Below are 72,089 nucleotides of genomic sequence, written 5' to 3' on the forward strand. Positions count from 1 at the left end.
CTATGGCCCCGCCAGCTGGCTAGCGCCCAAAAGTTAGCGCTGGGCGGGAAGCCTATAGCGATCGTCAGATATTCATTGTTAGCGCCCCAATTCGGAGCCGGGCGCTATACCAGGGTGTGCCCGCCTCCGCTTGGGGCGCTGACACTGAATATCAGCGCTCTTGGCGCCGCTGCGCCAGCCGCTGCGGAGCGGCAGGCTGCGGTACTGCAGGCTTCCTCCTTCTCTTAAGGGGGAGGTGCCTGCAACAGCCGGAGCCCCGATCGCGAGTGCCGGCAAAAGAGCCCGGCACAACGGAGAAGTGCCGGGCTCCTGCAAACCAGCCGGCAATGCCGCGGGGGGGGGGTGGAGGAGGCCGGGGAAGGAGGTGCGGGCAGGCGGCCGCCGAAAAAGCGGCCGGCCGCACCTTCCCCTTTAAAGCGCCCCACTAAGGATTCAGTACGGCTCCGTTCTCTGGTCGCTGTTTGCGGCCGCTTCGGAGGAGGCAGCCGCAACTAATTATGGGGATCGGGCCGGTTTCGGGGTGGTACCGGGGCACTGCGCACACCGATGACGTCATCGGTGCCGGCACAGCGCTAACGGCTACTGCCGCCAATACCGCTGCGCTGAATATCTGCGCAAACTCATTTTTGGCGCAAAATCACTCTTTAGGCGTTAACTGGGCGCAAAGCTGGCAGCGCCCTAATGAATTTCTAGGCCAGTGTTCTTAATCGCGGTTGATGCACACTCCAAGTGGCCGGAGGTAATAAAGATGTCCTCCACCACCACGGAAAAAACCATCACAGTATTAAGGGCCATATTCGCCAGGAATGGGCTGCCTGAACAGGTCTGTTATGATAATGGACCGCAATTTGTATCCGAAGAATTCAGGAAGTTCTTAAAAAACAATGGGGTTAAGCACTACACATCCGCCCCATACCATCCCGCCACCAATGGATTGGCTGAAAGGTTTGTCCAGACCTTCAAGAAGGCCATAAAGGCCATGGGTAATGAAGACATAAATCTACAACATAAGGTAGATAACTTCTTGTTTGCGTACAGGAATGCAACACATGTGGTTACAAACCAAACCCCCGCCATGATGTTTTTCAATAGAAGACTAAGATGCCGGCTGGATTTGGTCAAGCCAAACGTCAGAAGGGGCGTAGAGAACCGGCAATTTCAAAGCATGAATGAAAGGCCAACTAGAACCTTCCAGATAGGTCAACAAGTTTTGGCCCGGGACTACCGTACCGAGAAATGGCAGCCTGGAACTATTTGCACACGACTAGGACCGCTGATGTATACCGTGGACATTGGAGAAAGCATAATAAGGCGCCATGCTGACCAGATCATAGAGTCATCCGAAAAAGGACAACCTACACCACAACTCTATACGCCTAGTGATGAAGCAGAGATACCCATAGTATCTACCTCCGATCCGGTGATACTGGAACCAGATGAACCCGACACTGGCATTGAAGCCGAATCGACCTTGCCAAAAGAACCTACTACACCACCGAAACCTACTACACCACCAAGGCATTATCCGGACCGAGTCAGGAAGCCTCCAGAGAGACTGAATTTGTAATTGATTAACTTCAGCAAATGTGTAGATTATTGTTCTTGTAAAAATGTTATTTAATGATTACTTAAAATGTTATGTACTATTTATCTAAAAGCGGAGGAATTGTAGTGTATGTACCTTTAAGAGGAACTATGTTTTTGAAGCCCCTGTATACTGTAGTACCAGTAGTGACCACTCGGGTATATAAGCCTGTGTAGCGTCTTGTGTAGTTAGTTCACCTCCAGACTTTGTTCAGTAAACACTTGTTAAATCAACTCCTGCATTCCGTGTCACCATTTAACACATGGATCTAACAACATCTTCTCTATCTATTACTATCCTGATCATAACTTCCCTCTCCTCTTTTAGTGTAACCTTCACATCATTTGCTTGCTTTGTGAAGACAGATGCAAAATACTCATTTAATACTTTTGCCATGTCCTCTGCCTCTACATGAAGATTTCCATTTGGGTCCTTAATAGGCCCAACTTTTTCCCTAGCAAACCGTTGACACTTCATAGGTTTATAAAATGTTGTACGGTTCAATTTAATGCTGCCTGCTAATCTTTTCTCGTAGCCTCTCATTGCTTCCCATATTAACTTTTTCAGTTCCCTCCTGTATTTTCCACAATCTTCCTGGTTATTAATTGAATCTTGCTCCTGACATTTGTCATTTTTTTTATTCGTTTATGGGATGTGGGCGTCACTGGCAAGGTCAGCATTTATTGCCCATCCCCAACTGCCCTTGAGAAGGTGGTGGTGAGCCACTTTCTTGAACCACTGCAGTCCGTATGGTGATGGTACTCCCACAGTGCTGTTAAGTAGGGAGTTCCAGGATTTTGACCTAGTGACGATGAAGAATCGGCGATATACTTCTAAGTCAGGATGGTGTGTGACTTGGAGGGGAATTTGAAGGTGCTGGTGTTCCCATGCATCTGCTGCCCTTGTCCTTCTAAGTGAAAGAGGTCGCGGGTTTGGGAGGTGCTGCCGAAGAAGCCTTGGCAAGTTGCTCAAGTGCCTCTTATAGATGGTACACACTGCAGCCATGGTACGCCGGTGGTGGAGGGAGTGAATGTTTAAGGTGATAGATGATATGCCAATCAAGCAGGCTACTTTGTCCTGGATGGTGTCGAGCTTCTTGAGTGTTGTTGGAGCTGCACTCATCCAGGCAAGTGGAGAGTATTCCATCACACTCCCTACTTCTGCCTTGTAAATGGCATAAAAGGCATTGGGGAATCAGGAGGTGAGACACTCGCTGCAGAATACCTAGCCTCTGACCTGCTCTTGTTGCCACAGTATTTATGTGGCTGGTCCAGTTAAGTTTCTGGTCAATGGTGGCCCCCAGGATGTTGATGGTGGGGGATTCGGTGATGGTAACACCGTTGAATGTCAAGGGGCGGTGGTTAGACTCTTGCTTGTTGGAGATTGTCATTGCCTGGCACTTCTGTGGCGCAAATGTTACCGCACTTCTGTGGCGCGAATGTTACCTGCCACTTATCAGCCAGGTCTTGTTGCATGCGGGCATGGACTGCTTCATTATCTGAGGAGTTGTAAATGGCACTGAACACTGTGCAGTCATCAGCGAACATCCCCATTTCTGACCTTATGTTGGAAGGAAGGTCATTGATGAAGCAGTTTAAGATGGTTGGGCCTAGGACACTGCCCTGAGGAACTCCTGCAGTGACCTTCAATCACCACAACCATCTTCCTTTGTGCTAGGTATGACTCCAACCAATGGAGAGTTCCCCCCCGCCCTCCCCCCGCAATTCCCATTGACTTCAATTTTACTCGGGCTCCTTGATGCCACACTTGGTCAAATGCTGCCTTGATGTCAAGGGCAGTCACTCTCACTTCTCCTTTGGAATTCAGCTCCTTTGTCCATGTTTGGACCAAGGCTGTAATGAAGTCGGAAGCTGAGTGGTCTTAGCAGAACCCAAGCTGGGCATCAGTGAGCAGGTTATTGGTGAGTAAATGCCGCTTGATAGCATTGTCGATGACACATTCCATCACTTTGCTAATGATTGAGAGTAGACTAATGGAGCGGTAATTGACTGGACTGGATTTGTCCTGCTTTTTGTGGACAGGACATACCTGGGCAGTTTTCCATATTGTCGGATAGATGCCAGTGTTGCAGCTGTACTAGAACAGCTTGGCTAGAGGTGCAGCTAGTTCTGGAGCACAAGTGTTCAGCACGATAGCCGGGATGTTGTTGGGGCCCATAGCCTTTGCTGTATCCAGTGCGCTCAGCCGTTTCTTGATATCACGCGGAGTGAATCGAATTGGCTGAAGACTGGCTTCTGTGATGGTGGTGACCTCAGGAGTAGGCCGATATGAATCATCCACTCGGCATTTCTGGCTGAAGATGGTTGCAAACGCTTTAGCCTTGTCTTTTGCACTCATGTGCTAGGCTCCACCATCATTGAAGATGGGGATATTCATGGAGCCTCCTCCTCCCGTTAGTTGTTTAATGGTCCACCACCATTCATGACTGGATGCGGCAGGACTGCAGAGCTTTGATCTGATCCGTTGATTGCGGGATCGCTTAGCCCTGTCTATAGCATGCTGCTTCTGCTTTTTAGCATGCATGTTGTCCTCTGTTGCATCTTCCCCAGGTTGGCACCTCATTTTTAGGTACGCCTGGTGCTGCTCCTGGCATGCTCTTCTACACTCCTCGTTGGACCAGGGTTGGTCCCCTGGCTTGATGGTAATGGTAGAGTGAGGGATATGCCGGGCCATGAGGTTACAGATTGTGGTAGAATACAATTCTGCTGCTGCTGATGGCCCACAGCACCTCATGGATGCCCAGTTTTGAGCTGCTAGATCTGTTCTGAACCTATCCTATTTAGCACAGTGGTAGGGCCACATAACACGATGGAGGGTGTCCTCAGTGTGAAGACGGGACTTTGTCTCCGCAATGACTGTGCGGTGGCCACAGCTACCACTACTGTCATGGACAGATGCATCTGTGACAGGTAGATTGGTGAGGACGAGGTCAAGTAGGTTTTTCCCCTCGTGTTGGTTCTCTCATCACCTGTCGCAGGCCCAGACTGGCAGCTATGTCCTTCAGGACTCGGACAGCTGTGGTGCTACCGAGCCATTCTTGGTGATGGATATTGAAGTCCCCCACCCAGAGTACATTCTGTGCCCTTGCTACTCTCAGTGCTTCTTCCAAGTGGTGTTCAACATGGCAGAGTACTGATTCATCAGCAGAGGGAGGGCGGTAGGTGGTAATCAGCAGGAGGTTTCCTTGCCCATGCTTGACCTGAAGCCATGAGACTTCTTGGGGTCCAGAGTCATTGTTGAGGACCCCCAGGGCCACTCCTTCCCGGCTGTATACCACTGTGCCGCCACCCCTGGTGGGTCTGTCCTGCCTGTGGTGATGGAGGAGTTTGGGACATTGGCTGAAAGGTATGATTCTGTGAGTATGACTATGTCAGTATGCTACTTGACTAGTTTGTGGGACAGCTCTCCCAATTCTGACACAAGTCCCCAGATGTTGGTGAGGAGGACTTTACAGGGTTGACTGGGCTGGGTGTGCCGTTGCCGTATCCGTAGCCGGTGCTGAGGTCAATGCCGGGTGGTCCGTTCGGTTTCATTTTTATTATTTTGTTTCGTAGCAGTTTGTTATAACTGAGTGGCTTGCTAGACCATTTCAGAGTGCAGTTAAGAGTCAACCACATTGCTGTGGGTCTGGAGTCACATATAGGCCAGACCAGGTAAGGACGGCAGATTTCCTTCCCTAAAGGACATTAGTGAACCAGATGGGTTTTTATGACAATCCGATAGTTTCATGATTACCATTACTGATACTAGCTTTTTATTCCAGATTTATTTAATTAACTGAATTTAAATTCCCCAGCTGCCGTGGTGGGATTTGAACTCACGTCTCTGGATCAATTAGTCCACTTCTCTGGATTACTAGTCCAGTGACATTAGCACTATGCTACCGTTCCCGTTTCCTTTGTCATCCAGGGCACATAGCTTTGGATGCTCTAACTTTTCCCTTCAAAGGAATATGCCTAGTTTGTACCTGAACTAGCTCTTCCCTGAATGCCCTCCATTGCTCCATTACTGCTTTACCCTGCAATCGCCTTTTCCATTCTACTTGTGCTAGCTCCCTTCTTAAATCACTGAAATTGTGTTTGTAGGGCAGTACAAGCTAGTCTCATCATACCTTTTCTATCTAAAATTAGATGTAAAACATCTAACCATCCTGTCCTCAACTAGCACTTCCCTTCTGTACAGCTGTGACACTAGCTTCCTAGAAATTACCAGTATTCATAATGGGAATGGGATGAATGGGCGATGGAAAAGAAGGGAAAGGAAAATTAAATTGAAAAGTGGGCATTACCTCCGTCTTTGGAACAGCCTCTAGTGAAAATTGGAGCTTTCCTGTTTAATCTGAATAAACATTTAAATTATTTTTAACATTCATAAATCTACCTTAACCTGTACCACCCTACGAACACAAAGTAAACTGGGACTTTGATCCTGTATTGTTTTCAAACCAGTTTAAATTCACATTAAAATTTTGCGTGTGCTACCGCCCTTCCCCTTCCCTCAGGCTGCTGCATTAAAAACAGTGGATTTGGTGAGATACAGAATCTGATTTCTTTATTGTAGAATTATACAGAATTCATCAAACAATATAGCGCTATGAATGTTGCTTATTCCAAGTATTTGGAAATCTAAATCATTATAAAAAGATAATTCTCAGGCTAATCCTAGGCTCCATAGTACAGTACTTTAACCAGAAATATATTAGATACAGATAGATACAGCTCAGTACATTAAACCCAGGAGCTTTTTAGTGAAAGCTGAACCAAGCTTGCAAAGAAATGTGATCAGAAGGAAATACTGCATTTGGAAGAGCATGGAGTGGTTTAACTTGCTCCTCAGAGACAGTCTTCAGCACAGCTGCAACATCCAAATTGTGGGAGTTGAACCATATGTAGTCTAGGGAACAGATAAGGATGTTCCCCGTCCCATCACAATCTTCATAATTTGTAAAAACAGGTTCTGTACCCTACAAAAAAATAAATTGCAACTTTTACAATAATAAAGTTACTTTGTGGTTGTGTCAATCTACAGATACGTTTTTGTACACTACTGTACTGTGTTTTGTTTCTTTGAATTAGCTATAATCAAAGAAAATATTTTCTCTTCATCCCTTACTTAGTATGTCTGCAAAACATTCCATTTATGTTTGAAAGGTGGGGCCTCTGGCATTCTGTAACTGGCTGCTTTGATGGAAGTGAATACATTCTGGGATGTATTTCCTGTTCATTTATAATCTCCCTCTACCCCTTTTGGAGTGTTTCACCCGACTTGGTGACACCACACAACATAACAGATCTGGAACCTAGCATGTGGGGAGCTGTGTGCTTGGACTCACACTTTGTTGCTGTGACACAGAACTTTATTTGCACTGTTTGTTCTCCATTTTGTAAGTTACTTTTTTTCTCCCTTGTTCTGTTAGTTCTCCTCTTCCTCTAGGCAGCTCTCAGGACCCTGCAAAATCTCACTCTTCAAATGCCTATTAAGAATTGGCCAAGATAGTTGGTAAAGATGTCAATCCGCCAGTATTTAAACATCTACTCTTTTTTGCCCAGTAAATCATCATCTTTGTACATGGACACTTGAACAGCAAACACTCCATAGAAAATCAAGTGTTATCACACATTACTAATTGTTAAAAATGATAGACAGTGAGATTTTCCCTAAATAAATAAATTGCAGACCAGATCACAATTGTTTGCCTACTGCTATTTTATAATTTTATGCTATTGCCCTTTTTATGTCGCCCTAACCTGATTGAGAACGAGCTGGGTACCCACTATTACGCTTATGCTAATGTAAATCAGCTTCTATGAGATGCACAGGAGCAACTTTGGGTAACTCACCTGTGGAATTTCAAGGCTGCATATAGTGACACCACTATTCCCAGCCAGAATGGAGATGATTGGGTAATTCCCCCATCAATCATGCCTGGAGACCACACTGCTGTCAGTGACTGGGATTGATTTTATGGACATAATTTGTAGCTATCCTACACTCACTGCATTTTGCTGGAGAAATCACCCTGCTTTTATCAGGAGAAGCTGCTGAGTTCTGTTTGCTCTAGTTGGTAGAGACTTGCTTTAAATAGGCTCTGTAAGCAGATTTTGTTTGCTTTGCTGAGTAAATAAACTTTATTTGCTGTGCTGTTTGCTGAATAAATACTGTGAGTCCTGCCATAAGTCCCGCCCTGTCTCCAACTCATTGGCTGACACGGTGGTGACAATAGACAGTACGGATTTTCAATACTTTGGGAGGATGTACATGACCTGTGCTCTGCCCATCCCATTGACGGCCAAAATCAGAAATCCAGATTGTGCGGAATCTACTCTCTATCACACAAAGTTTTGAGCAACACAGAAAGAAAAAGAAAAAAGAAAGACTTGCCTTTATATAGTGCCTTTCACAACCTCAGGATGTCCCAACAGAGCTTTACAACCAACTAAGTACTTTTGAAGTGTAGTCACTGTTGTAATGTAGGAAACACAGCAGCGAATTTGCACACAGCAAGGTCCCTCAAACAGCAACATGTTAATGGTCAGGTAAATTGTTTTAGTGATGTTGGTTCAGGGATAAATATTGGCTAGGACACCGGAGAGAACTCCCCTGCTCTTCTTCGAAATGACACAACTATACAAGTTACTGAAATCTTTCATATTTAAAATGTTTGTATTTTTCAGTAGCAGAGCATCCACTTACCTCAACCATTTTATATGCACTCTTCAACTTCTTGTTACAGTGAAAGAATTTTTTTTCCAAGATTTGAACTAAGTAGGCCTGAGTGTATAAATCAAGATTTTCAAATCAGTAATTTAAAACAATGAAGCTGTAAATCAAACAGTTATTACAAATAGCAAAAAGTATTTACACAATATATGCAAATTTATAAAAATTTGCATTTATATAGTGCCTTTAACATATTAAAACATTCCAAGGGGCTTCACAGGAGCTTTATCAAACAAAATTTGATTTAAAGTAGTTATGGAAAAGGACAATCAAAGGTGAAAATATTCAACTGCAAAAGGGCTAATTTCAGTGAATTGAAAAGGGATCTGGCCCAGGTGGATTCGAAACAAAGATTGGCAGGTGAAACAGTAAATGAGAAATCAGAGATAATTCAGATGTAAGGGAGATGATTTAGACTTCAATGTAAGGGGCATGATTAAGAAGTTTGCAGATGAATCAAAAATTGGCTGTGTAGTTGATAGTGAGGAAGATAGCTGTAGACTGCAGGAAGATATCAATGGACTGGTCAGGTGTACAGAAAAGTGACAAATGGAATTCAATCCGGAGAAGTGTGAGGTAATGCATTTGGGGAAGGTTAACAAGGCAAGGGAATACACAATAAATGGTAAGCTACTGAGAAGTGTAGAGGAACAGAGGGACCTTGGAGTGCATATCCACAGATCCCTGAAGGTAGCAGGACAGGTAGATAAGGTGGTTAAGAAGGCATATGGAATACTTTCCTTTATTAGCCGAGGCACAGAATATAAGAGCAGGGAGGTTATGCTGGAACTGTATAAAACACTAGTTAGGCCACAGCTAGAGTACTGCTCTGGTCACTACATTACAGGAAAGATGTGATTGCACTAGAGAGGGTAGAGAGGAGATTTACGAGGATGCTGCCAGGACTGGAGAATTTTAGCTATGAGGAAAGATTGTATCGGCTGGGGTTATTTTCTTTGGAAAAGAGGAGGCTGAGGGGAGATTTAATTGAGGTGTATAAAATTATGAGGGGCCTAGATAGAGTGGATAGAAAGGACCTATTTCCCTTAGCAAAGAGGTCAATAACCAGGGGGCATAGTTTTAAAATAATTGGTAGAAGGATTAGAAGGGAGTTGAGGAGACATTTTTTCACCTAAAGTGTGGTGGGCATTTGGAACTCAGTGCCTGAAAAGGTAGTAGAGGCAGAAACCCTCATCGCACTTAAAAAGTACTTGGATGTGCATTTGAAGTGCTGTAACCTACAAGGCTATGAACCAAGAGCTGGAAAGTGGGATTAGGCTGGATAGCTCTTTTTCAGCTGGCACAGACACAATGAGCTGAATGGCCTCCTTCTGTGCAGTAAACTTCTATGATAAGAGGTGACCAATTTATGAAAGGGGTGCTTTGACAAGTGTTAGGCTCCTTATTTACATATTCAAGGGGCCTTGCTCCTAATTTACACCTTAAAAAATAGGCTCCATGAATTTGGCAGTGGGATCAACGCCTGCGCAGATTGGGCACGGGTCGTCTCACTGCTAAATTAGTATGCAAGTATCAGTTTTTTGGGCGTAAAATGGGCGCAACATATACCAATCTCTACCCCCAGAACTGCACACAGTACTCCAAGTGTGGTCTAACTAAGATTTTATTTAAGATTGATTTATTATCTCCCTGCTTTTGTATTCAATTTCTCTAGAAAAGCCCCAGGCTCCAGTTTGCACTCTTTATGGCCTTATCAACTTGCATTGATACTTTAACAATTTATATATCTGTATTCCCAGAACTCTGCTACCCTGTTTAGTTTCTTACCTTTCAAGGAATAAGTGGCCTCCTTATTCCTCCTACTAAAATGAACCACCTCACACTTTGCTATATTGAATTACATTTGCCATTTATGTGTCTACCCTGAAAGCCTATTTATGTCTTCCTGTATTTTAGTACAGTCCTCCACATTATTAGCGATACCCTCCAATTTGGTATCATCTGCTAATTTCAACACCATACCTCCAATTTCTGAGTCCAAAACATTTATGTATATGGTGAGCAACAGTGGTCCCAGCCCAGATCCCTGCGGGACACAATTTCCCACTTTCTGCCAGTCCAAGGAACTTCCCTTAACTCCTACCCTGTTTTCTGTTTTGCAGCCATTGTTCAATATACTCTGCTACCTAGTCCCTGACTCCACACCTTTGTCACGAGTCTCTTATATGCCACCTTACTGAAGGCCTTCTGAAAGTCCATCTATATCACATTCACTGCATTGCCCTTGTCTACTTTTTTGGATATTTCTTCAAATAATTAATTCCGATTAATTAAACATGTCTTGCTTTTAGAAATCCATACTATTTTTTATTGTATTCTCTAGATGTTTTGTTATTGCATCTTTTAGCAAAGATTTCAGTACCAAAGACATTAAGATAACAGATTAAACCCTCCCCAGATTAGTTCCAACTCCCTTTTTGAACATAGAAATAACATTTGATGTTCACCAGTCCTGTGTCACTATTCCTTTTTCTATTGAATTTTTATATATGAATAGTAGTGCCTCAGCTATCTCTTCCCTAGTGTCTTTGACTATCTGCAGGTACAATCCATCTGGATACATAGGCACAGGAGTAGGCCATTCAGCCCCTTGAGCCGGCTCTGCCATTTAATTGGATCATGGCTGATTTACAACTCAACTCCACGTGCCCACCTTTGCTCCGTATCCCTTGATGCCCTTACCCAACACAAATCTATCTATCTCAGTCTTGAAAGCTCCAATTGTCCTAGCATCTATAGCCTTTTGGGGGACAGAGTTCCAGGTTTCCACTGCCATTTTTGTGAAAAAGGACTTCCTGATGTTGCTCCTGAATGGCCTAGCTCTAATTTTAAGATTTAAAAAAATTAATTCCTGGAATGTGGGTGTCGCTGGCAAGGCCATCATTTATTGCCCATCCCTAATTGCCCTTGCTTTTGATTCTGCCACCAGAGGAAATAGTTTCTCCATATCTACCATTTCAAATCCTTTTAACATTTAAATACCTCAATCAGATCACTCCTTAATCTTCTATGCTCAAGGGAATACAAGCCAAGTTTATGCAACCTAGTTTTCATAATTTAACCCTCGGAGCCTCTATCATTCTGGTGAATCTGCACTGCACCCCATCCATGGCCAATATACCCTTCCTGAGGTGCGGTGCCCAAAGCTGAATGCAGTACTCTAGATGGGGTCTGACCAACAATTTGCAGGGCTATGGGGAAAGAGCAGGGGAGTAGGACTAATTGGATAGCTCTTTTAGAGCTGGCACAGGTACAATAAGCTGAACGGCCTCCTTCTGTGATGTATGATTATATGATTATCTTAAAGCTTATTATATTGTGATCACTACTCCTTAGATGTTCTCCTTCACTTATTTCTCGTATCTGCTCCGGTTTATTTCTCATTACTCGGTCTAGCAGTGTTTACTCCCTTGTTGGATTTTTGACATATTGGGTAGAAAGGAGTTCAGTACATGCTGTAAAAATGCCACCCTTTGACTCCCTCTCCCTGAAAGTTTATTTAGGGTTAGTTGAAATCCCCCATGATTATGATTCGTCCTGAGGTCGTGAAAGGCATTATATAAATGCAAGTGCTTTCTTCCTGTGTTTTTACTTATTTCATATGTTTGCCTACGCTCAGGCAACCAGTTAAAAATGCAGTTGGGGACTGATGATGTCATTGGACCCTAGATGAAGACAGCAGTAAGAGAACTTAGGGCCAGTTTTTTTTTACTTTTCTTGTGGAGCCAGGAGGAGCAGGATTCCTCATTGGGCCCACAAGGATAGTTTCTCTCCCCTGCCCTGCACTCCTCCCCCACCCCCTCTTCCCGGACACGAGACCTTCCTGAAATCCCTCACTGAAAGTTACCCGAGTGCTGGCGACCGTTCCTTCGGTCTCGGTCAGTGGTCTCCTGCCACCTGAATTTTGCTCCTGCCCACCGGCCAACTGTTGCTTCCCGCCCATTTCGGATGGATAACTGACCATGTAGATGAGGTCCGCAAGTTAAAATTGCCCAGGCCTCACGCGGTCTGTCTGTTTTTTTAAACCGAGAACGCTGTGTGACAGGTGCATGGCACCTTGTATCAATTGGACTCTGCTGTGGACTCAGTTCCAGCGAATGTAGCAAAAACCTGTCTGGAAACTTTGCTGACAGCTAACCAATCAAGGTTAAAATAGGACTTTATAAAATCTCCAATGCAGAACATGTGGTCCTGCTCTTGTAGTTAAGGTTATCAGACTCCTTGGGGGGAATTTTTCGGGGGGTCAGCGGGCGCGATCGGTGGCGGATTGGGTGGGAAAGTGTTTTTTTTGACAGTGGGTCGGGACCCCGCTGTCAACCTGCCACCTTTCCCAAATGTCGGGTCTGTCAACACTGAGCAGACCCGACATGCAGCGGCGGGGGAGGCAATTCAGGTCATTAAAACCTTGTTAACAGACCATTAAGAACTATTTTGAGCCCACCTTCAGAGTTTACCAGGTCGCTCACGGAGTCTACACTGCTCGGGGATCACATCAGGTAAGCAGGTCGGGAGTTGAATGGCCATGGAATCATCTCATTACTTGACAGCTGCAAATGTGCTATAAAAGCTCCCATCTCACAGCTGTTCACTTTCCAAGCTCAGAAGCTGTTGCTTATTGCATTTGGAAGACAGATTGAGCTTTATGCAGGTTGCAAGTGTTTGGAGTAAACTCTCTATCCAGTGTCACCTCATTGGAACAACCTCTCTCACCATTGACAGATTGCTTCTGTCATCTCAAGTTCAGCTGCAATCTATTACATCAGCATCGGTACCCTTGAAATTATCTCACCTTGGTCCTCAGAATCCCATCACGATCAGCCCCAACACCAGCAGCACCAGGCACACCAGCAGCATCAACAACAACACCAACCTTCTCCGCAATCAACTGATGCTGCACAGGACAGAGGGCATCAGCACCCGACCACATTGCTGCCTGGGAGGCTAGGGATGGCCTCGCCATGCCCAGATTTACTTCACTTAACGCTGTACACCCTGGCTGCCACATGATGTGCCCAATCCATTTCTTTCACACTCATCACCATTGTGGGGGGTACTGTTATGTCTCACCATTCACTGCAACTCACTAAGCCACTTCCAAAGGTGCACACAGATCTGTCCAAGAACGCAAAGTGTTCAAAATAAAGGTTTCAATGTTTGACAGCACATTAACAGAAACTTCACATGAACATTGGCTAAAACACACAAGTGCCTGCCCATGTGTGTTGTTAGTCGGTATGATTGGACTAGGATGAGAGTGAGTGTGAGGGGTGGCTAGTGAGATGGGGAAGTGATAATGTAGATAGAGATGGGTGGAGATGCAAAGTAAGTTGGTGTGAGTAAGGATGTGCAGGAGTAGGGTAGGGAAGGTAGAGTGATGGGGATGTGATGAGTGGCACAGCAGGATGAGGTTGAGTGTGGCTTTGCAGTAATGTTTCGTGATCTACTGAGATCATTGAAAGGTTTGCACCACTGCAGCCTGGTCCTCCTGATGACATCCCTGCTTGTGTCCTCTTGTGCAATGTGCAACCAGGCTGCGTTTGTCTCCTGGAGAGGTCTCTTCCACCCATTGGAAGGGAAGTGAACCTCCCTGCGTGCTGTGACTCCCTCCATAAGCATATGGAGGGAGTCATGGGAGAGCCTGAGTGCAGCCTTACACCTTTGTGTAGAATGCTGTAGAACACTGACAGCACAAATGTCAAATCATTTTGTGCATGGTCCCTTTAAGGAAACCGGCTTCCTTCAATTGACAGGCTTAACAAGCCCAATCAGGGGACAATCATTTTGTACAGTGGGCTGGAGCCAGCAGCGAGGCCGGGACCCGCCACTGACGTTGCCTGCCACGGACCCGCCGAGGTTGGTAAAATCCAGCCCCTTATATCTGAATTACAGCCCCCTTGTTATCCTATACAGACATAATCTTATATTATTATTATTATTTATATATATAAAAGGATCGTGGTGGTGTCTGTCCGTCTGTCTGTCTGTCTGGGGCATCACTCAAAAGTTATAGAGTGTAACTACACATATGTTATATCAAAAGAAAGCTTATGATTAGGGGAGTCTCATAGGCATATTTACTTTTGGGTCAGACAAAAATTGTTCGGACAGTATGCAAAAAACGTTCAAAAAACGGACAAAATCCGCTCATTAGCGGTTGACCAATCCTACCGTTCATTAGCATTGAGTGACGTGATGGTTGACCAATTGGGGGGGGCGTTTCATGGCATTTGTGGGCGGGGCCTAATCCTTCAAACTGCCGAGCGGGAGCTGAGCTGAGGTGAGTGACGGCCATTAAAGACCGGCCGGGCCTGAAGCTAAAAAAATGGTAATGGAGGTGAGGAAATTGTTGATTCATTAGTATTGATTCAGGAATTTCTCTCTCTCTCTCTCTCCTTCCCCCCCCTCTCTCTCTCTCTCTTTCTCCTTCCCCCCCCCCTCTCTCTCCCGAAGTGGGAGCTCAGCTGAGGTGAGTCGCGGCCCGAGAGCCCGGCCGGGCCTGAAGCGCTAGGCCGCGCACGGTCACCGCGGCCTGCCTCTAAGTCCTTCCCCCCCTCTCTCTCTCTTTCTCCTTCCCCCCCTCTCTCTCTCTCTCTCCTCTTCCCTCCCTCTCTCTCTCTCTCTCCTTCCCCCTCTCTCTCTCGCCATTAGTGCGGGACCGGGAAAACTGGGGCTTTCCAACGAGCCGTCCCCGACCTAAATCAGTCACGGGAGTCCGGAGCGAAAGGCCTTCCACTGCCGCCCGGCCAACCGGGTCCAAAGGCCCACCTGGTTAAACATGAGGAACCCCGGGCTCGCTTCTGAGCGATGGGCACCCGGCCTCCCGGTGTCAGATATACTCCGTTCTGGTACCGAGGTGAGTCGGAGGGAGAGGAGAGGGGGAGAGGGAGAGAGAGAGGGGAGGGAGGGAGAGAGAGCGGGGAGGGAGGAGGAGAGAGAGTGGGGAGGGAGGGGGAGAGAGAGAGAGCGGGGAGGGAGGGAGAGAGAGAGGGGCAGGGAGAGAGAGGGGTAGGGAGAGAGAAGGGGGAGAGAGAGAAGGGAGAGAGAGAGCGGCAGGGAGAGAGAGGGGGAGGGAGAGAGGGTGAGGGAGGGAGAGGGGCAGGGAGAGAGAGAGGGGAAGGGAGAGAGAGAGGGGCAGGGAGAGAGAGGGGCAGGGAGAGAGAGGGGGAGGGAGAGAGAGAGGGACAGGGAGAGAGAGCGGCAGGGAGAGAGAGGGGGGGGAGAGAGAGAGGGGAGAGAGAGAGCGGCAGGGAGAGAGGGGGGAGGGAGAGAGAGGGGGAGGGAGAGAGAGAGGGTGAGGGAGGGAGAGCGAGGGGCAGGGAGAGAGAGGGGCAGGGAGAGAAAGGGGCAGGGACAGGGGGGGGAGAGAGCGGCAGGGAGAGAGAGGGGGGAGGGAGAGAGGGTGAGGGAGGGAGAGGGGGGCAGGGAGAGAGAGGAGCAGGGAGAGAGAGGGGCAGGGAGAGAGAGGGGGAGAGAGAGAGTGGCAGGGAGAGAGAGGGGGAGGAGAGAGAGAGAGGGTGAGGAGGGAAAGAGTGAAGGGGTGGGAGAGGGAGGGAGAGCTTGCCTTCTTCCTTCCTTCGGCCGCCGCAATTCAAACTTCCCGCCGACCTCACAAAATGGCGGCCGCCTTCTTCACCCGCCGGGCTCTGAGTCCAGCTCCTTCCCCAGGGTGTTTTCCTCTCTTCTCTATCTCCTTCCCTCACTCTCTCCTTCCCTCTCTCTCTCTCTCTCCTTCCCTCTCTCTCTCTCTCCTTCCCTCTATCTCTCTGTCTCTCTCCTTCCCTCTCTCTCTCTCCTTCCCTCTCTCTCTCTCTCTCTCCTTCCCTCTCTCTCTCTCTCCTGCCCTCTCTCTCTCCTTCCCGCTCTCTCCCCTTCCCTCTCTCTCCTTCCTCTCTCTCCCTTCCCTCTCTCTTTCTCTCTCCTTCCCTCTCTCTCTCCTTCCCTCTCTCTCTCTTCCTTCCCTCTCTGTCTCTCTCTCCTTCCCTCTCTCTCTCCTTCCCTCTCTCTCTCTCCTTCCCTCTCTCTATCTCTCTCCTTCCCTCTCTCTCTCTCCTCTTCCCTCTATCTCTCTCTCTCTTTCCCTCTCTCTCTCTCCTTCCCACACAGACAGACAAACTCATTTATATATATATAAAAATTATTTCAACTTTTCAGAACAACATGCCCTCAAAAAACCCTCGGCACCGCCGGGCACTCCAGCTACTAGGTAATAAAACTTGAACTTGCCATTAACTCAAATCAGACAGTCTGGGTTACAGACGCTCCTCTCCAAGCCTGCAGCAATACCATTCTGTAAATGATCAGTTATCTAAGCAGAATAAAGTTATATTGTCCCTACCAGAAGTCAGAATTCTTCAATTCTGAATGGTACTACTCCAGCAGAATATATCTGAACTAAAAACTCACAACCAAGTCGGGCAAACCTGAGTAAAAAGTAAGTGTAAGAGTTTGGGCTAAAAATTGAGGGCGCTAACTTCGCCGGGGAATTAGTGTCCCTGTGCTGGAAATTGAGTGGTTGCGCCCCAAGAGGGAAGCGGGGCTTGGGGCGCTGTTAGTCAATATTGCAGCGTTATGTGCCGCAGCGCCACACGCTGCGGTACGTCGCGCCGCGGTATTGCAGGCCTTCCTCCCCTTCTTAAAGGGGAGGGGCCTTGTGCAGCGTGACCTGGGGCCCAGCTGGGCCCCCGGGGATCGGGAGTGCAGGCAAAAGAGCCCGGCACTCAAGAGAAGTGCCGGGCTCTTGGAGCACAGCCAGCACTCCGCCGGTGGCGGGGGGGGGGGGGGCCTTTCAGGAGGTCTGGGACAGGAGTGCAGGCAGGCGGCCAGCAACAAAAATGGCCGTCCCGCACCTCGCCTTTAAATTGCGCCTCCCCGGCCGCAGGTACGCCCCCCTGACCCCGTTGGCCATAGCGTCCGGCGGTAAGTCAGGGGGCGCTCCCGAAGATCGTGGCCGGGGCGTGAGTGGGGCGCTGCGCACGCCAATGACATCATCGCCAGCGGCGCAGCGCCACAGGGCACTACCGGTTAGCGCCACCACTAACCTCCCACTGAATTTTGCGGAAGGCGTGGGCAGTGCCGTACCCGGGCGCTAGTTGCTTTGCGTCCCGTTAGCGCCCTCTTAAGGCGCTAACGGGAGGCGCAGCCAACTGAATTTTTCCCCCTTTATATTTAAGATTCTGGTTGAGAGCAGTTGTTGGCAAACTACTTTTCATTTTCTTTAAGAACTGGAGAATATACAGTATAAAAGAACGTTGCAATTTTTAAGTTTATCTTTGTTGTTTTGAAATAAATTCAGGCTGGTATGTCTACAAAAACACAATATCCATTTATGAAGGTGCAATGTAAATCAGCAATACACACATCTCCACTAGACAACTTTAGCTGTGGTGCTTGCAGTAAGTTCACCCTGGCTTTGGGTGGAAGACAGCCCTCCTGCATTAGTTGATATCCTGGCATTTTAGGCGTCATGTTGAAATCACCACAGAGTACATGAGCCTGGTTATCACTACTGAAGTTGTTTAACTCCTGGGCAGCCAAAGCTATCTGAAAATAAAGCATAGCCAGAATCACTGATCGTGAATGAAGTGTATTGCTGTAAGGTAGAGTACAATCAGAAGTCACTTTTTGGTTGATACATGGCAGAGACTAAAAACTCAAAGAAATAGTTTTTTTTGATTATCATAGAACAGTCATTGAACATAACTTGATGAAACAACAAAAAAGAGTACCAAACAAACAAATCCAATTTTTTCATTATAGAATGTGAATTCTCAACCTCACTTGTGTATAAATCACACTTTGAAAAAAATTAAGAATTAAAATGTCACACTGGGGAGGTTATGCAGTAGACTTCACATTAGCTCAAATTAAACACCATTAAGTGGATATGAAAACACCTTTCTGTATAATATTCAATCCTCACATGATAAAGCAGTTTTGAATATCGGTACGTTTTTTATTGCTTTTGTTTTTAATAGAGACAAAACTATAATATGGAAAGGATTTATTTAAATCATGTTTTTGAAAAAGCTTGTCTTTTCCCCGTCATGTTCTCAAAAGCCCTTCTCAAAACTGCTGATAAGAAAAGCTTTTGAAATACAGGAATTTATCACATCATGGGTGCCATGAGTGCACACATCAGAGGATGGTTTAGGGGGGCAATAAATAAGAAGTAACAAAATGGTGTGAAAAGGGTATGAAGCCTCACATCTCTGTTTGGTAAGCTATTTGAAACAAATGGATAGTTGTAAAACATGAAGTAATGGTTGCACTGGGCAGGAAGAGAACCATAAACCAAAAGGGTATAGGACAGATGCCATGTTTTACTTAGTTAGAAAGAAGGGAAAAAAATCTGCATTCAAGACCCTGGCTTGTGAACAGGCTTGGAGAGGCCATTTTCACAATTTCTCATTAAATCTATGTAAGTTTTGGACGCAGGACTAACGTGCTATTCCGTATGGTTTGTTAGGGTGTTTAAAATTAATGTTCTGTCCTTAATAAATGAAGTGAATTATCAAACATATTTACCGTCTCTAGTTGTACAAATCTGTTTAAAGGATAAGGAATTAACACCGGGCAACCAAATTTTTGAGGATTATCTATATAAGCAGTTATGCAATTTATTCACATATAGTATTTTTTTTAAAGAGGTAGTACTGATACTTTGTCCCACTATGACTTCTAACATATCAAGACAATAAATGCCACCAGCTAAATGAATTTATTCAGCGGCCTTGACTGTAATGAATGAAGCACAGGTTTACAAATAATCCAACATATGGTTTATGAACGAAGCCCTAATAAATGATGGAATAAGCTCCATACCCTACAAATGATTAAGATGTGTCTTTTGCATATATGACGCAAGAGCACAGGTTTAATAGCAAAATCATGTTACATTACAAATGTAAGACGCTCTGTTTGATTGGCCACCACCATGGTCCAGCAGAGGTATTGATAAAATATTGCTCTAAATTGTATTCAAACTAACAAAACTGTGTATTTGAGGTGAACACCTGAGACTGTTGATTATTTTTGTTGGTAAATAACCCTTTGGTTTCATTCCCTGGATCAGTTTGGTCCTTGGTTCTTAATTCTTACATTTAAATATTTTGCCACGGTTAAGTTAATAATGACGCTGCATGATGAGCTCCAAATTGCTCCTTTTACTTGTTGTCCTCATTATGTTGCTCTGTAGACTCCTTGGGTGGTGTTATCTGAGAGCAGCTTGTCTAGTACTTTGTTCTTAAGGATCATCTTCGCTTATACCAGGTCATTTAGTATTAATGTAACATAATCTACTTTTACCCTGTTTTAATTTGCTTTATGTAATATGCTATTTTTAACTATTTTTTAAAATTTGTTCCTGGGATGTGGGTTTCACTAGCAAGGCCAACATTTATTGCCCATCCCTAATTGCCCTTAAGAAGGTGGTGACAACTGAGTAGCTTGCTAGGCCATTTCAGAGGGCAGTTAAGAGTCAACCACATTGCTGTAGGTCTGGAGTCACATATAGGCCAGACCAGGTAAGGACGGCAGATTTCCTTCCCTAAAGGACATTAGTGAACCAGATGGGTTTTTACAACAATCCAGTAGTTTCATGGTAGTCTGTCACTATTACTGATACTAGATTTATTCAATTAACTAAACTTAAATTCCCCAACTGCCATGCTGGGATTTGAACTCATATGCTCCTGATCTTTAGTCCAGGGCTCTGAATTAACTACGATAGCAAAATACTGCGGATGCTGGAAATCCGGAATAACAACAGAAAACGCTGGAAAAACTCAGCAGGCCAGGCAACATCTGTGGAGAGAAACAGAGTTAACGTTTCAGGTCGAAGACCTTTTTTATTACTCTGAATTAACTAGTCCAGTAACACACCCACAATGCTATTTGTTCATTATATAATGTTACTAGTCGATCTCCTGTGTCTTTGCACATGTGAGTCAAGGCTGAGTGTAATCTTCAGATAAAGCAAGGTTCAGGGCAGGGATAATTAGAGCAGGGCATGCAGATATAATCCAGTCCCCATTTTAAAGTCATACATTCGTTCCTTTAATTTATGTTCTAGAATTTGATATTGCTTATATGAAATAACAAAACTTACAGCAAATTGGCAAGCAGAGAAGTAAAATTGTTTGGCGCATAGGAGTTTTCCCGCAGTATAGGCTGAGGAGCTGAGAGATACAAACCTCAGGGAGCACAGCACCACCACTGGCAGGAGGATGTAAATATACCATAACAAGTTTACATAGGCAGGTCCCATTGTAAAGGTCGATACAGGAATTTTTTAATGGAAAAGGTTGACACAAATGTGTGACAACACGAATTAAGGAGTTGTAGACAGGAAGTGTGTGCAAATGCAGTATCTTTAATATATTATCGTTTGTTTTTGTTTTCTCCCATACTCTCTTGCTTTGTTTCTGTTACTCTTTTTTTCTGTATGTAAAGTTTCAAAAAACAATCTATAAATAAAAGTAAAAAACCTCACACCTGAAGAGTGGTAACATCGATATTCTTCCAATTTCCCCAGAAGGTATGAAGGTTTCCAACTGTAACAGTATTTTCTGTCCTTGAACACTTCATCTTGGTAATAAGCAGAACATGGTCCCTCTTAAAATAATCCCGTATCGTACATTTATCTTCTTCATTCCACTCACTTTGCTCAATCACTTCTTCAAATAAATCATTAAGAATCACTCCTTTCTGCTCCGCTAATGAAAATCGTCCCTGCTTAAAGAAAGTGGCTTCTCCTTCGTCAGTGCCAAGTGCTTTTTGGAAATACACTCCCTGGTAACGTAGCTCTTCCATGGCAGGCAAAAGAAGGCTCCTATAATACTCAGGTCCCACTTCTTGCAGGCAAACAATATCACCATTCAATGTCTTTAGCTCAACCATAAGCTGTCCATGACGTGTGATCATAAGCTTCTGGTTTGCTGAAATATAAGAATAATAACCAGGAAGAATATGGCAGTCTGCCAGTATGTTATAGGAAACAATAGAAAAAACTGCATCGTCATCAAGTGCCTTTTCTTCCATTCCTGGGGAGAAAACACGTTCTCGCTGGACATGAATGCGTTTTTGGTCATTACTTTGCGTTTCCATCGTTATATGAGGACCTTTGTGTCATTCAATTTTGAAATAAACAGGATATAATATATTTCCTAAAATAAAAAGACAACATACTATTGAGAAACTAGCATGAGTGTTCCTTTAATAATTTCAGCCTAAATTACCATCAATATTTTTCTAATTTGTTAACAGTACAATTAACATTGCTTCTTATTATGCAGATTATAATCAGGCTACTCTCCTGACACTGTAAATTATTTTCAAACATTCTACAGAATTATTTAGGGGACAAAGAATCACTGGATTGTTTTAGGGGACAAAGAATCACTGGATTGTTTTAGGGGACAAAGAATCACTGGATTGTTTTAGGGGACAAAGAATCACTGGATTGTTTTAGGGGACAAAGAATCACTGGATTGTTTTGGGTGAGGGGGGAATTTTACAATACTATTATTAACATATATTTTGCAATGCTTTCAGTCTGAAATTCTGATATTGCAGTTTATTTAAAAATTAGTATTATATATTTGCTAAGGGGGAAGCTGGCACAATCACAGTGACAACTGCAACTGAGTCATTTGAATAGTTTTTTGGTTAATGTGGAAATTAAATTGTGGCACAACATTCACCTATGATTCTATAAAAATGCACAAGTCTATTCATAGGTAGGAGCAAAGATAGGAATGTCCATCATGGCTTAATTGTCCTCAAAGTTGTCAATAAAAATTAGTTATTACTTTAGAACGTTTCTTGGTGCAGTCTGTCCATTTATTTTTTAGTAAGGCTTCTGTAAACTAGCTTACTAAATCTGTTAGGTGTGCGGGTCAAAAAGATTAACAGCCTGCAATTTGAAGAGTAATAAATGGAATTTGAATAGAGCAATAGCGACAGAACTCTGCATAGTACTAAGCTTCCCCAAGTCAAAAATTTGCAAGTCATTGTGATTGAGAAAATTCCAGCAGTTTAGTTTGATGCTCATTAAAATGTCTCTTCTCCACCCACCATGTCATGATGATGACAACCTATCCTTGCTCTCCTACAAGCTCTACGTGCTAAAAGGCTCAAAAATGTTCACTTAATTTTTCACTGTAACATTTTCACTTAAAACTGGAATCATTTTTACATATATTCACCCACAAGGTAAATATGCTGTTGTTAATGCTATTATAATCAGGCTACTCTCCTAACACTGGAAATTATTTTTAAACATTCTGCAGAATTATTTGGGGGACAAAGAATCACTGGATTTTTTGGGGTGAGGGGGGAATTTTTTTCCCGATATAATTATTTGTGTATATCTGCTTCAGGACAGAGATCCTATAATGTACCAGACTGCATGTTGTAAAGAAACATGCTGTAAAATTGGAAAAGGTGACAGACTGTAACTACTTTTGTAACAGTGTAAGTGGTGCCAACAATCCAGTTAGTCTGGCAGGTGAAGCTTCTAAAACCATTGTGCTTGATTTCAGTTTAACACAGCTGATCCAAGCATGATTGATATTTACACATTTTAAATTGATGCAAGGTCATAGATTCACTGCAAAACACACAAAGGGAAAAACTAAAGCTATCAGAGAATGCAGTAGTACAGCATGTTGGAGCAATTTGGCACTGCTCCAAATAATGGAGTATGGGCTTTTGCCTAGAATCCCTACCCCCATCCACCAAAAACAGAGCTTCAAGACAGAGCTATGCATTTGCGGAGATGTGATGAAAAGTGAATGGCAACAATAAATAAAAGAAAGACTTGCATTCATATAGCACCATTCATGACCGCAGGACATCCCAAAGCACTTTACAACCAACAAAATGCTTTAGAAGTGTAGTTGCTGTTGTAATGTAGCAAACATGGCAGCCAATTTGTGCATAGCAAGCTCCCACAAACAGCAATGTGTTAATGACCAATTAATCTGTTTTAGTGATGTTGGTTGAGGGATAAATATTGGCCAGGGCACCGGAGAGAACTCCCTTGCTCTTCTTCGAAATAGCGCCATGGGATCTTTTACGTCCACCTGAGAGAGCAGACGGATTCTCAGTTTAACATCTCATCCAAAGATGGTACCTCAGACAGTGCAGCACTCCCTCAGTATTGCACTTGGGTGTCAACCTAGATATTGTGCTCAAGTCTCTGGAGTGGGATTTCAACCGACAACCATTCTTAGTCAGAGGTAAGATTGCTACCAACTGAGCCCCAGCTGACATCAGCGTAAACAGCCAGTACAGACCCTGGCAGAAATCCACTCATTTCTGCTCCCAGGAAGAGCTTGTCCATTTATCGTCACCTTCTGCTTTTGGTGACTATACTAGTTTTCGGTCCAATTAGCTAAGCTGTCATTAATTCATTGTGCATTAGGCTCCTTTTAAAGTTTCAAAAGCAGAACTTAATCAAATATCATCTGAATATTCAATAAAATTATATCCACTGGTAATCCTTCATCCATTAATATAATTATATCCTGAAAGAATTCCACTAAATTTATTAGTACAACTTACTGCTTCTAAAATCATATTGACTACCACTCATAGCCCTTGAACCTCTTTAGATGTCAGCCTTGGTTCAGTGGTAGCACCCATTCCTCTGAATCAGAAGATCATGGGGGTAATTTTGACTTTGGGTGATAGTGTAAAACGGGCAATACTAATTTTCATTTCCATTGAAGTCAATGAACGTAAAAGATCCCATTGTGCTATTCGAAGAGGAGCAGGGGAATATTTTTTTTGGGAAAAATTCAGCTGGTTTGCGCCTCCCGTTAGCGCCTTAAGAGGGCGCTAATGGGGCGCAACTCAACTGGCGCCCAGGCGCGGCGATATCCGCCCGATCTCCTGCGCACGCAGATCTTGACATCATTCGAGAGTGCAATGCCTTGTGATGCCCTGGGACGGAAATTGAGTGGCGCCCCCCTCCTTTCTGCCTGGCGCAACCAGCAACAGGTAGGCTGGAACGCTTCCCAGTCGCTGTGGGGCTGGGGGGGTGCTATTTAAAGGGGGCCTCTTCCTAGCTTTTGTGTGGTAGCTATTTTTACACCACTCGTTCTGAGAGAGAGAGAGAGATTTTGAGAGAGACAAAGAGAGAAAGAGAAAGAGAGACTTCTGCATTGATTCAACGCTGTCTGAGGTAGTTTTGGCTTCTGACCATAACTTTGCAGGTACTTTGGTTTTCGACCTTCATAACTTTGATTGCCTAGATACTATGGGGGCTGCAATGGATGGGGACGTCGTCCTTCTCCATCACATTGAGAGGGCACAGAGACACAGAGAGAGAGTGGCAATCATGGCCAGATGGAGGAGGGCCAACAGGCCTCTGTACAGGAGACCTTCCCAGTGAGGATAAGAGTGGCTCTCAACTTTTATGCCACCGGCTCATTTCAATCAGCTACTGGGGACATCGCCAATATCTCCCAGTTCGCGGTGCATTGCTGCATCCGTCAGGTCACAAATGCCCTCTTTAAAAGGAGACGAGAGTACATCTCTTTCCCCATGACCCTGGACAAGCAGCAAGAACGCGCAATGGGCTTTGCGATGATAGCGGGCTTCCCCATGGTGCAGGGCACCATTGATGCGTGCATGTGACTTTGCATGCAGCGCAAGAAAATGACGAGGATTTCCGCAACCGAAAGGGCTTCCATTCCTGAAACGTTCAGTTGGTCTGTGACCACAGACAGCTGATACTCGCTGTCAATGCCCACTTTCCTGGCAGCAGCCACGATGCCTACATCCTGCGCCAGACTTCTGTGGCAGATCTTTTCCAGGTACCGCATCACCCAGCTGGTTGGCTTCTTGGGGACAAGGGATATCCTCTGTGCACCTGGCTGATGACACCGCTCCGTACGCCCAACACCCCTGCTGAGCTGCGATACAACGAGAGCTATCAAGCTACCAGGAACATCGTTGAGCACACAATCGGCTCAAGCAATGGTTCCGCTGTCTGGACCATTCTGGAGGAGCCCTTCAGTACTTGCCTGAGCGAGTCTCCCACTTTGTGTGCTGCATGCTGCATAACCTTGCAATCCTCAGGACCCAGCCAATGCCACCAGGCATTGGAGCACCACCAGAGGAGGAGGAGGAAGAGGATGATCATCAGCAGCACCAAGGTGGGAGGGAGGCACACAATGTACAAAGTGGAAGGGCCGTCCGTCAAAGGCTCATAGCAAGTCGCTTCTAGGCCCCTTCTGAGGAAATGGCTTCTGCCATTCAAACAACCTGAATGAAACCATCCCGCAACCCCTAAGTCGGTCAAGGCAACAATGATTGCAAAGACCAAACATGTACATTTTGAATACAGAAACTTATTTATTTTACAAGCTCTGTGTGTCTCATTTCCGCAGGACAAACTAATAGAAACACAAAAAAAAAAGTCATTAACATAACTGGCTCTCACAACCTGGAGACAATGTCCAAAGCAGTTTAAAAAATTTGACCACGAACCTCAGCCTTTAATAAAACAATGAACAACATTTTGTCACACCTCCTACTTTTTTCCCATCGAGGGTGATCTGCTTCCCTTGCGAAATTCCCCCCTTCCCACCCTGCAGCTCCTCCGTAATGGGACCCCAGAGGCTGCAGCAAGGCTGGTGGAAGGCTGCTGATTGTCACAACCTGAGACTGCAGATGCCCTTGTAGGACGGCCTTGACCAGCTCTGGGCCTGGAGGGCCCGGCTGCAGACTGCACCAACTCTGCATGGACGGCAGCAGTCTGTCCTACAGGCAGTGGCATGTGCAGTGGAGAAGTGACAGTGGTGGCAGCAGGAATGCTGTCATCTTGAGAGAGGACAGCACCTCCCTGCTCGACCGACACACTGGCACTCCCACGGGGCAGCACTTCAGCATCCGGAGCAATCTGCTGGGGCACAGATTGCTGGCCTGCTGCGGTGCGGTGAGAGCCCTGGGGAAATGTGTCCGAACCAGCGAGGATGGCAGCAGTCAGTGCTCGCGTGACCTCAATCTGAGTCTTCATGAGAGCAGTCAAGAGATGGGGTCATGGCAGCCAGTGACTGAATTGCAGCACTAAACATTTGCATGGCATCCGCCTCTGCTACAGCGAAGTGCTCCACACTCCTTGCCAGTGATTCAATGGATTCAGGCACCCTTGCCACTGCAGCCATGAGCTCAGTGTGCCTGTGCTCCGCCTGGGCGCTCATTTCAGCGAGGACCCGCTCCTCCTCTACGTCCAGTGCAGCAGGACTCGATGGCATACTCTCCCTCCGGGGAGAAGGCCCCCGAGCTTCCCTACCCCCATCGCATTGCAGCAGCCCGCTGGGTCCTGGAGCTTCACCCTCATCAGGCCATTCCCCCCTCCAGGGAAGGCGTGTTCCCAGTGTGGGCATGGGCTTCCTCGGGAGAGGGTGGCGCTGATGCTCCGGCTTCCTCTTCCTCCTCGCCTTCAGCTTCACTCCCACTGGCAGCTTGAGGGCCCGTCTCCTCACCTGGTGAATCACCATCTGAAAGCAGGGAGGTACAAGAGTGGCTTTAGCGTGAGGACAGGGTGGCAGCAAGGGAGGCATGAGTGCAGCAAATTAGTGATTTAGATTGAAAGTGTCAAAGGCTGGTGTTGTGAGGAACAAGTGGAAGGAGAGAGGACAAAAAGGTGATGGCCTTACCATTGCTGTCCAGAACGGGTCGGCGTCTCCAGTGGCGACGGGACCAATCACCCGGCTTGCCACAATCCTGTGGACGCACACCTCAAGATTGCTGAGGGGTTGCAGCTGAGGCCGCCCTTCACCAGTCCGTTGCTGCTGTCTCCTATTATGAGACAGCTTGGCCTGCAAGAAAAAGGACGGCGTCTGAGTAAATATACAGCCATGGTCTTGCCTGAAATGCCTCCCATAGTTGAATAGCCCTTACTGTATGCAGCCATGGGCTTGCCTGAAATGCCTCCCATAGTTGAACAGCCCTTACTGTATGCAGCCATGGTCTTGCCTGAAATGCCTCCCACAGTTGAATAGCCCTGACTGTATGCAGCCATGGTCTTGCCTGAAATGCCTCCCATAGTTGAATAGCCCTTACTGTATGCAAAGTATGCAATGTGCGTGTGTGTTTGATGAAAGGGTGTTGGATGAGTGTTGGGCATTGGGGCTTTTAAGACCCTCTGGCCATAAAGTGAGGTTGAGATGGAGGGATGGAGAGGCTTTGAAAAAAAGGCACTCACCCTGACGACCCGAGTGAGGTCGTTGAACTTTTTCCTACATTGGAGATGGGTCCTAGGCACCATGCTGCTTGAGGTGACTCTCTAAGCCACCTCCCTCCACACTCTTCTGTACTCGCGTGGCAAAGGCCTCCTGCCACTCTCTGGGTACAGAATGTATCTTCTGCGCTCCACCGCGTCAACCAGAGCCTCCAAGGCCCGCTCGCAGAAGCGCTGTTGTGCTCGCTCCCTGGCCCTCTCCATAGTGTTTGGCTGCAAGATTTAGCCACAGGTCTGCCCAGGCCGAGATTCAAGGCTCCAATGAGCAGGGTGTGGCTGCAGAGCAAGATCGACCCTCCCCTTTAAGAACTGGCCAGTGTGTCTGTGTTCAATCACTAACTGGCAGCACCTTCGCTGCGCCCGCCCTCTAAGGTAGCGCCTCGCACCTCGGCCTTAGCGCCTTAAGAGAGATGTGTAGCACCTGATTTAGCGCTCCAATCACCTCCAGGGGCGATAAAAGCCAAGTTTGCCGTCGGAGGCGATAATTAGCGCCAGGCGATAAACTTTGCGCACGGCCGCTAATGGCACCCCAAACAGGGCTATACCGAATTTCTCCCTCTTGGTATCTTAGCCAAAATTTATCTTTCAACCAAAATCAATAAAACTGATTACCTGATCATTTATATCATTGCTGTTTGTGGGACCTTACTGTCTACAAATTAGCTGCCACATTTCTCTACATTACAACAGTGATTACACTTAAAAAAAAAAAATGGACCTCATTGGCGATGAAATGCTTTGGAATATCCTGAGGTTGTGAAAGGCACTATATAAATGCAGGTTTTTTATTTCTTCCTGGATGATCCACTTGAATGCTTTTCCCCACTCCTAATGTTACAAAAATTGATCCAGTATTGTCACAAAGCCTGTAAAACATCTTGGGCTGGGTACACAATAATGAAGAACTCACCGTATAACAGATCTACTTTTCATAGCCATTTACTTTCCCTTCCATCTTTCAACACCTTGGCGTTAGAGGAGGGGTAATTGTGATTGAATTTATTCCTCATAATAGGGTTCGTGACATTAAATGTCAGATGTCATAGATTTATTAAGCATATAATAATTAACCATACACTTAACAGCCAGTACATATGAGAAAACCATGCGAGTTTTAGCTGGAGAACCCAACCATGTTACAGTTCATGTACAGGTTGATCAGACCTTAAATCGAATTCTAAAGTATCTGTTCCAACACCCACTTTTTGTACCTTTTTTTTACCTTCTACATGACAATCCGCATGTTTCATATTATGTATCATTTAACACTGATTTAATTATGTTCGCTCCTCGCAGGACACTCCCTAACTTTCCAGCCCAGGCTGTGGTCTTTCTCAGGTAGTTACTTTATCTTCAAAACTTCCCTCTAATGAATGAACAAAGGGGGGTTTCTGCCTGTCCTGTGTCTGTGACTTCAAACCATTTTAAGATATTACAATTTAAGACTCATACTTCCCTACTTTGATTCACTATTCTACCAAGTAAAGCTTCCAATTATAAATCTGTACCATTCTATATCAATCTCCTGCTTCTAAACAGGATGATATAATCCCTTCTGCAGAATTTGTTATCAACTAATTAAAGCTACCTGAAGTGTATGCAATGCAATATTTTTTAATTGGTTTTATTGTCTAAACTGACCATTGCTTTAAGGTCAGTCTTAATTCAACAGTCACTGCATCTCACTTGATATACTTCATCATTTAACAGGCAAAAATGAAAGGTTACTGCAATATAGAGAGAAATCAATAGCAGTATAATATTAGCAGACGTCAAGACAGTCTGATTAACCCTTTTCTTACACTTGAGTGATTCTACCAGAGTGATTCTACCAGTCTCCTACCATAACGGCAGTGGGACGCTGGCAAAACCCCAGAGAAACAGCCCAAGTGGCCATTTTCAACCAGTTCCCTGGAGATTCAGCCCATTCCTGTCAAAGATATGGTGGGAGACCAGTAGAACCCATTATATTTTTATTTCTCCATTTGATCCTTATTATTAGTTTTTGTCTTCCTTTTGATGGCAGTAACCATTTATTCATCTATGTTTATCAAAGTCTATTCTCCCACCAAATCTAGTTTAAATGTGTCGCATGTTTGGAAGAGTTTAGTTCTCTATTGGTTATATGTGCAATCCATTCCTCCTGGTTAAGTTCTTTCTATACTGAAGAGCTCCCAGAGATCTACAGTCAATTCCATACGGTACACGTCATTTTAAAGCAACTTGTTGAACAAGATCATCCTGTTTATTCTCTCCATGTTGCCAGAAAGTAATGGAAACAACCCAAACATCACGGGCTAGAAACTGGGCTCCTTTGCGCCTTCTGTTAGCGCCTCTGGGGGGGGGGGGGCGCGTTAACGGCGTGCAAATGGGTTTGCGACCAGGCACAGCAATAGCAACGCCTCCCGCTAAATTCAGCGGGAGTTTTGCAGCGGCGGTAAGACATTGCGGCCAGATCTCCTGCGCCCGGAGATCGTGACGACATTGCTGAATGAAAAATTTCCTTCTCGCCTCCTGCTTGTATGCTTGCCGTTAACAACAAAAGGTCGAGGAGGCGGCTTTCAGTCGGATGTCCCCGGGAGGAGTGCTATTTCATCGCATTCACATCTGGTGTCGTTTTTGTCAGCCAACAATGCTGCGTTGTTAGTTTCACATAGGCAAAGAGGCCTTTTGACTGATTTGAGCGTTTTGCATTTTTAACGAGTGTTCTGGCACATAAAGATTTTTCAGTTTCATTGAGGGGAGATTTGAAAATGCAATATTTGTATCCTTTCATGGGGGCTGTACTGGCACTGGACCTCGCCCTCCAGCGTCAACGTCGGAGGCAACTAAGGCACAGAGAAATTGTGCAAAATGTGGCCAGAGGTAGGAGGGCCAATAGGGCTCTCAACAGGAGACCTTACCCACCCAGGGTATTCCGGCAGCAATTCTCCTACATGAATTTCACTGAGGACCAGTGCGTTAGAAGGCTCCACTTCAGCAAGGACGTGGTCACAGAGCTCTGCCACCTCCTGCAGCCAGACCTCGAGCCTGAGATCAGGGCCACCACGGCTCTCTCAGTGGCAGTCAAGGTCACTGTCGCCCTCAAATTCTACGCCAGCGGATCATTCCAGTCTGCAACAGGCGACATCTCCAACATCTCCAAGTTTGCTGTCCATTGTTCCATCCGCCAGGTCACAGATGCTCTGTACAGAAGGAGAAGGGATTACATTTCCTTCCCCATGACCAGAGAGAAGCAGCGCAAGCGTGCATGTGGCTTTGCCGGGATAGTTGGCTTCCCCATGGTGCAGGGTGCCAATAACTGCATCCATATTGCTTTGCGGGCACCTAACAATCCTGAGGTATTCCGTAACCGCAAAGGCTGCCACCACTCACTTAATGTGCAGTTGGTGTGCGACCACACATGGTGAATCCTGACCGTCAATGCCCGCTATCCAGGCAGCAGCGACGATGCCTTCATCCTGCGCCAGACCGGCATGACAGATCTATTCCAGCCACCACGTCAAGCTTGCAGCTGGCTGCTGGGAGACAAGGGCTATCCGCTCTCCACCTGGCTCATGACTCCCCTCCGCAACCCCAACATTCCTGGCCAGCACTCATATAATGAGAGCCATGCTGCCACCAGGAACATCATTGAGCAGACCATCGGAGTGCTCAAGGAACGGTTCCGCTGCCTTGACCACTTGGGAGGAGCCCTCCAGTACTCGGCTGACCGGGTGTCACTTTACGTCGTCATATGCTGTACAACTTGGTCATTATGAGGGCGCAGCCATTGCCACCAGGCATAGCCGCACCACCTCAGGGGGAGGAAGAGGGAGACGAGGAGGAGGAGGAGGAAGAAGAGGAGCAGGAGGAACAGGAGGACGAACAGCAACAACGGAAGAGGCAGCCACTCAATCGGTGTTCTGCAAGGTCGGTCTGTGACCGCCTCATCAGACTTAGTTTCCTGTGACTTCGAGTCCTCTTTCTGGTTGCTGAGCACGTTGCCATCATTCCATCACTTTATGATTCCATACCACACCCCAGAACTGAATTGAGCCACAGCACCAAATCTGCAACATTACAGTAATAAATTTATCTAAAACCATAAACCACATATATACAAAGAAAGAAAGACTTGCATTTATATAGCGGCTTTCCCGACCACTGGACGTCTCAAAGTGCTTTACAGCCAATGAACTACTTTTGAAGTGGAGTTACTGTTGTAATGTAGGAAACAACAACGATATTGACTAATCAACCTTGTGCTAACCCTTGCCTCCCCTCTTTACAGCCCCCTTTCCTAATCTAGTGCTCCTACGTAGTGTCTCCCCAGTGGATGCGGCAGGGTTGGTGGAAGGCTGCCAGAGACTACAGATGGCCTTGCAGGACACCCTCGACCAGCTCTGGGCCTGGAAGGCCCGGCTGTAGACTGCACCACCTCAGGCTGGGTAGGCGGGAGTCTGGGCTGGCTGGATGACAGGCAACAACAAGTGCAATGGCAGAGTGGCAGTGGTGGGATCAGGAATGCTGTCATCCTGAGAGAGGACAACAGATTCCTGCTCCACTGACCCACTCCCACAGGGCAGCACCTCAGATCACTACCAATCTGCTGGAGCACAGATTGCTGGCCTGCTGCGACTTCGTGAGATCCCTGGTGGACTGTGGTGGACACAGCGACGATGGCAGCTGTCAGATCTTAGAGTTATAGAGTCATAAATGCACAGAAAGAGGCCATTTGGCCCATTGAGTCCGTGCCGGTTCTCTGTAGAGCAATCCAGTCAGTCCCATTTCCCCACTCTATCCCCGTAGCCCTGCAAGTTTATTTCCCTCAAGTGCCTATCCAGTCTCCCCTTGAAAACATTGAGTGTCTCCACTTCCACCACTTCCGTCAGCAGCGAGTTCCAGGTCCTCACTACTCGCTGCATAAAAAAGTTTTTCCTCTTTCGTGGCATCAAGTTGAGACTGCATGAGAGCAGTCTGAGACTCGATGCCAGCAACTATTGACTGCATTACAGCACTAAGACGTTGCGTGGCTTCTGCCTGTGCTGCAATGGAAGCTGCCACATCGCCCATGACACACGTCATGAGGTCTGGATCCGCACAGTCTCTCTGGGAGTCCACTATCCTCTGCACAGTGGAAATGATGGGCTCCATGGTGTGCTCAGAGCTCTGTGCAATGTTGGAGGCAGACTTCTCCACACTCCTTACCATTACCGAGAGGCTCTCAGGCACCCTTGCCATTGCACCTATCATTTTGGTGTGCATAGCCATCACCCTTCTTATGAACACCTCCCCATCGAGGTCCTCATTGGAGTCCTGCGCAGCAGAACTCGGGCACGAACCCGCCCTTCGGGGAGCTGGCTCCCGAGCTACCCTTTCCCCCTGGCCTTGCTGCAGCCCGCTCGTCCCCGGTGCATCACCCAATGCAGACCCTGCTACTAAACTTGCCTCTAAAGATCACGTAGTGCCAGTATCTGAGATGGTGCCTGTGGGTGAGAGATGCAGTGACGCGGTGCTTTGCTCCTCCTCCTCTTCTCCTTCCTCACTCTCAGTGGCAGGCTCAGGGACAGGCTGGTCATCTGGTTGCTGATTATCTGAAAGCATAAAGGCACAACACTCGCATTAAGGTGAGGGCAGGGGGGCAGGAATGGAGCAAGGAATGCAGACAGTATCAGGAGGTGGAAAGTGAGAAAGGTTTGTGGTGTGAGGGGAAAGTGGGATGAGAGAAGGAGGTGCTGATGATACCATTTTTGCCCCCAACGGGGTTGATGTCTTCGACAGCCATGGCGCCCACCACCTGCTGCTCAATGAGTCGCAGCACTCGCTCCTCAAGGTCTAAGAGGTCATAGAGCTGCGCAACACCCCCACCTGTTCTCTGCTGCTCCCTCCTATTGTGGGCCATCGTGGCCTGCAAGAGAAACAAATGTGTTTGAGTCAGAGTCCAGCTATGTATTTGGGAGATGTGCCTGCCATGTTGAATAGTTGTGATTGTAGGCAAGGCATGAGATGTGGATGTGAATTGAGTAGGTGAAGATGTTTGGTGGGTGAGTGGTGGCAGTGTGGTTGGTTGCGCAGTGTGCAGAGACTGAGATTCAGATGCTGGTATGTAGGAGCTGTTGAAGCATGTACTCACCTTGAACACTCGACTGAGGTCGTTGAATTTCTTGCGGCACTGTGTCAGGCTGTGTTCCACCATACTACTGGCCGAGATCTCCTGGGCCACTTCCCTCCACATTGCCCTGAACACCTGAGGCGATGGCCACCTTCCAGCCACCAATGCCTCCAATGCCACGTCTGGGAACCGATGAGCTCTCTCCCTGGGAGTGGGAACAGCCCTAGCCATCTGGGGATTCAGTTGTTCGCAGGTCGACTCAAAGCCAGCAATGCTCAAAATGAGCAGCTGCACAATGACGCAACCTCCCTTTTAAGAGCTGGAAGGAACCAGTATGAAGGATCATTGCTGAATGCATTGCACGTGAAATTCATTAGCGCTCTGCTGGTAGCGCTCCTGTAGCGTCCCACTGAGGTCATTAGCGCTTGATTTAGTGCTCCTCTTCCTTCCTGGGGCACTAACACCCAATTTAGTAGAAGTTCAGAATCCTTGGCGCCTGGCGCTAAATTTTCAAAAGTTAACCCCCCAAATGGGGCAATACCCAATTTCACCCCCCACCACTTTCACATTATTTGCTTTAAAAGACACACCCAATACCTTTATATTCCTGAGACCCTTTTCTTATATCTAGTTAAAGGATTCATAAAATAGTTACAGTTTTTTAAAGTGTCATCTGGACCCCTCCATTTATTTACACCTTGTACCTCACTCAAGTTACCCATGCCTTTCTATCTATTATATATACTTATTTATTTCCTGCCAACCATTTAGGGACGGGCAATAAATGCTGGCCTTGCCAGCGATGCCCACATTCCGTGAATGACTAAAAAAATAAAAGGAATCCTTCAGTGCTGGGTGGAGGTAGATGGGCAGAGTGCCACTGTAAGGAGGATGCAAATGCTCAGGTAGTTTTTGTGGGAAATGATGGTCTGGTTGTTTAGTTGAAAATGGTTAAACCTTATTTGGCTTGTAATTCAATCAACTATGAAGCAAAAAGTTTTTAGAATTAACCATAAAGCACCATTTTATCATCATAAAATAGAAAAAATTTCAATGTCGCGATTTTTCCTACCTCGGCATGTCTGTGGCAGGCGACATCGATGGCAAGTCGTGGCCTTGCTGCTGGCTCCATCCCGGCCTCCGACATGACTTTCCCCTGATTGGGCTTGTTAAGTCCGCCCAGCGAGTTTCCCGGCAAATTGAAGGAAGCAGGTCTGATGATGTCATTTGATGACGCGTCATCAACCGGTTTCCTTAAAGGGACCATGCGCAAATTTACTTTGACTGTCAGTGTTCTACAGCATTGAGGTGCTGTAAACACTGACAAGCACTGCACAGAGGTGCACGGCTGCACCCAGACTCTTATTTGGTTTGTAATTCAATTATGAAGCAAAAATTGTTTAGAATTAACCAGAAATCATCATTTTATGATCATAAAATAGAAAAAATTCCAAGGCCGTGATTTTCCCTACCTCAGCATGTCCGTGGCACAGCACACAGGGATGTTCACTTCCCTTGCAATAAATGGAAGAGACCTCCCCAGGAGACCAACGCAGCCTGGCTGCACATTGCACAGGAGGACACAAGCAGGGATGTCGTCAGGAGGACCAGGCTGCAGTGGCACAAGCCTTTCAATGATCTCAGTAGATCACGTAATGTTACTGCAAAGCCACATTCAACCTCATCCTTCTATGCCACTCATCATATCCCCATCATTCTGCCTTCCCTACCCTTCTCCTGCACATCCTTACTCACATCAACTTACCTTGCACCTCCATCTATCCTTCTCTACCTATATTATCATTTCCCCATCTCACTAGCCACCCCTCATACTTACCCTCATCCTAGTCAAATCATACCAGCTAACAACACACAAGGGTAGGCACTTGGGTGTTTTAGCCAACATTGAAATCTTTATTTTCAACACCTTGCATTCTTGGACAGATTTGTGTGCATCTTTGGAAGTGGCTTAGTGAGTTGCAGTGAATGACGAGACATAATGGTACCCCCCGCAATGCTGATGTGTATGAAAGGAATGGCTTGGCACTGTAGGGATGCTTTATGGTGTTGGTGTGGGGTCGTTCCAACCTGGCGTATTATGTGACAACCAGGGTGTGCAGCATCAAGTGAAGTAAATTTGGCCATGGTGAAGCCATCCCTGGTGTCCTGGGCAGCAATGTGGTCGGGTGCTGATGCCCTCTGTCCTGTGCAGCATCAGTTGATTGTGGAGAAGGTTGGTAATGTTGTTGGTGCTGCTGGTGTGCCTGGTGATGCTGGTGTTACGGCTGATCGTGGTCAGATTCTGAAGACCAAGCTGAGAGAGCATAAACCGTACCCATGCTGATGTAATAGATGGCAGCTGAACTTGAGATGACAGAAGTGAGTCAATGTCAATGGTGATAGAAGTTGTTCCAATGAGGTGACACTGGATAGAGAGTTTGCTCCAAACACTTACAACCTGCATAAACCTCAATCTGTCTTCCAAATGCAGTAAGCAACAGCTTCTGAGCTTGGAAAGTGAACAGCTGTGAGAGGGGAGCTTTTATAGCACATTTGCAGCTGTCAAGTAATGAGATGATTTTATGGCCATTCAACACTCGCCCAGCTTAACAGATGTGATACCCGAGCAGCGTGAACCCCGTTGGCGAGCTGGTAAATTCTAAAGGTGAGCTCAAAATAGTTCTTAATAGTCTGTTAACAAGGTCATAATGACCTGAATTGCCTCCTCCGCCGTGGCGGGTCGTGTCTGCTCAGCGCTGACAGACCTGACATTTGGTAAAGACGCGTGGCAACGGGTTGACAGTGGGGTCCCGACCCGCTGGGGGGGAAAAAAACTTTCCCACCCAACCCACCACCGATCGTGCCCGCTAACCCCGGGAAAATCCAGCCCCTAGAGAGCACACTGTGCCACAGATCCTTCTAAAGTTGCTACCCTCAGCCCGAACTGAGGCCAATGTTGCACCGTATTCCTACCCCAGCTGCAATCAGCTTCCTGTCTTATATGATTCAGCACTGGCTGGAACACTTACCTAATATCCTTTCCGATAATCCTTCGAGCAACTTTACTGTATTAACTGCAAATGGCAGCTGTTGCTGGTTAAATGAGAATTGATGCTGCCAAGGAGACGCTGGAAATAATGCGGAACACGGAATGCGTCAGACTCCCAGTTTACTGATCAAAAAACAAATATTTGCAACCCGGAACCCGCATTGAACTAGGTAAGAATGCAATACATCAGTCCCTTAAAGGACTGGCCTCTCCCACAAGTAAACATTACAAAGTCCTCAGGTTCATTCTCTCATGGTTTGGCTTGAAATCCGCTGCAAGACTCACCTTTCCAATATCGGCATCACCGAGCCCGGGTCAGCTGGATCCGCACGCGCACTTCGGCCAGAGGAATTGCTGCATCTTCTGTTGTGTAGAATCTCCCTGGGGTTGTAATCTTCTGGTTATCTCGCTTACAAACCACAAAGAGCACAGTCCAGAGAAGGTGTATGAGAATTATTACTCCTATTTAAGTAATCTCGGGGCGGGGAGTAGGTGGATGGGACTGAGTCTTATGATGACAACAAATCTGCCAGTTACAGCTTCTCTCCAATGGCTCTGGAGACAAATAACAATTTCAGTTTGAGGAATGAAACTATCTTTACTTTTAACAATCACAAAATGAAATGAAGGTTTGCCACTTCTGGGGGGTGGGATTTTAACCCTCGTCCCCTGCAACGGACGGGAGAGGATTGGAGAGGGTGTAAATCGGTAAATACGTGAAACCCGACGCAAATCCACCACGAATGCGGCTACTTCAGGTTTAACCGCGCAATGTTTGGGGGTGTCCGAGTATCCCGCTCGAGAGAGGCAGGTCCATGATTATAATATTTATATGATGAAGCTCCGTTCCTCAGATTTTGGAAGCCATTTGAATTTAATGGCTGTGGGTTGGGTTTCCCAGGGCTCCAGCAGGTAAGTGCTTTTTAGAGCACTGCTTGTGGGCCAGGAGGAGCAGTGTTTTGCCCCTGAAGCAGATCTTCTGACGTGATCTTCAGACCCAGCCACGATCTTAAGACCCCCACCCCCCACGCAATCTCTCTCTCTGCCCGCTGCCGCGTTCCAAGCCCACCCCCCTACTCCCGCACCCCACCCCCCTTCCGCCCCCTCCCACACCACCCCTTCACCCCCTAATGTCTGGCATAACGTGCCAGAAATCCCTCTCTGGGAAATGTATTCTCTGCAGCTCATTCCAGTTTGTATCCACAATCCCAAACATATGGAGACCCACTTGCCAAGACCTCAGACAGGAAAAAGAGAGCTGATCTTGAAGGGTCAGCCTCATTCTACAAACAAGGCCAACCATATATTCCTCATAATTCAGAACATGGAGAAAGGGATAGAGGCCTAGAAATTGGACATTGGCAAAAGCCAATGGGTTAACGGCTGCTAAAAACGGCCGTAGCGCTACCGGGCAAAAATTCGTGCTGGGGGCTAAAGATTTATAGCCCAGCGCTAACCTACAATGTAACACCCTCCTGCTAGCATTAGTGGAGGTATCCGACCCGAAGTTCATGTCCAGGGGCAGCGTTCCAGCTTCTTACAGCCTATGGGAGTGAGGCGGTAGAGTTCGCAACGAATTGTGGGCAATTAAAAAGGCTATGAATTAAAGGGGCAATGTGTTCAGGTCTAATAAAAATTAAAATTAAAAGAAAAAAATGCACTTTCAACCCTTACTGCCTTTCAAAAAAAAATTAAAAAGAATCCCCAAATGGGAGTCTGCAGCACTTAAAGCTGAATTCCCTTCCGAACCGCAAAACATGGGAAATGTGCTTTAGCACTAACACAAATGGCTCAACAAGCCAGGGAAGGGGCACCCAGGGTCTCGCACGCAGCACTCCAGCTTTGTGCAGCGGGCCAACTTTGCAAGAGAGGTCCTCTACCCAAAGTGGCCAGGAGGCCCTCCAAAAAGAATGATGCCAGCAGTGTCGCCCCCACCACCTGGCTCCAGTGCCCAGAGAAGCTTAATGACCTCAGACCACTGGTCAAGGTCAGTGACTGCATTTTCAAAAGCCATCTCCTGCCAAATGTATCACTAGCCTCACACACTGCTCAATGCACGATTCCCCACCCCCAATCACTCACCTACCAACAATCTGTACCAATCATGAGGCACATCTACCATTCCTAGCCTCACCTCACCCCCTTGGAGGAGACGTTGCAGGCCATTCTTGGCAGGGGCATGGCTGAGCCCTTGGCAAGTGGCGGGGCAGAAAGGATACAAGATGGTGGTATTCTCATACGTTAGCCGTCTTCTGGCATGCACCACTTGATTTCCTGCCTTCCCCTCACCACAACTCCACCCTTGTGCCTTCCTCATTTCACAAACCCAAGAAATGCAGCCTGCTCACCCAGTGGTTAACCAAGAAGAAGGAGAGGAGAGTGAAGAAGAAGAAACACCGTCACTCGATTTCACACTTCCAGCCACCAGCTCCTCAAGGTCGACCAGCAAGGTCATTTGCAGTGTCACCCACTGAAAGTCAGCAGCCTTCCACCAGCCATGCTACAGCAACTGGGGTAGCACTGCGTGACAGTAGGATAGGCAAAGGCACACAAAAGACAGTTATTAACAGAATGCATAAGGGTGGTGAGTTGATTTCTTGATGTCATATTGGATGGATTGGTGTATAAAGTTGGATTGGAAAGTTTGCTTTGTGGTGGCTTTTATTTCAGCATCGTGGTCAAAAGGACACTATGATCGTCAGTAACAGAGAGAAGGTAAGGTGTGGGACTAATGTTGAAAGGGGAATTGGGATTGTGGCCACTGGTACCGCAGGCGGATGATTCCATTTGGGATATCCTGGCCAGAAAGGGGCTGCCTGGGTTGCATCCTTCTGCTTCTTCCTCTTCTGCTTCCTCCTCTTCTATTTCCACCTCTTCTGTTTCCTTCTCTTCTACTTCCCCCTCTTCTGTTTCTTCCTCTTTCACGTTTTCCTCTTCCCTCTGCGAGCAGATGCTGTAAACCTGAAATGACAGTATAAAATGCTGGAAATACTCAGCAGGTCAGGCAGCATCACGAGCTGAGACGTGAACTCTGTTTCTCTCTCCACGGATGTTGGCTGACCTGCTGAGTATTTGCAGCATTTTCTGTCTTCTTAGAGGCTTTCCTTTACCATCCGAGGTCTTGCAAGTGTCCAGCAGCACTCCCTACACGCTTAAAAAAACTTTTAACATCTATTACAGCAAGTCACTACTTCAATAAAATCCCCCCAAAAAGTCCAAAAGCTTAAATGCAAACTTACCTGAAAGATGTGTGTGTCCCTTTAAGAGGTGCTGACAGTACCTCTGTCAGTCTGCTGCATGTTAGTTTACATGGCGAGCTTAGGACCCAGCGCTGAAGGCAACGCAAAGGTCCAAGTTCGCTGTGGTGCTGTTAAGTCGGCGTGTCACCTTGCCCTCATTTTAATTTAAATTTTTTAATATGCAGAAGAGGGTTTTAATATGTAGACGAAAACATAGAGGCCCAAATTTTGCTCACCTCGGCGGGTCCATGGCGGGTGATGTCGGTGGTGGGTCCCAACCCCGCTGCTGGCTCCAACCTGCTCTGTGAAATGAATTTCTGTTAATAGGGCTTGTAAGCCCGCACAGCACATTTCCTGGCCAATCAGAAGAAGCGGGCCTGGTGATGTCATTTGATGATGCGTCATCAACTGGTTTCCTTAAAGGGACCATGTCCAAATTAATTTTGACATTTGTGCTGTCAGTGTTCTACAGCATTGAGGTGCTGCAAACAGACAATGGGGCAGAAATTCGGGTCTCCACGAAGAGGTTCAGAGGTCGAACGCGTGCGCGGGGGAGGCTGCACGTGCGCATCAAACTTAGTTTTTTTTTACAGGTTTTCCCGGGAGAGTAAGCCTGCAGAATTTAGAAATATAAAAAGCAGGCGTAAGGCCTGCTTTTTACAAGGTGAGTGGTGAATTAATTAAAATTAAAACATTTTTTCCACAGGTTTATTATTTTTAAATACTTTAAAGCAAGGTAAGTTTATTTTTAGCCCCATTAGAATATAAAATTACTTTTTTCAAAAATTTAAATTATTGTTTAAAGTAGTTATTTTGTAGGAATTGTCTCTAATTCCTATCTAAGAACTGAGTTCGACTCAGGCGTTCAAACAAATGAGTTTTAATGCAAAACTAACGAGTTTAAACAGTTTGTACAGGAGAACAACGAAAACAGGTCTTTGCTGGTCGGAGGCTCCACGAGGACTGCCAGGGCGGTCCCGTGGATGGCGTCATGACGTCATCACGTTTTCCCCACGCTTGGGTGGTCACGTGATTAGCGGCATGACGTCATCGCGTTTACCCGCGCTTTGCCGCAGTCTTAAAGGGACCGCACCCCGTGCATGCAAACAGTATGTACAAACACAGAAATCACTAACAGACTGGTACAGGCTTAGGTTGGAGTCAAACCTCGTTAAAGGGAATTATGTACAGTTGCTCAAAGTCCCTCAGTGGCTCTGCCACATGCGCCCCCCCCAGAATTCTCTTTAATGGAAAAAGTCGAACGGTGAGCGGGTCTGACAAGCCTGTCAGAACGACTCCTGTACTCCCGAAGCGGAGGCTGCTGGACGGCTGGTGGTCGAGCGGGCGATTGCACGTGATCCGGTGTGACGACGATGGGTGTCCGACCTCGTCTTGGCGGCTGTGCTGTCTCGACGGGGCGGTCGAGGTCCAAGTGTGCCGGCTTTAAACGGTCGACTGAAATGTGGTCCGGTTTACCACCGACATCGACCTTGAAGGTTTTGTCTCCTGTCTCTAACACCCGGAAAGGACCAGTATACGGGGCCTTGAGTGGATCCCGATGCGCATCGTGGTGGATGAAAACATATTCAGCCTTTGTAAGCTCTGACGTGGGGACCGGCGCGAAACATCTGGCCGCCTCCTGGTGACTGTTAAGCTGGCCTGACGTGGACCATGGCTCCGTCGGCGTTGGCAGGAAATCCCCCGGGACTCGCAGCGGCTGACCATAAACCAACTCTGCAGAGGAAGAGTGAAGGTCTTCTTTGGGAGCCGTGCAAAGGCCCAACAGAACCCACAGTAGCTTGTCCGCCCATCCAGCATCCTGGAGACTGGCCCTCAGTGCGGCTTTCAGCGATCTGTGAAAACGTTCACAGAGGCCATTCGCTTGAGGGTGGTAGGCTGTAGTGCAGTGCAACTTGACGCCGAGTCCCTGAGCCACTGTGTTCCAGAGTTCGGAGGAAAACTGCGGTCCTCGAGCCGAAGAAATGTCAGCGGGCACTCCAAAACGGGCGACCCAGGAAGAAATGAACGCCCTGGCCATGTCTGCCGAAGTAGTGGATGACAGGGGCACCGCTTCTGGCCATCTGGTGGTGCGGTCTACCATGGTCAGAATGTGAGAAAAACCATGGGAAGGTGGAAGTGGTCCTACCAGATCCACATTGACGTGGTCAAAACGCGGCTCCGGAACCATGAAGGTGGCCAATGGGGCCTTGATGTGGCACTGTACCTTGGCCTTTTGGCAGACGACGCAAGTGTTGGCCCAGTCACGGACATCCTTATGCATGCCGTGCCAAACGAATTTAGCCGACATGAGCTTCTGCGAGGCCTTCATCCCTGGGTGCGGCAACCCATGTATGGCGTTGAAAACCTTGCGGCGCCAGGCGACTGGCACGACAGGGCGAGGGTCCCGCACGGAGACGTCGCACAGCAGTGTGGTACCTGCTGAATGGAACTCGACGTCGGCTAACTGGAGATTAGTGAGGTTGGCTCGGTAAGCCTGAACTTCTGGGTCCGAGACTTGGTCCGCCGCCATGAGGGCGTAGTCGATGCCCTGATGGACTGCACTGACAGTCGCGCGGGAGAGGCAGTCTGCCACTAGGTTGTCCTTACCGGCCACATGCTGGATATCTGTAGTAAATTCTGATATGTAAGTCAGCTGACGCTGCTGTCGGGCTGACCACGGTTTGGCGGTCTTGGCCATGGCAAAGGTGAGTGGCTTGTGGTCCACAAAAGCAGTGAAAGGACGTCCTTCCAGCAGGAACCGAAAATGGCGGATAGCCAGAAAAAGGGCTAGCAACTCCCGGTCGAAAGTGCTCTAGGATCTTTCGTTCCGTCTAAGTTGTCGACTGAAGAACGCCAACGGCTGCCATGTCCCGTTCACCCATTGCTCCTGTATGGCGCCGATTGCGTAGTCTGACGCGTCGGTGGTGAGGGCGATGGTGGCTCCTGGTAATGGGTGTGCCAGCATGGTCGCGCTGGCCAAGGCGCTTTTGGTGTCGGTGAATGCTCGGTCCATGTCAACCGACCAGTCTACCGGGTCCTTGCCAGTCCTGCCCTTGAGGGCCTCGTACAGGGGCTGCATGAGTAGTGCTGCCTTAGGCACGAAATGGTGATAAAAGTTTACCAGGCCGAGGAATTCCTGCAGGGCCTTTATGTTCTGCGGGCGTGGAAAGGATGTCACCGCCTCCACCTTCACTTGCAAAGGAACCGCCCCCTCTGCGGTGATGCGATGCCCCAGGAAATTGATTTGTTGCAGGCCAAACTGGCACTTAGCTGGGTTGATAATCAGGCCGTGTTGGCTGAGGCGTCGAAACAGGGTGCGAAGGTGACAGAGATGTTCCTCTTTGGTGCAGCTGGCAATCAGAATGTCACCCAGATAGATGAAGATGAAGTTGAGGTCCCGCAGCACGGAATCCATCAGGCGCTGGAAAGCCTGGGCGGCGTTCTTTAAGCCAAATGGCATGCGCAGAAATTCGAAGAGGCCGAATGGGGTGATGACCGCGGTCTTCTGGAAATCCTGTGGGTGCACTGGGACCTGGTAGTAGCCCCGGACGAGGTCGACTTTGGAGAAGAAGTTGCTTCCTGCCAAATGGGCAGAGAAATGTTGGATGTGGGGGATCGGGTACCGATCCGGAGTGGTGGCGTCGTTCAGGCATCGATAGTCGCCGCAAGGTCGCCATCCGCCGCCAGGCTTCGGAACGATATGAAGGGGTTGTGGTAAACCACTGTTACCGTTCACAACCGTTCACTATTGTTACACTGTTGTTATCACTGCACAAGGTTACCTCTTGCCACACACGCTGTTATACCTAGGCATACCTCAGCTGACTCCGCCCACGGCTCCGCCTGCTTGCCCAGGTATAAAGGTGACCGCTTGGCTAGTATTCTTCCTTGTTGGAACCGATCACCCACGAGGGTGGGCTCTGTTATTTAGCCAATAAAAACCTATAGTTACTACCTTAACTCGTCGCTTTTCATGGACTGAATTGATAGGTATATCAATTTTATTGGCTAAATTTTGAAATGTATGGACCGGAGCAGCCAAACGACCAGCCAAACGGTCAGCTACAACAGCCCCAGCCAAACGGCCAGCTACAACAGCCCCAGCAGCCGACCTGGCTGCGAGCCCTCCGACCGCCGTACCTGGATCTAAACCCACAGGCAGCGAATTCAGCCCTCGACTTCGAACACTGGCTGAGCTGTTTCGAATCCTACCTGGGAGCCTCCGGCGTGCCTCCGGAATCCAAACTAAGAGTTCTGACCGCCCAGGTGAGCCCTAAAGTATTTGCACTCATCCGGGACCTTGCTACATACGAGGACACCCTCAACCTGCTAAAAGAGCAGTACCGGAGCCCAGTAAATTCAATGTATGCCAGACATCTCCTAAGATCCCGCTCGCAACAGCCAGGAGAGTCTGTAGATGAATTTTTACGGGCGCTACAAACACTCGGCAGGGACTGTGACTTTAAAGCTGTAACGGCTGCAGAACATACTGAAGGAAATATCCATGATGCCTTCGTGAAAGGCCTTCGGTCCGACTACTCACGGCAAAGACTGCTCGAATCAAAGGACCGCGACTTGAAAACAGCTGCAGCCCTCGCTCGCTCCCTGGAAGTGGCCCATCGGGACCTCGAGGCGTACTCCAGGTACAGTGCTGCGCGACCCTGGGACTCGGGCCCGACTCCGGCCGCAATACCCCTCGCACCGCCGCCCCTGGGACCTACTACGGCGTCGGTGTCCCGGAATCGATCGGGACCGCCACCCCCGGGACCTGTTGCAGCAGCGGACCTCCGCGATCGGGCCGCCAGCTGCTTCTTCTGTGGCCAGGCGAGACATCAAAGGGCACGCTGCCCTGCAAGGAACGCGACCTGCTCCGGCTGCAAGAAGAAAGGCCACTTCGTAAACGCCTGCAGGGGGAAAGCCACAGACGCCAGCAGTGCCTCATGTGAGTTGTGGGGGTGGCCATCTTTGATCAAGGCCACAGATGCCAGCATTGCCTCATGTGAGTCGTGGGGGTGGCCATCTTTGATCAAGGCCACAGACGCCAGCAGTGCCTCATGTGAGTTGTGGGGGCGGCCATCTTCTCCGCCATTTTGTCCAACTTCGTGGGGATCCGCGTCATGGGCGCCGCCATTTTGTTCGCCGCACTCGGCCGCCGTTTTGTCTCCAGACCCGAGCACCGCCTCACCTGCAGACTACAGCAGCTCACTCAGCCATACACTGGCCTCCGTCACGCTTGACCAAGCTCTCCCGCATCATCTGTCCAAGTCCATGATGGACATCGAAGTAAACGGCCACGCCACGACCTGCCTGTTCGACAGCGGAAGCACGGAGAGTTTTATTCACCCAGACACGGTGAGCTGCTACTCCCTCACTGTCCGGCCAACGCGCCATCGGATCTCGATGGCGGCGAAGTCCCATTCAACAGACATCAGCGGCTACTGTGTGGTGACCCTGTCGGTTAGGGGCACGGAATATAAAAACTTTAAACTTCTCGTCCTGCCCCAGCTCTGCGCTGCAGTCCTACTAGGGCTGGATTTCCAATGCCACCTTCAAAGTGTCACTTTGGCTTACGGTGGATCCCTCCCCCCACTCACAGTCTGCAACCAGCAAAATTTAAACCGCCCGCCGCGTACCACCTGCGGCCTCTCCACCCTCAAAGTCCCGCCCCCCTCCTTGTTCGCTAACCTCACCCGTGACTGTAAACCCGTCGCTACCAAGAGCAGGCGGTACAGCGCCGGGGACAGAGCTTTTATTAGCTCTGAGGTGCAGCGACTCCTGAAGGAGGGCATCATCGAGGGGAGCACCAGCCCCTGGCGTGCCCAGGTCGTAGTCGTTAAGACCGGCGATAAACACCGCCTGGTCATCGAGTACAGCCAAACCATAAACCGGTACACCCAGCTGGACGCATACCCCCTTCCCCGCATATCTGATATGGTCAACCAGATTGCACAGTACCGGGTATTCTCCACCATCGACCTCAAGTCGGCCTATCACCAACTCCCTATCCGCCCTGAGGACCGCCAGTATACCGCCTTCGAGGCGAATGGCCGCCTCTACCACTTCCTTAGGGTTCCCTTCGGCGTCACCAACGGGGTTTCGGTCTTCCAAAGGGAGATGGACCGGATGGTCGACCAGAACGCGCTGCAGGCCACGTTCCCTTATCTAGATAACGTCACCATCTGCGGCTACGACCAGCAGGACCATGATGTTAATCTGGAGAAATTCCTCCGTATGGCCCAACGGCTGAACCTCACTTACAATAAGGAGAAATGTGTGTTTAACACCTTGCCATCCTCGGCTGCGTAGTAGAGAACGGAGTCATCGGCCCCGACCCCGAAAGAATGCGCCCCCTCATGGAGCTTCCCCTCCCCCACTGTCCAAAGGCGCTGAAGAGAACCCTGGGGCTCTTCGCTTACTATGCCCAATGGGTGCCCAATTATGCGGACAAAGCCAGACCCCTCATGAAGTCCACCTCCTTCCCCCTGACAGCAGAAGCAGGCGCAGCCTTCTCCCTCATAAAAGGAGACATTGCGAAGGCCACAATGCACGCAGTGGATGAGTCCATCCCTTTCCAAGTGGAAAGCGATGCATCCGACTTCGCCCTAGCTGCAACCCTTAACCAGGCAGGGAGACCTGTGGCCTTCTTCTCAAGGACCCTCCAGGGCCCTGAGATCCGACACTCTTCTGTCGAGAAGGAGGCCCAGGCAATTGTGGAGGCGGTACGACGCTGGAGGCATTACCTGGCAGGCAAACGATTTACCCTCCTCACCGACCAGCGTTCGGTTGCTTTTACGTTTAATAACAAGCTGAAGGGCAAAATCAAGAACGACAAGATCTTGAGGTGGAGAATTGAGCTCTCCACCTACGATTACGATATCTTGTAAACCTGGTAAACTCAACGACCCCCCAGATGCTCTATCACGAAGTACATGCGCCAACGCGCAAGTCGATAGACCCTCCACAACGACCTCTGCCACCCCGGGGTCACCAGACTTTACCACTTCATTAAGGCCCGCAACCTGCCCTGCTCCATCGAGGAGGTCAGGACCATGACCAGGAACTGCCAAACCTGTGCCGAATGCAAACCGCATTTCTATAGGCCGGACAGAGCAAGCCTGATCAAGGCCACCCGCCCCTTCGAGCGCTTGAGCATCGATTTTAAGGGGCCCCTCCCGCCCTCTGACCGTAATGTGTACTTCCTCAACATTATTGACGAGTACTCCCGTTTCCCCTTTGCCATCCCCTGCCCAGACATGACCAGTACCACGGTCATCAAATGCCTGAACGACCTCTTCGCCTTGTTCGGGTTCCCAAACTATATACATAGCGACCGGGGCGCATCCTTCATGAGCGAGGAACTTCGCCAGTTCCTGCTTGCGAGAGGTATTGCTGCGAGCAGGACCACCAGCTACAACCCCCGGGGGAACGGCCAGGTGGAAAGAGAAAATGCGACAGTTTGGAAGGCCGTCCTCTTAGCCCTAAAGTCTAAGGGCCTCCCAACCTCTCGCTGGCAGGAAGTCCTCCCGGCAGCGCTCCACTCCATCCGGTCACTGCTTTGCACTGCCATTAACGCCATCCCCCATGAACGAATGTTTGTTTTCCCCAGGAAGTCGACTACGGGAACCTCGCTACCAACATGGCTGACTTCTCCGGGGCCCGTCCTGCTACGGAAGCACGTGAGGACCCATAAAATGGACCCCCTGGTCGAGAGGGTGGACCTCCTGCACGCCAACCCCCAGTACGCCTATGTGGCATACCCAGACGGGCGGGAGGACACTGTCTCCTTGCGAGACCTCGCACCCACGGGCACCCCTGAGATACCACCGTTACCCCCCACCAGTCCCCCAAATCCAGCTCCTGTAGGCGGCATGCCGGAACCCCAGGAGCCTTCGTCGACCACGCAGACACCAGCATTAACATCGGATACTGCACCACCGCCGCCGCTGCTGCGCCGATCAGAAAGGCTTACGAGGCCTCCTGAGAGACTGACATACACGAACTGGTAGTACACTTCACCCCGCCGGACTCAATTTTAAACAAGGGGTGAATGTGGCAAACCACTGTTACCGTTCACAACCGTTCACTATTGTTACACTGTTGTTATCACTGTTTACACTGTTGTTATCACTGCACAAGGTTACCTCTTGCCACGCACGCTGTTATACCTAGGCATACCTCAGCTGACTCCGCCCACGGCTCCGCCTGCTTGCCCAGGTATAAAGGTGACCGCTTGGCTAGTATTCTTCCTTGTTGGAACCGATCACCCACGAGGGTGGGCTCTGTTATTTAGCCAATAAAAACCTATAGTTACTACCTTAACTCGTTGCTTTTCATGGACTGAATTGATAGGTATATCAGGGGTGAAGACCAGGGACTATTCGACCGGCAAATAATCCCTAAACGTTCCATGGTGGCGAACTCCGCCTTTGCAACCGCCAGCTTGCCAGGATCCAGGCGCCGAGCTCGCGCGTAGACCGGGGGACCGTTGGTGGTGATGTGGTGTTCCACACCGTGTTTTGTGGCTGTGGAGGAGAACGTGGGTCTCGTCAGGTCGGGAAATTCTGCGAGCAGACGGGCGAACTTGTCGGGAGTCGGGAAAGCACAGGCGACCATGCGTGACGTAGTGTTACTGCGGTAACGGGATGGAATCGAAGGTTGCCGCGTTGATCAACCGCCGGTTTTTCACGTCGACCAGGAGGCTGTTGGCGCACAGGAAATCCGCGCCGAGAATGGGTTGAGAAACCTTGGCCGTAACGAACTCCCAATGAAACCGCTGCCCCCCAAAGCAAACCGCCACACACCGTCTGCCGAAAGTCCGAATCGCTCCACCATTGGTTGCTTCAAGGGTGAGGCCATGCTTCTCTGCCTGTACATCGAGGGCGGACGCTGGCAAAATGCTGCACTGTGCTCTGGTGTCGCACAGAAAACGACGGCCGGAGAGCGTATCGGTAATGAAAAGCAACTTGCCGGCGTTGCAGATCGCCATGGCGGCTGCGGGGTGTCCATTAGACCCGTTCCTCATTATTCACAGTTGTTTTTTTGGGGGGAAAGCTGCAGGGAGGACGGCACCGTCTTGCCTTCGCGCCGAACTGCGCGTGGTAGAAACACAGCACTGTTGACTGACGAGCTGTGGCGGCGTCTGTGGGGGAGGGGCGCCTCGTGGCGGCTTCCGCGGGGGATGGGCGCCTCGTGGTGGTGCAGTACTGCTGCGTGACCGCGAATATTTTGTCCGCCTCTGTCGCGAGTGCCGCGTAATCTTCTGCCTCGGATCTGGCCAGGGCAGCTTGCACCTACTCAGGCAGCTAGCTGAGGAATAGTTCCCGGAAAAGGAAGCTTTCTGGTTCAGGGCCCAGGAGTGTGAGCATTTGGCTCATCAATTCCAAAGGCTTGGAGTCGCCCAGGCCGGGCATGGCGAGCAATCGACGTGCGCGCTCTGATTTAGTGAGCCCGAATACTTGCAGCAACCGCGCCTTGATGGTATCATACTTGCCCTCCGTTGGAGGGTTCCCAAGGAGGCTGATGATCTGCGAGGCGGTGGAGCTTTCGAGTGCCGAGACCACGTAGAGGTATTTAGTTTGATCAGCAACGATGCCTCTCAGAGCGAACTGGGCTTCGACCTGGATGAACCACGAGGTCGCCTGCTGCTCCCAGAACTGTGGTAGCTTCAACGAAACGGCGTTGGCCTCCATGTAGTGTTCTTTTCGCGAAAAACGTTCGCAAAAGACGGGGTCACCAATGTAGGAATTGTCTCTAATTCCTATCTAAGAACTGAGTTCGACTCAGGCGTTCAAACAAACGAGTTTTAATGCAAAACTAACGAGTTTAAACAGTTTGTACAGGAGAACCATGAAAACAGGTCTTTGCTGGTCGGAGGCTCCACGAGGACTGCCAGGGCGGTCCCATGGATGGCGTCATGACATCACGTTTTTCCTGTGCTTGGGTGGTCACGTGATTAGCGGCATGACGTCATCGCGTTTACCCGCGCTTTGCCGCAGTCTTAAAGGGACCGCACCCCGTGCATGCAAACAGTATGTACAAACACAGAAATCACTAACAGACTGGTACAGGCTTAGGTTGGAGTCAAACCTCGTTAAAGGGAATTATGTACAGTTGCTCAAAGTCCCTCAGTGGCTCTGCCACAATTTCATGTAATTTATAGTTTACTAGCTGAAGTGCCCGGCGGTGCCGAGGCTTTTTCGAGGGAATGTTGCTTTTGGAAGAGAGAGAGAGAGCGACTGGGGGGAAGAGAGAGAGCGACTGGGGGGAAGAGAGAGAGCGACTGGGTGGAAGAGAGGGAGGGGGAGGGGAGGGGGGGAGGGGAGGGGAGGGGGAGGGGGGGAGGGGAGGGGGAGGGCGGAGGGGAGGGCGGGGAAGGGAGGGCGGGGGGAGGGGAGGGGGAAGGGAGGGCGGGGGAAGGGAGGGGAGGGGGGAGGGCGGGGGGGGAAGGGAGGGCAGGGGGGAGGGAGGGGCGTCTCTCACTGGCTCGGCCGGCGGGCCCGGTTGCCAGGGTAACCGTGACGCTGACCAAGCCCCGCCCCCTGGCCGAGCCAGAGAGAGAGACGCCGCGTCTCAGCTGCTCCTGCTGCGCGCGCGGCCCCCCCCGAGGGTCGCGGCCCCCCCCGAGGGTCGCGGCCCCCGCAGAGGGTCGTGGCCCCCCCGAGGGTCGCGCCCCCCCCGAGGGTCGCGCACCCCCCCCCCAGAGGTGAAGACCGCCGATTGCAGCTGTGCGAGACGGCCGGTTGCCTGGGTGACGCTTGACGCTCAGCAAGCCCCGCCCCCCGGCCGAGCCAGAGAGAGACGCCGCGTCTCAGCTCCTGCTGCGCGCGCACCCGAGCGGCGCTGGGCTGAGGCTCGGCCCTCCAGCCTTCGAGTGGGGCCGGGAGGTGCCTAGCTCGGGTGTGGGTGCGAAGGAGAAGCCGAGGCTTCGAGGCCTACCTGGAAAAACGGGGAAAGGTAGGAAAATTAATGAGATTAGATAAGTTAATTACTTTCTAAATCATTTTTTTAAAAAACAATATGTGTTTTAAAAGCAACGTTTTTTTTTAAGACGCAGAAAGCGGGAAAAAGAAAGGAAAAGTTTGGAATCAAGATGGCGGCGACTCACCTCGGTTCAGAACGATAAGGCCCGGCCACACACGCACCGATTGGCCCGGCGGCACACGCCAGCAACCCGGCGTACGATTGGTCGAGCTCGAGGTCACTCTGTCGCTAATGAGCGGATAATGAGATGCTAATGAGCGGAACGTTGAAGGTTTTTGGGATACCGCGGGCGCAATTTTAGCCCGGCCGAAACGTAAATACGCTTAAAACCGTCTCGGAAGCGTAAGCTTTCTTTGGAGGTAATGCGCGCGTAAGTACGCCCTGTAACTTTCAAGCGCATAGCCCGACAGACGCACTGGCGATGACAGACAGAATGACAGACAGACAGAATGACAGACAGACAGACAGACAGAAGTACCGATTTATATATATAGATTTTAAAAATGTGATGTTTTTAAAAAATTTATTTGAAGATTTAGTGCTATTTTGGGGCCATAGTATTTATAAGTCTTGACAGCAATCCCTGCTCCAATTGGCTGCCCATGGCCCACGTGATCCCAGGGGACGCATCGAACTAACTGCACCCCTGGGATACACAAGCACTGCGCGCTGGCAGCTGGACCAGGCCCCGGATCGGAATTCCACGGGGTCCCACAGCTCAACGGCCGGCGCGCAAGGTAAGTGCAGATTGGGGGCTTGCACCCGCGGGAAGCCCCCGACCCGAATTTCTGGGCCAATGACTGTACAAAGGCACAGGGCTGCACCCAGGCTCTCCCATGCTTATGGAGGGAGTCACAGCATGCAGGGAGGTCATCTCTTCCCATGGGCGGAAGAGACCTCCACAGGAGACCAACACAGCCTGGTTGCACATTGCACAGGAGGGCACAAGCAGGGATGTGGTCAGGAGATCACGAAACATTACTGCAAAGCCATATTCAACCTCATCCTGCTGTGCCACTCATTACATCCCCATCACTCTGCCTTCCCTACCCTACTCCTGCACATCCTTACTCACACCAACTTACCTTACACCTCCACCCATTCCTCTCTATCTATATTATCACATCCCCAACTCACTAGCCACCCCTCACACTCACCCTCATCCTAGTGCAATCATATCAACTAACAACACACAAGGGTAGGCACTTGTGTGTTTTATGCAATGATCCTGTAAAGTTTCTGTTAATGTGGTGTCAAACGTTTAAACCTTTATTTTCAACACTTTGTGTTCTTGGACAGATTTGTGTGCACCTTTGGAAGTGGCTTACTGAGTTGCAGTGAATGGGGAGACATAACGGTACGCCCCGGCAATGGTGATGAGTATGAAAGGAATGGCTTGGGCATTGCAGTGATGCTTTATGGTGTTGGTGTGGGGTGGTGCCAACCTGGGACATCAAACGGCATCCATGGCTTACAGCGTCAAGTGAAGTAAATCTGGCCATGGTGAGGCCATCCCTGTGCTCTGTTTGTCTTGATCCTGTATTTGTTTTGCACTCATGTATATTCCCCTCCCCCACTGTGTATAGTTTCACTTCCTCTTTCCCGACTAACCTGGGAGGTTCCAGGTCTTGGCTCTTGGCTCCGCCCCTGACTTCTCTTACATAAAGATCCCAGGATCTGTATGACTCATTCCTGTGAACCAGTCGGCGTGTTGAGATGTTAGCCCTGATCTTAGTGATTAAAAGCCAACTTGTTTAAGTCTACAACTTCTAGTTTTGTGGTTATTGAAGGCCCATCAATTTTAATCACTAAAGAATACTAGGATGGATCGACTCCTAAAACCAGAGCGTCTGGACTTGGATCCACATTCTGCTGAAGCATCAAATCAATTTGGACACTGGCTCAAATGCTTCAACCTCTTCGCGGGGGCCTCATCCGCTAGCGAGGTAGATAAACTGAGTCTGCTGACTACTCGCGTAAGTCATCGGATTTATTCGTTCATCCGGGATGCCACCTCTTACACGGAGGCCATCACTATCCTGCAGGCCCAATACCAGAGGACGGTAAACGAAGTGTACGCCAGACATCTGCTGGCTACACGCAGGCAGCGTCCAGAGGAATCAATGGATGATTTCTTACAGGGCCTAAAGGACCTGGTCCGGGACTGTAACTGCAAGGCCGTGACGGCCAACGCATACTCTGACGAATTGGTCCGCGATTCCTTCATCACGGGCCTCAAATCGAATTATATCCGGCAGAGACTGCTGGAGAAGGAGGTCCTGGACTTAAAAAAGGCAGTGGCCACTGTGCGATCGCTGGACGTGGCCCAGAGAAACTCTGACTCTTATTCTTCCGGCCATGCGGCCCTCACCGCCTCGTGCGCGCCGAGGGGGCCGCCATCTTGGAATCAGCCATCTTCCCCATCCAGGTCTCAGACCAGCTCTACGCCGCCGGAGTCCCCACACAGAAGTTCACCCAGGAGTCCTACTACAGCGGCAATGTCTCGAGGCCTGAAATGCTACTTCTGCGGCCAGGCCAAGCACCCCAGACAACGATGCCCAGCGAAGGACGCTACATGCTTCAAATGTAAGAAAAAGGGGCATTTTAGCAAAGTCTGCAGGGGGAATCCGATTTCCAACTCCGTCACCGCCTCATGCGTGCTGTGCGGGCCGCCATCTTGGGATCTGCCATCTTTTCCCGACTCAACGGCCGCCCAGGGCCCAACAGTGGCTTCGATCACGGTGGATCAATCGAGGCCACACCCGTTGACAAAATCCATGATGGACATACAGGTAAACGGGAATTTAACGAAATGTTTAATTGACTGTGGGAGTACCGAGAGTTTTATCCACCCTAGCCTGGTACGGCGGCACTCATTAACGGTAACCTCTACACGGAGCAGAATTGCTATGGCTGCTAAGCCCCACACTTCGGACATTTTGGGCTACTGTGTGGTAACACTGACTGTAAAAGGCACGGACTACAAGGATTTTAAACTCCTCATGATGCCAGAACACTGTGTTAATGTAATCTTGGGCCTGGACTTCCAGTGCCACCACGAAAGTGTCACGCTAGCATATGGCGGGTCCCAGCTGCCACTCACAGTCTGTGGCCTATCAACCTTAAAAATCAGCCCGCCCTCTTTATTTGCTAATCTCACTCCGAACTGTAGGCCCATAGCGACCAAAAGTAGACGGTACAGTCTGGAAGACAGACACTTTATCAAGGTGGAAGTGGACAGGCTCCTGCGGGAAGGCATTATTGAGTGCAGTACCAGCCCGTGGCGTGCCCAAGTAGTCATAGTTAAAAATAGCGAAAAGAAACGGATGGTAATTGACTACAGCCAGACTGTTAATATTTATACCCAGCTGGACGCCTACCCTTTACCCTGCATATCAGAAATGGTCAACCAGATTGCGCAATACCGAGTCTTCTTGACTATCGACCTCAAATCCGCGTATCACCAGCTCCCCATTAGAATGGAGGACCGCCCATACACCGCCTTCGAGGCGAACGGGCGCCTCTACCATTTTCTCAGAGTGCCCTTCGGGGTAACAAATGGGGTCTCGGTCTTCCAACGTGAGATGGACCGCATGGTTGACGAGAATAAACTACAAGCTACCTACCCCTATCTGGACAATGTCACTATCTGCGGGCACAACCAGCAAGACCACGATCTAAATCTTGCGAGATTTTTAAAAACTGCCCTAAAGCTGAATCTAACCTACAACGAAGACAAATGTGTCTTCAACACAACCCGTCTCTGTATCCTCGGCTGTGTGGTGGAAGATGGGGTAATTGGACCGGACCCTGACCGATTACGCCCCCTAAAGGAACTGCCCCTGCCACACAATCCCAAAGCTTTAAAAAGGTGCCTGGGATTTTTTTCGTATTATGCCCAATGGGTGCCCAATTACTCTGATAAGGCCCGACCCCTCATTAAATCGACGTCCTTCCCACTATCAGCTGAAGCTCGGGAGGCTTTCACCAGTATTAAACAGGACATTGAAAGGGCTGCAGTGTGTGCAGTGGACGAATGCATTCCCTTTCAAGTCGAAAGCGATGCGTCAGACTTTGCCTTAGCTGCGACCCTCAATCAGGCTGGGAGACCTGTGGCCTTCTTCTCCCAAACCCTTCAGGGACCTGAAATCAGACACTCTTCTGTCGAGAAGGAGGCACAGGCTATAGTGGAGGCAGTGCGGCACTGGAGACACTATCTAGCCGGCAAACGTTTCACCCTGCTCACCGACCAGCGGTCGGTGGCTTTCATGTTTAATAACAAACAAAGGGGGAAAATCAAGAATGACAAAATACTCAGGTGGAGGATCAAACTATCCACGTTCGACTATGATATTATGTACAGGCCGGGAGCCCTTAATGAACCCCCAGACGCCCTATCGTGGGGAATGTGTGCCAGCATTCATATGGACAAATTACAGGGTCTCCACAACGACCTCTGTCACCCAGGGGTCACCCGACTATACCATTTTATAAAGTCCCGCAATCTGCCCCACTCCATCGAGGAGGTCAGGGTAATGACCAGAGCCTGCCACATCTGTGCGGAATGCAAGCCTCGTTTCTACAGGCCTGACCGTGCACACCTTATCAAAGCCACACGGCCATTCGAGCGCCTAAGTCTGGACTTCAAGGGACCCCTTCCCTCTGCCGACCGTAACGTATACTTCCTCAATATCATTGATGAATATTCCCGCTTCCCCTTCGCCATTCCCTGCCCAGACATGACCAGTGCCACGGTCATCAAGTGTCTCTGTAATCTATTTGATGTGCCATCGATAACTCAAAGACAAGGAGTTTAAAGGATTCAACTAAAGGCTTTTAATCACTAAGAACATTGCAGGTCTTTACACATCGGGTTCGTCTGATAGAATGACTCATACAGCTCTTGAGACCTTTATATGACAAAAGACAGGGGCGTAGCCAATACACACAATAGGAAAAAGGGGGCGGTACACACAATACAAAGCAGGTAAAACAAAGGGGTTGATGAAGGCATATATTTCATCACATTCACCCCTTCTACAGATTTAGTCTGTCCGGGGGTGTGATAGTCCTTCCTGAACGTCGCAACAGTACCTCGGGTTCCGACCGGGAGTCAGTGGTGCCCTCCTGGGCATACCCATGTGTTGGGGGTGTTGCAGGTACTTCTGGGGGTGGTGAGCCTGGGGATGGGGGAGGTTCTTCTGGGGGTGGTGGTGATGGGTCGTCGTCGCTTCCTGCCGAGGCGAGGTCCTTTATGGACACGGTGTCCTCACGCCCGTCGGCATGCTTGACGTACGCGTACTGTGGGTTTGCGTGGAGTAGGTGTACTGCCTCCACGAGTGGATCCGTTTTGTGGCCCCTCACATGCTTTCGTAATAGGACTGTCCCTGGGGTGGAGAGCCACGAGGGTAGGGACACTCCTGAGGTTGATTTGCGGGGAAAAACAAACATCTTCTCGTGAGGAGTGGCGTTAGTAGCAGTACACAGTAGCGACCTTATCGAGTGGAGTACGTCTGGGAGGACCTCTTGCCAGTGGGAGGCCTTTAGACCTTAGTGCTAAGGTGACCGCCTTCCACACTGTCGCGTTCTCACTCCACTTGCCCATTACCCCGGGGGTTATAACTAGTGGTCCGACTCGTGGCTATCCCCTTCGACAGCAGGTATTGGCGCAGTTCGTCGCTCATGAACGACGCCCCCCTGTCAGTGTGGATGTAGTTAGGCATGCCGAATGTGCAAAACAGGTTGCCGAGGCCCTTGATGACCGTGGCACTGGTCATGTCTGGGCAGGGGTAGGTGAATGGGAAGCGGGAGTACTCGTCCACAATGTTGAGAAAGTACACATTGCGTTCGGTGGAGGGGAGTGGTCCCTTGAAATCTAAGCTCAGGCGCTCGAATGGCCGTGTAGCTTTGATCAGGTGGGCTCGGTCAGGCCTGAAAAAACGGGGCTTGCATTCCGCACAGGTGCGGCAGTCCCTGGTCATAGACCGGACCTCCTCGATGGAATAGGGCAGGTTACGGGATTTTATAAAGTGGAATAGCCGGGTGACCCCCGGGTGGCAGAGGCCATTGTGGAGGCCCTGTAGCCTGTCCCCCTGGATGGTGGCACACATCCCTCGTGATAGGGCGTCGGGGGATTCTTTGAGGACCCCCGGCCTATATATTATGTCGTACTCAAACATGGAGAGTTCGATCCGCCACCTGAGAATTTTGTCGTTCTTGATCTTCCCCCTCTGTTTGTTGTTAAACATGAAGGCTACCGACCGCTGGTCAGTAAGCAGGGTGAAGCGTTTGCCGGCTAGGTAGTGCCTCCAGTGCCGCACTGCCTCCACTATGGCCTGGGCCTCCTTCTCTACTGAGGAGTGCCTGATCTCGGGCCCTTGGAGGGTTCTTGAGAAAAAGGCTACGGGCCGCCCATCCTGGTTGAGGGTGGCTGCTAAAGCAAAGTCGGACGCATCGCTTTCGACCTGGAAAGGGATGTTTTCGTCCACTGCCCGCAGCGCGGCCTTCTCAATGTCGTGTTTAATGCTGTTGAAGGCGGCGTGGGCCTCGGCCGTGAGCGGGAAGGATGTTGATTTCAGGAGGGGACGGGCCTTGTCGGAATAATTGGGGACCCATTGGGTGTAATAGGAGAAGAACCCCAGGCACCTTTTCAGGGCCTTGGGAGTGTTTGGTAGGGGTAGCTCCCGTAGGGGGCGCAATCGGTCGGGGTCCGGACCGATTTCCCCATTTTCCACCATGCAGCCCAGGATACAGAGGCGCGTGGTGCTAAAGACACACTTATCCTCGTTGTAGGTGAGATTGAGTCTGAGGGCGGTTTTCAGAAATCTCGCGAGGTTCGAGTCGTGGTCTTGCTGGTCGTGGCCGCAGATGGTGACATTGTCTAGGTATGGGTAGGTGGCTGTTAACTGGTTCTCATCGACCATGCGGTCCATCTCCCGCTGGAAGACCGAGACCCTGTTCGTGACCCCAAAGGGGACTCTGAGGAAGTGGTAGAGGTGTCCGTTCGCCTCGAAGGCGGTGTATGGACGGTCCTCCGGCCTAATGGGGAGCTGGTGGTATGCCGATTTTAGGTCGATGGTGGAAAACACCTGGTATTGCGTGATTTGGTTAACCATATCCGCTATGCGGGGCAGAGGGTAGGCGTCTAGCTGGGTGTATAGATTAACCGTCTGGCTATAATCTATCACCATCTGCTTCTTTTCGCTACCCTTAACTACTACTACCTGGGCGCGCCACGGGCTGGTACTGCATTCGATGATACCCTCCCGCTTGAGTCTTTCTACTTCCGACGCAATGACCGTCTATCCTCCCAGCTGTACCGCCTACTCTTGGTCGCTATGGGTCGACAGTTGGGTGCGAGGTTGGCGAACAGAGAGGGCGGCTTGACCTTCAGGGTAGCCAGACCGCACACTGTGAGGGGCGGCTGGGACCCACCGTAGGTAAGCGTGATACTTTGGTGGTGGCACTGGAAGTCCAGACCCAAGATCACGCTCACACAGAGATCTGGCATTATCAATAGTTTAAAATCTCTGTAATCAGTGCCTTTTACCAACAACATAACCGCGCAGAAACCTGTAATTTTTGAGGTATGAGTCTTATCAGCCATAGCGATTTTGCCCTGTGTGGGGACTATCGTTAGTGAAAGTCGTTTTACCAGGCTAGGATGAATAAAGCTTTCGGTGCTCCTGCAGTCAATCAAGCATTTAACCTTGTTCCCGTTTACCTCTATGTCCATCATCGATTTAGACAATGGATGCGGCCTGGATTGATCCACTGTGATCGAGGCCACCAGTGGGTCCTGGAAGTCCGTGTAGTCGGGGCAAGATGGTGGATTCCATGAGGGTGGACAAGATGGCGTCCAAGATGGCCGCTCCCATGGCGCACACGCGGCGGTGGTGGAGTTGGAGGCGGGGTTCCCTCTGCAGACTTTGCTGAAATGTCCTTTCTTCCCGCATTTAAAGCAGGTGGTGCCCTTCGCTGGGCACAGATGCCTGGAGTGTTTGTCCTGGCCGCAGAAGTAACATTTCGGGCCCCGATGCATTGCGGCAGTAGTGGGGCTCCTGGGTGGGGGCTGGGGCTCCGATGGTGCTGGGCTGGCCTGAGACCTGGGAGGTGAAGATGGCTTCCAAGATGGCGGCCCCCACGGCGCGCACGAGGCGGAGTGGGCCGCGTGGCCTGAGGAACAGGATTCAGAGTTCCTCTGGGCCATATCCAGCGATCGCGCTATACCCATAGCCTGTTTTAAGTCCAGTCCCTCCTTTTCAAACAGTTTCTGCCGAATGTAATTTGAACTGAGGCCCGCAATAAAGGAGTCTCGGATCAGCTCCTCCGTGTACACGATGGCAGACACGGCCTTACAGTTACAGTCTCTGCCCAGTACTTTTAGGCTTAGCATAAAGTCCTCTAGTGACTCACCATGCCGCTGCGTGCGAGTAGTCAGAAGATGCCTGGCATACACCTCGTTTATTGGCCGCACGTAGTGGGCCTTCAGAATGGTGCAGGCATCCCCGTAGCTGGTGGCGTCTTGGATGAGAGGGGAGACCCGATGGCTCACCCAGTTTCGGAGGATTCCCAGTTTCACGTCTCCGGTGGCGGTTCACAGAATCACAGAAACCCCACAGTGCAGATAGAGGCCATTTCGGCCCATCGAGCCTGCACCGACACATATCCCACCCGATCCCCGTAACCCCTACACCAACACATATCCCACCCTATCCCCGTAACCCCATGTATTTAATCCCCCTAACACTAAGGGTCAATTTATCATAGCCAATCAACCTAACCTGCACATCTTTGGACTGTGGGAGGAAACCGGAGCACCCGGAGGAAACCCACGCAAACACGGGGAGAATGTGCAAACTCCACACAGACAGTCACCCGAGGCCGGATTCGAACCCGGGTCCCTGGCGCTGTGAGGCAACAGCGCTAACCACTATGCCACCGTGCTGGTTGCGGCTGCTATGGCGGTGGATGAATTTGCAATGAAAAATTCGAAGCATTGGAACCAGTGTCCGAACTGTGTGGCTGCGTCTGAGGCATGGGGGTCCAGATCCAAGCGCTCTGGTTTCAGGAGTCGATCCATCTTGGTGTTTTAGTGATTAAAATTGATGTGCCATCGATAACTCAAAGACAAAGAGTTTAAAGGATTCAACTCAAGGCTTTTAATCACTAAGAACATTGCAGGTCTTTACACATCGGGTTCGTCTGATAGAATGACTCATACAGCTCTTGAGACCTTTATATGACAAAAGACAGGGGCGTAGCCAATACACACAATAGGAAAAAGGGGGCGGTACACGCAATACAAAGCAGGTAAAACACAGGGGTTGATGAAGGCATATATTTCATCACACTATTCTGCATGTTTGGCATGCCGAACTACATACACAGCGATAGGGGGACGTCATTCATGAGTGACGAGCTGCGCCAGTTCTTGCTCTCGAAGGGGATAGCCACTAGCAGAACCACTAGCTACAACCCCCGGGGTAATGGGCAAGTGGAAAGGGAGAATGCTACTGTTTGGAAGGCTGTCACGTTAGCCGTAAAGTCAAAAGGCCTTCCGACCTCCCGCTGGCAGGAAGTCCTCCCAGACGTGCTCCACTCCATAAGGGCTCTGTTATGTACTGCCACTAACGCTACCCCTCACGAAAAGATTTTAGTTTTCCCCCGGAAATCCACCTCGGGCATATCTCTACCCGCGTGGCTGACGTCTCCGGGGACAGTACTATTGCGGAAGTACGTGAGAGGCCATAAAACGGACCCCCTTGTGGAAAAGGTACAGCTCCTCCATGCAAACCCTCAGTACGCCTATATCAAATACTCTGACGGGCGAGAGGACACTGTTTCCATAAAAGACCTCGCTCCCTTTGGGAGCGGAGAGAACGATGGGAGACTACCCGATGAAGACCTACACTACAAAGAGACAGGACGCCCAGAGGTATCAATACCCAACTTTAACCTGGAGGACACTGCAGATAACCTGGAAGACACTGCGGAGGCCCGGACAGCGGAGGAACCAGAATCCACTCCCCTAGAGGCACCCCAACCGGCTTTGCGCCGATCACTGAGAACTGCAAAACCTCCTGACAGACTCACTTATACCAACTTTTAAGAAACATCACCCCGATGGACTAAATCTATAGAAGGGGTGAATGTAATGAAATCTGTTTGTCTTGATCCTGTATTCGTTTTGCACTCATGTATATTCCCCTCCCCCACTGTGTATAGTTTCACTTCCTCTTTCCCGACTAACCTGGGAGGTTCCAGGTCTTGGCTCTTGGCTCCGCCCCTGACTTCTCTTACATAAAGATCCCAGGATCTGTATGACTCATTCCTGTGAACCAGTCGGCGTGTTGAGATGTTAGCTCTGATCTTAGTGATTAAAAGCCAACTTGTTTAAGTCTATAACTTCTAGTTTTGTGGTTATTGAAGGCCCATCACTTACTCACACCAACTTACCTTGCACCTCCACCCATTCCTCTCTATCTATATTATCACATCCCCAACTCACTAGCCACCCCTCACACTCACCCTCATCCTAGTGCAATCATATCAACTAACAACACACAAGGGTAGGCACTTGTGTGTTTTATGCAATGTTCCTGTAAAGTTTCTGTTAATGTGGTGTCAAACATTTAAACCTTTATTTTCAACACTTTGTGTTCTTGGACAGATTTGTGTGCACCTTTGGAAGTGGCTTACTGAGTTGCAGTGAATGGGGAGACATAACGGTACACCCCGCAATGGTGATGAGTATGAAAGGAATGGCATGGGCATTGCAGTGATGCTTTATGGTGTTGGTGTGGGGTGGTGCCAACCTGGGACATCAAACGGCATCCATGGTGTACAGCGTCAAGTGAAGTAAATCTGGCCATGGTGAGGCCATCCCTGTGCTCGGGTGCTGCTGCCCTCTGTCCTGTGCAGTATCAGTTGATTGCGGAGAAGGTTGGTGTTGTTGTTGGTGCTGCTGGTGTGCCTGGTGCTGCTGGTGTTGTGGCTGATCGTGGTGGGATGCTGAAGACCAAGGTCAGAGAGTATAAAGGGAACCCATGCTGATGGAATAGATAGTAGGTAAAGTAGAGATCACAGAAGCGACCTGTCAATGGTGAGAGAGGTAATGATGTCAGACTGGATGGAGTCTTGTGTAAAGGCTTGAGGCATGCTGAATCTGTCATGAAAATGCAGTGAGGAACAGCTTGTAGCTGAGGGAAGATATCTCTGTAAGGTGGGAGCTTTTACTCTACATTTGCAGCTGTGAACTCATCAGCTGATTCAATGGCCAATGAACTCCCACCTCAGCTTGACAGACGTGGTCCACGACCAGCGTGGACCCCATGGGCGAACTATCAATTTCAAAATGTAAGCTGAAAATCATTCTTAAGTGGCTCTAAACAAGTCACTAAGTACCTGAATTGGGTTGCCCGCCGCTGCCTGTTGGGTTTACTCAGTGCTGACAGACCTGACATCGGGAAAGGCGCATGGGAGCGAGTTGACAGTGGGTTCCCGACCTGAAGGGACGTAAGTGCTACCCTGGATGGTGAGGGAAATACATTTTTCACTGGCCATTCTCAGCTGTTGCCTTCCAACTCAACAGTAATTGCAGTGAATTGATCTGCACTATAAAACATGACATATGCCATTGAAATAAATTTTTGTGTTGTTTCTGGTCAGGTTTTTCTCACAGTATACCATTGTGATTGTCCAGTTACACATTAAATCAAGTCATCAAGTCATCATTTCATTCTCATCACTCATTCCACTGGTTCAAATCTGCTTTCAGTCCCTGAATATGACTAATTTAATTTTTCAGCCTGAGACTTTAGGGTGAATTCCTGTGGAGGTTCTCTCACTTGTCCATTGTTAACTTCAACGGAAGAGCTGCAGAAATCCCAGAAACACATTGTAAGCACCACTTACACTGTTTGTCAGGGATTCCGCAGCTCTTCTGCTGAACTGCATAAGATTGTAAATCCAACCCTTTACAATTACATTTAAAATCTGCTTAAATTTATGTATTACCTATACACACACATCTGTTATTTGTATCAGTTACTGATACAAAAGTCTATATATTTGTGACTAAAGCACCAATAACTTCCTAATTAATGTACATTTTGGTAATTATGTTCTTGATTGTATTTGTAGATGGCGTCATATTACTAATTGATAATATTATTTAAATATTTCTTTGTCACTCATATATAACTTTTATTATATTATTGTACAGTAAAGATTCAACATCCACTATGTTAGATTAAACTTAAAATTTAATGTGGCCATGGTCCCTTTAAGCATCCCGGCTTAAAACATGTCATGAATGGCGTCACCAGACCCACTCCAGCTCATTGGGCCAGGTAACACGCTGGACGGGCTTAATAGGCCCCATTAAGGTAAGTTCATTTTCTACAGCGGGATGGAGCCAGCAGCAGGGTCGCGACCCGCCATGGACACCGGCTGCACTGGACCCGCCAAGGTAAGGAAAATTCCAGCCATTGTGTTTGGATTCCTGTGGAACTTTGACAGCATGAGGATTTAGGTAATTGCATGGATTGGCAACTCTGACAATCTTACGTTAAACATTTGTGAAAACTGATTAGAAATAATTACAAAATCTGGAGTTTTATCAGTGGAAATCAATAAGAATTGAAAGCAAAGATCCTTGGAAATAAAATTCATGTCTTGGCCAAATTTAACAAAAAGTCAAAGTGAATATATAACTGTATTCCCAATTTTTCACTAAAATAATCAATCACAGGAATTTTATCCTTCAATTCTATAAGACAAACCCATACTCTAAAAATTCAAAAAATCACACTAAAGTAAAAAGAGTAAATTAACAAATAAACTGATATAAAAATCTAATTTTTAAATTTTCTATGAACCAGCATTTCCTCTGCCTTTGACTCTCCCTCCCAGAGTTCCTTTTTCTATGAATTATCTGAAGCCACACCTCAAACAGTTGAATGGTCAAACAGCAATATATCAATCACAATAATACACAAATCATACACACTGTTTTGCAAGTCATGAAGGTATGATTAATGCACTAGATTTTTATGATGCATTAAAAACAGTTAATTTAGACAATCTAGAATTTTAGGTGGAAAGTTAATGTAAGTTATGACTGTTGCTATTGGTGATTTGCAAACAATCATATTAAGAATCAAATAGCTGTATTATATAGTTCAAACCACAATTCTATGTATCACCTAGAGTTCTTGGAAATGAGTAAAAAAAGATTCAAAATTAGCTGAGGCATCAAATATTAAATTACCTTCATATTTGCTAGGTATAATCACTTGTTTTGGTTACATTTCTGCCCCTAATGCTGTACTTGGAAGGAAGGGTTTGGATTGGATTGTGCCTGGAACACACAGAGGTAGTGGCTGGTGACCTCAAGGAGTTCTAGGAGCAGAGGGGCCAGCTAGATATAAGTGGTGTCGGGCTCTTTTGCTGGCACCCCACTGGCCCAGCAGGGCCCCGGTGCGCACTGCACTAGGCCCCTCCCCGTTAATCAGGGGAGGGAGGCCTGCAGTACTGCGGCGTTACGTGCCGACGCGTATGGCACTGCTGTATGTAGCGCTGCGATATTCAATGGGAGTGCCCCAAGAGGGAGGGGGAGCGCTTCCAGTAGCGCCCCACCTCCTGCTTGGGCACTACCATTCAATTTCGGGCGCGGGGACGCTAACTTTTTCGGGGCGCTAAAAGTAGCGCCTGGTGAAGTTAGCACCCCAAAGAGGGCACGGCCCAATTTTTCCCCCTTGGTGTTTAATGTCTCATCCAAAATCTGGCAACGTCAATACAGCAATCCCTTAGTGGTACACTATATGCTTAAATTCATAATGGGGCTTGAACTCAGAACCTTCTTGCTTTGAGGCAAGAAAGAAAAGCACTTGCATTTATATAGTGCCTTTCACAATCTCAGTCACAAAGCACTTCTCAGCTATTTGAAGTGTAGTCACTGTTGTAATGAAGGTATGAGAGCGGAATTGAGTAGAGTGGATTGGGAAAATAGATTAAAGGGTAAGACGATACATGATCAGTGGTGTACATTTAAGGAGTTATTTTACAACTTCCAAAAAAAATATATTCCACTGAGAAGAAAAGGGTGTAAAAGAAAAGACAGCCATCCGTGGCTAAGTAAAGAAATTAAGGATAGTATTCGACTAAAAACAAGGGCATATAAGGTAGCCAAATCTAGTGGGAGGATAGAGGATTGGGAAAACTTTAAAAGACAGCAAAAAATAACAAAAAGATTGATTAAGAAAGGGAAGATAGATTATGAAAGTAAATTAGCAAAAAATATAAAAACAGATAGTAAGAGTTTTTATAGTTATATAAAAAGAAAAAGGGTGGCTAAAGTAAATGTTGGTCCCTTAGAGGATGAGACCGGGAAATTAATGGTGGGAAATATGGAGATGGCAAAAACACTGAATGAATATTTTACATCAGTCTTTACAGTAGAAGACACTAAGAATATCCCAACACTGGACAAACAGGGGGCTAAAGGGGGGGAGGAGCTAAACACGATCAAAATCACTAAGGAAGTGGTACTCGGTAAAATAATGGGACTCAAGGCGGATAAATCACCTGGACCTGATGGCTTACATCCTAGGGTCTTGAGGGAAGTGGCGGTAGGGATTGTGGATGCATTGGTAATAATTTTCCAAAACTCCCTGGACTCGGCAAAGGTCCCGGCAGACTGGAAAACTGCTAATGTAACACCCTTATTTAAAAAGGGCAGTAGACAGAAGGCTGGAAACTATAGACCGGTTAGCCTAACATCTGTGGTAGGTAAAATTTTGGAGTCCATTATTAAGGAGACAGTAACAGGACATTTGGATAATCATAATTTAATAGGACAAAGTCAGCATGGTTTTATGAAGGGGAAGTCATGTTTGACAAATTTGCTGGAGTTCTTTGAGGAAGTAACATATAGGGTGGATAAAGGGGAACCAGTGGACGTAGTGTATTTAGACTTCCAAAAGGCATTTGACAAGGTGCCACACAAAAGATTATTGCTTAAGATAAAAAATCACGGGATTGGGGGTAATATTCTGGCATGGATAGAGGATTGGCTATCTAACAGAAGGCAGAGAGTTGAGATAAATGGTTCATTCTCAGACTGGCAATCAGTAACTAGTGGTGTTCCGCAGGGGTCAGTGCTGGGTCCCCAACTCTTTACAATCTATATTAACGATTTGGAGGAGGGGACCGAGTGTAACATATCAAAGTTTGCAGATGATACTAAGATGGGAGGGAAAGTAGTGAGTGAGGAGGACATAAAAAACCTGCAAGGGGACATCGACAGGCCAAGCAAGTGGGCAGAGATTTGGCAGATGGAATACAATACTGGAAAGTGTGAGGTTATGCACTTTGGCAGGAAAAATCGTAGAGCAAGTTATTATCTTAATGGCAAGAAACTGGAAAGTACTGAAGTACAAAGGGATCTGGGGGTCCTGGTGCACGAAACTCAAAAGGTTAGTATGCAGGTGCAGCAAGTGATTAAGAAGGCCAATGGAATGTTGGTTTTCATTGCTAGGGGGATAGAATATAAAAATAGGGAGGTATTGCTTCAGTTGTACAAGGTATTGGTGAGACTGCACCTGGAATACTGCGTGGTGTCCATACTTAAGAAAGGACATACTTGCTCTCGAGTCAGTACAAAGAAGGTTCACTCGGTTAATCCCGGGGATGAGGGGATGGACATATGAGGAGAGGTTGAGTAGATTGGGACTCTACTCATTGGAGTTCAGAAGAATGAGAGGCGATCTTATTGAAACATATAAGATTGTGAAGGGGTTGGATCGGGTGGATGCGGGGAAGATGTTCCCGATGATGGGTGAAACTAGAACTAGGGGGCATAGTCTTAGAATAAGGGGCTGCTCTTTCAAAACTGAGATGAGGAGGAACTACTTCACTCAGAGGGTGGTAGGTCCATGGAATATGCTGCCCCAAAAAGCTGTAGAAGCTACATCATTACATAAATTTAAAACAGAAATAGACAGTTTCCTAGAAGTAAAGGGAATTAAGGGTTACGGGGAGCGGGCAGGAATTTGGACATGATTCTAGGTTCGGATCGGTCATGGCCCTGTGGGTAGCGGAGCGGGCCCAGGGGCCGTGTAGCCTGATCCTGCTCCTATTTCATGTGTCTAATTCTGTTAGATTCAGGAGATGGTTCTGTGATAGTGGATTGGCGGTTAGGATCAGATCAGCCATGATCGTATTGAATGGCGGAGCAGGCTCGAGGGGCCGATTGGCCTACTCCTGCTCCTATTTCTTATGTTCTTATGTTCTTATGTAATGGGATATGCAGCAGCCAATTTGCACACATTGGTAAAGTCCCAGACATTGGCCCGGATTTTGCTCTTACAAAGAAGGAATGGCTTTTGCTATTCACTTCGCGTCAACTGCCCACAGACCTTTGGTGGGCTTGTCAGTGGACATTTCCACTGATCCGGCATCTGTTTCAGTGCAGCGCCCCCTACAGGGAATCTGTGGCGTCTGTGAACAGGGAAAGCAACAGCAAGGATCTTCAACCAATTAGACTGAAGCATCTTCAATTGAAGACTCATACAGAGTCCAAACCAGGATGTAAAAGACAGGAAATATAATTACATTTAAATCATGTACAGGAAGCAAAATAAAGATGGCAAAATATAGATGGGACTAGCTGAAGTGCCCGGCGGTGCCGAGGCTTTTTCGAGGGCATGTTGTTGTTGGAAGAGAGAGAGAGAGCGACTGGGGGGAAGAGAGAGAGCGACTGGGGGGAAGAGAGAGAGCGACTGGGGGGAAGAGAGGGAGGGGAGGGGAGGGAGGGGGGAGGGGAGGGGAGGGGGAGGGGGGGGAGGGAGGGCGGGGGGGAAGGGAGGGGGGGAAGGGAGGGCGGGGGGAATGGAGGGGGGAAGGGAGGGGGGAGGGCGGGGGGGGGAAAAGGGGGCGGGGGGAAGGGAGGGCGGGGGGCCCCCCCGAGGGTCGCGGCCCCCCCCCCAGGGTCGCGGCCCCCCAGGGTCACGGCCCCCCCCCAGGGTCGCGGCGCCCCTCCCCCCCCCGAGGTGAAGACCGCCGATTGCGCGCGCAGCAGGAGCTGAGACGTGGCGTCTCTCTCTGGCGGCCGGCGGGCCCGGTTGCCAGGGTAACCGTGACGCTGACCAAGCCCCGCCCCCGGGCCGAGCCAGAGAGAGAGAGACGCTGCGTATCAGCTGCTCCTGCTGCGCGCGCGCGGCCCCCCCCCACCCCGCCCGAGGGTCGCGGCCCCCCCCCGAGGGTCGCGGCCCCCCCCCCCAGGTGAAGACCGCCGATTGCGGCTGTGCGAGACGGCCGGCCGGGGTTGCCAGGGTAACGCTTGACGCTCAGCAAGCCCCGCCCCCCGGCCGAGCCAGAGCGTCTCAGCTCCTGCTGCGTGCGCACCGTAGCGGCGCTGGGCTGAGGCTCGGCCCTCCAGCCTTCGAGTGGGGCCGGGAGGTGCCTCGCTCGGGCGTGGGTGCGGAGGAGACGCCGAGGCTTCTAGGCCTACCTGGAAAAACGGGGAAAGGTAGGAAAATTAATGAGATTAGATAAGTTAATTACTTTCTAAATAATTTTTTTAAAAAACAGTATGTGTTTTAAAAGCAACGTTTTTTTTTAAGACGCAGAAAGCGGGAAAAAGAAAGGAAAAGTTTGGAATCAAGATGGCGGCGACTCACCTCGGTTCAGAACGATAAAGCCCGGCCACACACGCACCGATTGGCCCGGCGGCACACGCCAGCAACCCGGCGTACGATTGGTCGAGCTCGAGGTCACTCTGTCGCTAATGAGCGGATAATGAGATGCTAATGAGCAGAATGTTGAAGGTTTTTGGGATACCGCGGGCGCAATTTTAGCCCAGCCGAAACGTAAATACGCTTAAAACCGTCTCGGAAGCGTAAGCTTTCTTTGGAGGTAACGCGCGCGTAGGTACGCCCTGTAACTTTCGAGTGCATACCCGCAAGACGCACGCGCGATGACAGACAGAATGACAGACAGAATGACAGATAGACAGATAGACAGACAGAATGACAGATCAACCGATTTATATAGACAGAATGACAGATAGACAGATAGACAGACAGAATGACAGATCAACCGATTTATATATATAGATGAAGGAAGAGCAATAAAAGACAAGCCGATAAAGTAAAAAAATTACTTAATTTTAAAAAAATCTACAATATTAATTTTCTTCTGAGTGAATGAGACTCCACACTAGTAAAATTATTTTTTCAGGGCCAGAAAGGTTGTTCAGCAGTAATTATCACTTATTACCCTGTTAAAAACTCACTTACTCCTAAATATACCAGTCATAACTTTTTCCAGCTGTTTTTAGTGTGGAACTGGTGGGTAAGTACCCCACGTTAATGCCATTACAGTGATTTCAGTGCCAAGTCTATCAACGGGACTGCAACTGCGAACCCTGTGGAGCAGCAAAGTATCTCTGACAGCAACTTCTGGATTTCTGTGCGGACATCAGAAATTGCTGTCAATTTACCCTGTAATAATGGTGACGCTGATAACCTCGCTGTTATTATTACAGCAAAATACGGGCCAACGAGATAAATGACGTTTCTTTTTAGATGTTAGTTGAGGGATAATGCCACTAACTGAGCCATACTGACAAATAATAGGATTAGTCTGTGAGGATTTTGTCGTTAGTATCGATCAATCAACAACACTGGAAGTATTGTTTAATCTACACACAGGCATAAAACTTTAAATAAGATAGACAGAAAAACAGACAAAATTTCCAAAGTTGCAGATGATAGAATAATAAATAGTTTCATCAATGTTTTCAGCTGAAACAACAAGAACAATGCGATCAGATTCAAAAAGTTTTTATAAAGCATATCTTTTTCAATGAAAAAACTACAATTACACCAGCTGTGAAGAAAAAGACAATAATACTTTTTTTTACTACTTTTGTGAATTTTGTGCTCATGTTAGTGCTGAGGAATGTAACACTTTATTTTGAGCACCCAGTATCAACATCAAGAACTGCCATATCAGTTATAGCACATTTAGAAGCAGAGGATAGCTCCCCAATTCTGCCACAATAATGTATTTCACCCTTGAACTCAGAGGTTTAGATCCCTCTTGCACCAGTGACATTTTCCATCCCAGGCAGATGAGTAGAAGTGCTGAGATTCAGCCTCATGAGTGTGTCAGTGGCCCCATGGGAGAGGCACAAGCTGTCCTCTCTCAGGATAGCAGCATGCCTGCTACCCTGCCAGCCTCCCAACTAGCGTCCATGTTGGTGTCAAGCAGGCAGCTGGGCCGAGGCGGCTCAGCCACCACTTATATCTAGCCGGCCCCTCTGCTCCTAGAACTCCTTGAGGTCACCAACCACAGCCATCTCAGCTGCCCTCAGTGGAAATTCTGCAGCTTTCCTCCTCCCGAGGTCCAGCCACAGGGGAGCTACCTCTGGATCACCAGAACAGAGAAAGAGCACAGAAATCAGGCCCCAGGGCTTTGCACAAAGGTGATTTGTAGTTGTCTGTTGTCAATTTTGTGGAATAGTGAAATGAAGAATGACTCTTCTTGGGGCTGCTAGTTTAACTTTCACACTGATGGTAAGGTGAGACCGAAGGTTTGCACTTTGAATGTGGTGGGTGTAGGGACCTTGGTGAGATGGGAGCAGTGAGTATTGGTGCATGGGGGAGGCGAGGGATTGTTCAGGTAAACCTCTCCTCCATTAATTGCTGCCTGACAGCTCTAGCAGCTGGCGCAATTGGTCGCCCTATACTCATTAATTTCAGGTTCCTGCAACTCTTCCATCTCAGGTGGTTCCAAGTTTTGGCTCCTTTGGAGGACAAAGTTATGGAGCATACAGCAGATGACCATGAATTTGGAGACATGATCCAGGCTGTACTGCAGAACTCCTCCCGGACAGTTGAGGCAGCAGAACCTCTCCTTTAGACGGCTGATTGTCTGCTCAATCAGAGCTCTGGTGGACGCACAGCTCTGATTAAAGCGCTCCTCGAGCTCTGTTCCTGGGTTCCTGACAGGAGTAATAAGCCACATGCTCAAAGTATACCCCTGACCCCTAGCAGGCAGCCTGACACCCCATGCTCTGGGTGGAGTTGAAGGGGTACTGAGGACTGGTGCAAGATGAAGATTTCATGACTACTGCCAGGTTGTTGTCACACACCACTTGCATACTGAGAGAGTGAAATCCCTTCCTGTTGATATATATGCCAGGGTATTGACACGGAGCGCGCAAGGCGATGTGGGTCCAGTCAATTATTCCTTGCACTCATGGGAAGCCTGTAATCCTGGCAAAGCCGAGCTCTCATGCCCTGTTTTGCTAACATCATGGGAAAGGAGATTAAATTATTCATCCTGGAGTAGTGCCTCAGTGACATCCTTGATGCAGCTGTGCACAGCATACTTAGTGATGACGCTGATGACACCTCGACCAGTTGCAGCCTGAAACAACCCTGTGGCATAAAAACTCATGGCCACGGTAACCTTGACAGTTACAGTCTGTCTGTACTCAGGTTTGGGCTCCAATTCATGCTGCAACAGGTGATACAGCTCTGTGACCGCTTTTCTTGTGAAGCAGAGGTGCCTGATGCACTGTTCCTTAGTGAAGTTGAGGTTCCTGAAGACTTGCATTTATATAGCGCCGTTCATGACCACCGGATGTCTCAACGAGATTTACAGCCAATTAAGTACTTTTGAAGTACTGTTGTAATGTGGGAAACGCGGCAGCCAATTTGCACACAGCAAGGTCCCACAAACAGCAATGTGATAATGACCAGATAATCTGTTTTTGTTATGTTGGTTGAGGGATAAATATTGGGTAGGACACCGGGGATAACTCCCAAGCTCTTCTTCGAAATAGTGCCTTGGGATCTTTTACGTCCACTTGAGAGAGCAGACAGGGCCTCGGTTTAACATCTCATCCGAAAGACGGCACCTCCGACAGTGCAACACTCCCTCAGCGCTGCACTGGAGTGTCAACCTAGCTTTATGTGCTCAAATCCCTGGAGTAGGACTTAAAACAACAACCTTCTAACTCAGAGGTGAGTATGCTACCAACTGAGCCACAGCTGACATCTACAACAACAACCTCCTCCATTCTCCCCTCCTTCTCCCACATCTTGCAACAACTG

General features: G+C 48.6%; 1 protein-coding gene across 2 annotated transcripts; it reads right to left on the bottom strand.

The window, feature by feature from the left end:
- Nucleotides 1-6,140: 6,140 nt before the first annotated feature.
- On the bottom strand, nucleotides 6,141-37,449 carry LOC147121270 (2',5'-phosphodiesterase 12-like). Of its 2 annotated transcripts, none has more exons than XM_085981497.1 (5): nucleotides 37,028-37,449; nucleotides 20,840-21,510; nucleotides 17,705-17,887; nucleotides 8,300-8,377; nucleotides 6,141-6,569 (listed from the first exon to the last, which is right to left on the bottom strand). In XM_085981497.1, exons 2-5 carry the CDS (start codon nucleotides 21,449-21,451, stop codon nucleotides 6,351-6,353), a joined length of 1,092 nt encoding a protein of 363 aa, XP_085837623.1. In that variant the 5' UTR covers nucleotides 21,452-21,510; nucleotides 37,028-37,449; the 3' UTR covers nucleotides 6,141-6,350. The 2 variants fall into 2 exon arrangements, with proteins under 2 accessions (XP_085837623.1, XP_085837624.1); XM_085981498.1 differs by lacking the exon at nucleotides 37,028-37,449 and adding an exon at nucleotides 36,723-36,986.
- Between the last annotated feature and the right edge of the window lie 34,640 nt (nucleotides 37,450-72,089).

The sequence above is a fragment of the Somniosus microcephalus genome, chromosome 3 (genome assembly GCF_052327205.1).
Source record: "Somniosus microcephalus isolate GS21.2 chromosome 3, FLI_Smic_1.0, whole genome shotgun sequence".
NCBI lineage: Eukaryota > Metazoa > Chordata > Chondrichthyes > Squaliformes > Somniosidae > Somniosus > Somniosus microcephalus.

Bases quoted from the DNA above. Each gene is read 5' to 3' on its own strand.
- LOC147121270 (XM_085981497.1), bottom strand. From the start codon at position 21,451: ATGGAAACGCAAAGTAATGACCAAAAACGCATTCATGTCCAGCGAGAA. The intron at 17,888-20,839 runs GTGTGAGGTTTT...CTTTATTTTCAG, and splicing joins TCGATGTTACCACTCTTCAG to ATAGCTTTGGCTGCCCAGGA. The intron at 8,378-17,704 runs GTGTGTATTGCT...TTATACACTCAG, and splicing joins TAAAGTTGTCTAGTGGAGAT to GCCTACTTAGTTCAAATCTT.